The sequence below is a fragment of the Panthera leo genome, chromosome C1, assembly GCF_018350215.1.
Source record: "Panthera leo isolate Ple1 chromosome C1, P.leo_Ple1_pat1.1, whole genome shotgun sequence".
Lineage (NCBI taxonomy): Eukaryota > Metazoa > Chordata > Mammalia > Carnivora > Felidae > Panthera > Panthera leo.
In genome coordinates this window covers 164,068,748-164,140,836 of record NC_056686.1, presented here as the reverse complement: position 1 = coordinate 164,140,836, position 72,089 = coordinate 164,068,748, and the positions used below count along the sequence as shown (strand labels likewise).

The following is a 72,089-nucleotide window of genomic DNA, read 5'->3' as shown; positions in this document are numbered from 1 at the left end:
AAACCTTTCTCCTAATAAATGCCAGGTTATTTTGGTAATCAGGGATGGTTATTGTGATAATGGCCAATTGCACATGAGTCATTAGCTGTCAGGGTTCAGGGCTTTATGTGATCAGTCAGAAATTTGAAGAAAATAAATTTGAATTTCACTTTGGCCCCTAGGGCCAGAGGACTGCTTGCTGCTCAGTAGATATTTTCCATTTGAATGAATGAGTATAATAGTTGATTGGACCACTTAAAACTTGACCTGGCTGTGAGATGGGAATAGCAATGCTTTAAAATCACTTAATGACTCACCATAATTTTCTCAAATTAATGTCTGTGTTTTTATTCCTATTTCTGCCTCCTAAATCTAGGGTTTTATCATTTTATAATTGATATTCTGCAGTATTTTAATAGCTGGTTTTCCTTTCTCCCACCATTTTTTCTTCCCTTCCCTGAGATCCGCCCCCCCCCCCCGCCCCTGCTCCAGTAGTTCATGTGCAGATAGAACAAGCTCCTGAAAAAAAATGTTTCTGCATGTTTGCTTGTTCATTAGTTTATCCATTCACTTGTTTGGTTCATTCTGAAATTATTTTTGAGAGCATCTCCGTATAAGGTAGTCATCCAGATATAATGGAGGTGGACACACAATAAAGGAGAGAGACACAATATTGTAGCACACAGTCTTCTGCCTACCCCCAGACTCTGCAAGCAACTTTTATGTTAAAAACCAAGCTTTCCATTTTTACCCCTCTGGAAAGTGGGGAGGTGAGGTTGGAATAGTCTACTCAGCCCCGATGAAACTGATCCCCAATACTCCCTGCATTTCCCTTCCTATCTTCAATTCCTTCCCCTTATAGTACAACATTTATTTGTCTTTTCATTCTGTAATTCAGTTCTGTATTCTGTAATTCATTCTGTAATTCAGTATTCAGTGGCTCCCCAGGCAAATCCTATTTGCTTGCTGTTCCCCATTTGTACCTTTCTGCTCTTATGGAAGCTGTTGGCTTCTCCCCTCCTTGAGCAACATTTCTTCCTCTCTTCTGCCAGCTCATTCTTTAATGTCCAGCTCAGTTTCTGTTTTCTTCAGTGAGCTGTCATGCCCCAGCTTGTACTTACTTGTTCTTTCCTGAATTGTAGGATTTTGCCTGTTCATTGTATTTTCTGTCATGTAATTATTTCCCATTTAAGTCTCTCCACCCCTCCTTATGGGTGAGGAGTTCTTTGTATCAGTGACTCTGTTTTTGGTCTTTGTGGATGCTCCATATCCCCTGGTCCCGAGCTCCATTTCATTTAATAATCACTGACCAATACGAGAGGGGTTGCCAGGGCATTTATTTCTTCCTCAGGTAAAGGTATAGTTGTGAAAGCAGTGAATTTGAGGCTCTAATTAATTAATGTGTTGTTGTTTTTTTTTTTTACAGCACATAGTAGAATACAAAGAATGGGAAGACAGCTATAATTTTTTTCATATTCTCAAGAGATTAAAATGACGATTTATCTTGCACATTTTGTTACAGGGAATGGTTCTTTTGACTCATGCTCCCCAAATTATTTCCTTATTGTTGTTATTGTTAATTTTATCGGTTTAAAACAGAAAATTTTTAATTGTTGTTGGCTTTTGTAAATTCATTATTTTATGACCCATTGAGAAGATGATTTTGGTGCATAATTTAAAGGGAGCTGAGCATGCATTATGAAATCAGAAGGAACTTGAGTATTTAAAAGCCAGCTGTTTTCTCCTGGCTGGGGGTCTAGATGAACATGTCAAAGGAGAGCCTGTAAGGCTTTCATCAATAAATGGCATGTGCATGTGTGGAGGTCATCCCTTAGGCTATGGCATTATTGTCATTCTGTCCTTCATGAACTTTGGGTTCCTTTGCAGCATCTCCAGAAAAGGAGAGAGAACCTTTTCTAGAATGCTTCCCCTGTCAACGAGAGTGAACGATTTTCAGTTGTTTTATCCCATGTGTGGTCATTATTGAAACATTTCTAGCCGAGGTCTGGCTGGATCTCTCCTCACAGTTTGAAGCTGTGATACTTGCATCCATATTCTGCAACAGCTTGTAAAATCGTTCTCTGACCAAATTAGAGTTTTCTATTGGGATTATGTTATTTCAGGTAATAAATATAGAACATGTAAAGTATCACCTGCTAATTGGAACAGAAAGGATTTTGAAAAGATAGATTTTTCCTTTCAGAAATATTGATAGATACATTAACTTTAGTCATTAAATTTTTTTTTCTAGTAGTGATAAGGATTATGTTGTATAATAAGTAGTGTAAAATATATATTTTTAAAGTTCTTGTTTGGTTCCCAGGTGACTTTTTATTGTTGACAATGTGAACAATCCATCTTAAATCTTATAAACTCCATTAAAAATACTAACACTGCATGCCATCAAAGCCAAACATAAAGGAGAAGACTGATAGTTTGACTACATGAAAAGCAAAACCACAATACAAAAACACATCCCATAAACGAAGATAAATAAAAGCTGAAAAAATATGTTCAAAACATAGAACAAGAGCATTACATCCCTAATATATAAAGAGCTCTTACAAATTAGTAAGAGTGAGAACATAACAATACGAAAATAAAAATGTCAAAAAAGTGTGAAAGAATATTAAAGCTCATGAATATCAAAAAATTACAAATTAAAACAGCAATAGATATTTTCTCTTAGAAACGAATAAACATTGAAAATAATGCTGATAGGAAAATAAAGAAACAACATTCTTATAAACATCTGATAGTGATAAAAATTGGTCTAACAAAGTTTGTTGGCAATTTAGCAAAATGTCAGGCTTAAAGATATGTGTATCCCTTGTACTTAAAGATAGGTATACCCCTTGGTTCAGGAATTCTACTTCTGGAAATTTATTTGCAGGGAATACATGGACAAACACAGATGTGTGCATGAGGGTATTCATCACAGCATTGTTTATAACAGAAACTGAAATCAATCTAAATGACTGCTAAAAGTGGCTGGTTCAATAACTAATAACATGACACCACAGATTACCTACAGGCTTTAAAAGTCACGATGTAGGAGCAGCTGGGTGGCTCAGTCCATTAAGTGTCTGACTCTCGGTTTTCCGCTCAGGTCATGATCTCACGGTTTCGTGAGTTCAAGCCTGGTGCAGAGCCTGCTTGGGTTTTGGGTTTCTCTCTCTCTCTCTCTCTCTCTCTCCCCGCCCCTCCCCTGCTCATGCTGTCTCTGTTTCTCTCAAATAAATAAATAAACTAAAAAAAAAGTCATGATGTAGGGGTGCTTGGATGGTTCAGTCAGTTAAACGTCCGACTCCAGCTCAGGTCATGATCTCACTGTTCGTATGTTCAAGCCCCATGTCTGGCTCTGTGCTGACAACTCAGAGCCTGGATCCTGCTTTGGGTTCTGTGTCTCCCTTTCTCTCTGCACCTCCCCGCTTGCTTTCTCTCTCTCTCTCTCAAAAATAAATAAACATTTAAAAAAATTTTTAAAAGTGATGATGTAAATCTGTGTTAACATGAAAAAGTATATCCTGTGTGGAGTTAAATGGAAAAAAAGGGGGGCCTAGGAAACTATAAGTATTTATGCTCCCACTTTTCCAAAAAATAATAAAACTTTATATTTGTACATATAGAATATGTGCAAATAGAGAGAAGTTTTAAAGGATATAAACAAAAAGTAATAACAGCCATTAATCTTTGATTATTACTGAGTTACTAATTAAAAAAGGAAAAAAATAATGGATTTGTTGTTATTTTGGGTAAAACACACCAAAAATGCTTCTGTCCATAATCACAGATAGTAATATGAAATCTTTTTCTTTAATTTTTTTAATGTTTATTTTTTATTTTTGAGAGAGAGAGAGAGACAGAGACAGAGCGCAAGTGAGGTAGGGAGGGAGAGAGAGGGAGACACAGAATCTAAAGCAGGCTCCAGGCTCTGAGTGGTCAGCACAAAGCCTGATGCGGGGCTCGAACCCATGAGCCGTGAGAACATGACCTGAGCCAACGTCGGCCTCTTAACCAACTGTGCCACCCAGGTGCCCCACAAAATCGTTTTTTGAAGATGGCATACCCACATCCTCTTCTTAAGGTCACTCCAAGCACATGGTCAAAGCCAGGCTACCAGAGGATATAGACATCTTTGCACTACAAAAGGACGGTTAATCAGTGAGACAAGCATGGATTTAAGTTTAGGACTTCCTGAAAAATATTACTTTGGGTTTTAAAACAATACCAGTGTCTGAGAATGAGAATACAGCAAGCCTCTAAAAGCAAGGCAAGGCATGGGGAGTGTGTGTGAACCAGTTAGGAGAGATTTTTTTCTCCTGAAAGCATGTTCCATGCACTCCTGAAGGCACTGAATGCATTCAGCATTGTTTTACAGATATTTCCCATCAACTGGCAAGCTGCTTCAGACTGGGAAATAGAACTCATTCATCACTCATTCCATCGTATAATGCGTTGAGCATGTACTATGCACTGGGCACTGAGGTAGTCCCCAGGGATACAAAGTTCAAGGCAGACAAACCCTGCCCTCCAGGAGCCCATGGAGAAGGCGGCAAGCAGATTAAACAGGAAATTTCAGTGCAATTTAATAAGTGCTTCGTGAAGGCTGAAGGTTGAGCTTACTCTGTTCTAACTTGTTTAGCAGGGGTTAGGAAAAACTTTCCAGGAGAGTGGATCCAAAGAGAGACCTGAGAGGTGAGCAGCAGTTAGCAGGGGATGCAGGAGGAGACTTGTGGAAGAAAGTTTTCCAGGCGCACAGACCACTCAGTGCAGAAGCCTCGAAGTGAGGGCATGCTGGGCAGGATGCAGCTTCGAGTGTGGAAGGAAGCACAGTGAGAGAGTCCAGTGGGTGAATTGGGGTTGAAGTTTTGAATCCTGGCTGCACTTGGCATCCATGAGAGATGAAATAAATAAATAACAGGCAAGAAAATACAAAACAAAGCCATACCCAGGCCCACTCCCAGTCTGATTCAATTGGCCTGTGTGTGGTGGGGGGGCTGGCTTTGAACCTGCCACCCACCCCCACCCCATTGCCACCTGCGTGTCTGATTCCCCTCGAATGCCAGCTCTCCCTTTATCTAACAAGCTCCCAGGAGGTTACAGCAACTTAGCTAGGATGGCAAACGTGGGGAAAGTGTGAAAGGCCTGGCGAAGCAGGTTGAGAAGTTTGACTTAGCCTTCAGGGCCTTTGACTTCAGGGAGTGTCTTGTTGAATAAATGTACATGGCACAGCCACCATTAATAATAACATTTAAAGAGATGTCAGCATGTTTGCCAAAGTTCTGCAGTTTTTATGGGAACCACCCGGTTTGGTGGTTTTGTATGAAGGGGTGGAGTCTAAGAAAACACAAAAATAGATATGCTATAGAATGGGTTATAAATCCACACTTCGGTACATTCAGAAGATACATTTCTGAATAGGCGAATGCAAATTGAAAAATTGTAAAGCAAATCAGGTTGCTATTGAAGGAATTAGTGAAGTAAAACCTCCTGAAATGTTAACAATAACTCCTAATTTATTTGTTCTGCATTATTTGGATTTTCAATGCAGTATTGAGTTTTTAAAAGATGGTACACATATGGAACATTTGCATAGTAATGTAAACAAGAAAGTAGGTTTTACTTCATCAGAGGAGAACAAGTCGGGGCATTTGGGAACATACGTGGATTCATTTTCTGACTTAAGTTTGAAGTTTGAGGATATGATTTTGAGAAACTAACCTTTCAGGTACTTAATTTCCTCATCGATAAATGGGAATAACACGGCAGGCAACCTTACAAGTTTGTAGTAAGGTAAGCGTAAAGCCAACAAGCCATCTAGCAGAATGCCCGGGGCACAGTAGGTGTAACAAATGGTAACTATTATTAAACTGCTTTCAGAAAGAGTTTTAGGGGTTTTAAAAATGCTTCTTGGAATTTGAATTCCCCCAGCCTTTCCTAGATTCTGTTTCCAAAGCAGATTTTAGGATGAAAATGGTTGGTTGTTGTTGGATGTTTCTTATTTGCTTATTAACGTCCTGGTATCTCGCCACAGCCAGGAAGACTAATTCAGTGCTACTCATACAAGACAAAAAGTGTTTGGGAGGCAAGCTCCGAAATTCAGTAAGCCTTTTACATAATTCCAAGCAGTTAATTGGGAATGCTTTTTATAGCTCATGCCTGTGAACTCCCTGGGAAATGACAGAATTCCTATGCTGGGGATCACATGGAGCTTGGGAGCACTTCTGAAACTTTTCTGTGGTTAGGGTGGATGGCAAACAGTACCTGCTTTTGAAACTTTTCCAAGCCAAAATGATTTTTGCTGTGCTGTATGTCATGGAACCCAGGGGATTGAGCAGAGCATTTCTCATGTACCAGGACTGACCCCAAGCTGCCAGGGGAGAACAGTTCTGGCTGGTCTTGGTGCACAACGTCTGCAACCCACCCCCATATGGTGAGGTGGTCGGAGGTGCCTCCAGGTTTCCTAATAGAAGCCTGGCTGTGCCATTTCCACCCTTAATCTCTCCAATCGAGAATAACCTCTGGGGACCTCTTAAAGAGGAAAATTTTAAACTTTCTGCAATTCAGTTTAAGACCTGCCAACAGTTTTCCATGGCACTTTAGAGTAAAATCTTCAGTCCTCGTGTAGGGTGAGCAGACATCCTGGTCGGCCTGGGACAGTCCCAAGTCTGTACCTGTGGTTCCCGTGTTCTGTATAATTGAAGCATCTTCTTTCACTCTCGAGTGTATTCTGGCTTAGACACATACTATGTAATCACCCATACTAGCAGGCACTATGTAACCTGGCCCCTGCCAACCTCCTGAATTCATCCCTTCTGCTTTGTTCACTTGGTGCCAGCCATTCTGGCCTTCTTCTCCATTCTTTGAAGATGTCTGGCTTGTTACTGCTTCAAGGCATTGTCCTTGTTCAGCCCCAGATCTTTGCATGGCTTGCTACTTCTTATCATTCCAGCCTCAACTCAAGTGTCACCTCCTCAAAGATACCTTTACTGATCACCCTGGTCTAAAGTGGCCTGCACCCCTAGTCCACACACTATTACTTCATCGAGGTTTACTTGCTTTATAGCAATAACTGAAATTATTCTCTTTGTCCTTCTTCCTCCTCGAGAATATGAGTTCCATGAGGAGGGGACTCTTGTCTGCCATGTTTGCTGTTATACCTCCCACTCCTTGAACAGAGCCTGCCATATAGAAGGTGGTCAGTGAATATTTGCAGATGTGAATGAATGCACAAGTTTTGCTTTTCTCAAAAAGAGAGGGGGAGAGAAATTAAAAATGGGGCAATGTTTAGACTTGCAATTCATTCAGTTTTAAAGAACAGCTGTATTGTGGTTTGATTCACATACCATACGTTTCCTCCATTTAAAATGTTTATGGTTTTTAGTACATTTGTCAACTTGTGCATCCATCACCACAATTGACTTTAGAGCATTTCATTGCCAAAAAAATGCACCCTGCACCCCTTAGCCATCACCCTGAGTCACCCATACCCCAGGCAACCACCAATCTATTTTCTATCTTTATAGATTTGCCTATTCTGGACATATGCATGGAATCGTGTAATACATGGTCCTTTGTGAATGGTTTCTTTTACTTAGCACAATGTTTTCAAGGTTCATCCATGTTGTCTCATGCCATTCACTTCCTCAGATTTCCAAATTCTATCCCTGGATCAAGTTAGACCACCAAGAGGCTATGCACTAGGATGGTTGGTAGCACATCTTGGATGTTTTTAACCACGGCCACACATCAGAATTACCCTCACCCCCTCCAGGGCACTTTTAGAAAACCCAGCTTTTCTGACTCTTCTCTGGAGTCTATGCAGTGCAGCCTGAATTGAGAACCATTGGTTGAGCTAATTACCTCCATTGGGTTGTTAGTTAATGTTATGCATTTGACTTTTATTTACTATTGCAAGTAAAGGTCATATGAAATTTGCTGCTGAAAATATTGTCCCCTAAGGGGACAAGCTCTTGGGGAATCAGTCTTGTCATTTTACAAATATAGGTGCTGCCTGCAGAAGGATGAAGAACACAGAGCTAGGAGTTCTGACATGCTTTGATTTTACCTCAAGCTTTTCCCTTTGTGATATTAGGCAAATTGTTCAACTTCTTAGCACCTCAGTTTCCTTATCTGTAAAAAGATCCATCTCCTAGGAAGCATTAAAAGAAATAGTGTTTGAAAAGTATGCCAAAAACTACAAATTGCATACAAGTGTGATCTGTCCATATTGTTGTGAAAAAGTAGAATTATGAAATCTTAGATTTATAAAATAGGATGGAACAGAAGAAGGCATAGGCCGAAACTTGAGAGGATTGATTCTGGTAGACCACAGGCTAAGCAATACCCTCACTATGTTGATTTCTTTTTCCTCTTCTGGAAAATGGTACGATTGGACCAGGTGATAACTGAAGAACCTTCAAATGAAAAAATTATACCAATTAGTAATACTCTGACCCACTAATACCTCTAATACCTTTAATACCTCTAGATAGTCCTCTAATACCTCAAAGGACTTCCAGTGGCTTGGGCTGACTCTACCTTGACATTAGTTTGAACATACTCACAACTATTTCAGTTTAGTTGAAGATCCAATTTTTGTGAAATCGACTTCCCAACAAAACACTTTATTATTATGAAAATTTTCTACACATACAGAAAAGTGGAGAGGGCAGTAAAATGAATAACATTTCTATCTAAAACTTTGACATATTTCTTCTTTTTCTGAACTATTTTAAAGAAAGTGATGGATATTTCACTCTAAATATTCCAGAATGCATACATGGAAATAATAATGACATTTTCCTACATAACCACAATAGCATTATCATACTTAATGAATTCTTGAATATCATTGAACATCCAGGCCATATTCCAATTTTCACTATCTTCTTAAAGTGTCTCCTAAGTAACTTTGTTCAAACCAGAATGTATTGCACTGCATGCATTTACAGCGTCCCTTAATCAAGACCTTCCCTCTGCCCCAAGCTTGTTTAATTCTCTTTGAAATTAACATGATGAAGAGCCTGACTAGCTATTCTTTTTTTTTTTTTATTTTTTAATGTTTATTTATTCTTGAGAGAGAGAGAGAGAGAGCGCGCACCAGCAGGAGAGGGGCAGAGAGAGAGGGAGACACAGAATCTGATGCAGGCTCCAGGCTCTGAGCTGTCAGCACAGAGCCTGATGGGGGGCTTGAACTCAGGAACTGCGAGATCATGACCTGAGCCAGTCAGCCACTCACTGACTGAGACACCCAGGTGCCCCCTGACTAGCTTCTATGTAGGACATTTTACTTTCCATATTTGTTTGTTCCTTGTGGTGTCATTTAACTTTTTCCTCTATCCTCTGTATTTCCTATGTACTGGGAGTTAGATCTCAAGGTTGATTAGATTCAGGTTAAATAATTTTGGCAAGAATGCTTTGTGACAGTGTTTTATTTGCATCCCATCAGGATGCAGTGTCCCACCTGAGCTGCAGAGGACCCCAGATACTCACTACAATTCTCATTCATTGATATTGGTTATGACAACATTGGAGAAATAACAAAATAGAAAAAAAAAGAAACAAAACAGTTTATTTGACTGGTTACTAATAATACAAATTGTATTAGTTTCTATCAACTGTTTACTATCCTTTCCTAATTAGGGAACAGCACTGTTATGATTCTGTATTTTATTAAATCATGTGCCAGCTTTATTTTGTGATAAGTTCTGTTTACTTAGACTGGAAGACCCTACATATGCATGCTTGATTTTATAGACTGTTGTGGTCTCCTCAATCAGTGTAATTATCTGCCTGCTGACCCCAGATGTAAAGGCACACTGTAAAACATTTTCATTCATAAGAATACACACACACATGCACGCATGCGCACATCACACACGTGCGTACGCCGGCAACCTCCTGTGTCCTTGTGCTGTAAATACCAGTTGTAACAATAAAGACCAACAGAACTTTAGAGATGATGTATTAAACAAAAACAAAATTTAATTATTTATGCCATCAAAATTTCTCTCTTACACCATTTTTTCTTTGCCACAAATACAGAGGAATAATGTCAGGATCTGTTTATTTAGGATTTCCTAAGAAATTAGTCTATTTGAAAGGGAAAATGAAGGCAGGTGGGAAATCGTTGCATCTTTTGGTCCCATTCTTACTATTCGGTATGGTTCCAGGAAGCCTTTCATCTATTTTCTAATTGTTTCTTGCACCTGGGAGTGTTTTTCCCCTCTCCCGACATCTACTGTTTCTTATAAAACCTGTAAGAAAAATCCAGACATTCCCCCTGAGCCACCATCTTGATTTCCTTCTGCAGTGACATTACTATTAGGCATTTCTCTGCTGCTTGATTCTGGTGTTGCTTTTTTATTTTCCTGAGTTCTTTTCCTTGATCATCAGAAAGTGGTAGTATTATATATTTTTACATCAAGCAATCTTGGTGCTTATGCAATTTATGCATATTTTTGCAGGTTCCTCGCCTCCCTCTTTTATTACTCCCTTCTTCCTCCACTCCTGCTTCCCTTCCCTCCTTCCTTCTTTCTTCTTCCTGCTGCTTCATATTCTCCATCACGTCTTCCTTCTTGTACCTTTAATTTGCTTGCTATTGAAATGGCAGAATACATTTTATTATTTGCTCTGTATTTTTAAATCTAATTGCTTTGATGTGGAGAAGATACGAATATTGGGGGGTAGGGCAGCTTTTCCTTCTGTTTCCAGACCTCCCGGAGGGATTTGTATATTATGAGGAAAATGGATACTGACCCATCAATTCTGTGAGCTGCCAGGAAGCATTTGAGGAGTTCGAGTAGCTGCTGCTTTACCTCATCTGTCCTTTTGGTCCCCTAAGCAGATTTTATGACTTTTCAAATTTTGGTACTCTGGTAGACTTTTCTAGTTTTTGTTACATCATCTTTGAAAAATGCTTACAAGATGAATACATTTGCAGTCAGCCCTGCATACAGAACTCGTCATTTGTGAAATTGTGTTAGTAAATGATCCTGGGTAATTAGCACAGAAGGCAGTCAAAAAAAATATAAGAAATACTCAATTTAAGTTACTAAATAATTAAGCATGGGATTTTGTCACGTCACTAAGTCCAAGTGTTTTTTTTTTTATAAAAGTGAGCCAACTTCAAAGTATAGAAGCTTCTAGAATTTTCTAGTACATTCTTTAGAACAGTAGAATTAATTTTTCACTGTTCCTTATTCCCTCTCCCTCTATCTCACCTGGGATGGGCGGATGGTTAACATGACTCTGTAAATTTATTGCCAATAAAAACTAACAAGAATATCTGCATTGAAATAGTTGTCTTGTGATATCACTTCTTAAATATAATAAATGAAACAGATATGATGCATGGCTTATGCATACTCTTTGCATAGAGGTGAGCAAGAGATTTACCATTTGGTATAAGATATTTACATCCGTTCATCAAAATATGACTCCCTTTGTAGTCTTCTAAAGCCATGCCTATAATATACATTATTATGGTAATTTAAAAATGGAACATAGAGTAGAAAAAGAACATGATAAATGCATATCATCTTACTCTTTATAGCTCTAGTAAATTTCGTACCTTAGGCTAGACTGAATACATTTTGAGTTTCTCATGCAACAGTCATTTTGGAAATGCGTCAGTCAACAGGCTTCCTTTACTCATTATTATTTAGCCTAAAGATCTGAGGAATCTGTTTTTATTCTGTTATCAATTTATTTCCAAGAAATGTCCCTGCCTTTACCTACTTGAATGAACGTTTCCTTTCCTCCCATTTATAACGGGTGTAAAGCTAGACCCCTCTCCACTCTCATTTCATCCACTATTTCCAAAGGGTCACACATTTCTTTTTTTCCCAGGATGCATTCATCTACAAATTAGAATAACAGATATCTCAGAAACAGCAGCTGAGCCTCTGAAAAAGTATTTTTCTCCCCTCTCCAAGCAAGGATAGAGAATATCTTTCAGGTTCCTTTTATTTTCTAAGCATGAAATCCTTTAGTCCAAATTCTGGAAAAAAAATAACTGGGAAGGCATTTGTTGAATTACACAAAGGGCGTGCGGTTTCGACCTCGGCAGGAAGGCAGGCTGCAGCCTGGCTGTCCAAGCGCTATCCTTCCCTGTAAAGGTGAAATGATTTAGAGGCCTAGAGAAACTTAATTTTTCTTGATCACCATGTGCAACCCGGAATTTTAATGGCAGGCATAATTAATTCTTCTGATGTTAATCATCAGGGCTGGGCTCCACAATTATCAGTCTGGTGCAGCTGGGGCATGGTGCAGACATGAAAAATTAGGAAAATGAATCAGTAATAGGGTGGCAGATTTAATCTGCATCATGAAAACAAAGTTAAAAAGAGGAAGATCGAGAGAATTTCAGCTGAAGCTTTTGTGCCAATGCACAGTGACAGAACTGAAAAATGTTGCCGATGTCCAAAGTGATTGGTAATTACCAAGCCATTGAATTTTTTATTGTCAATTTATCATTGCGCCAGAGGTTAAATTTAACATCTTCTTCTAAAGCCATCACTCTAAGAAGGCTCACTGCGCGTCACGTGGCTCAGAGTCAGTGAAAGGTTAATCAGGTATTTCTTTAGTTTGCATTTGTCTCCAAACTCCTTCCTCTTGGGCTGTGCAGGGCCACTTCCGAATACCTGCCGTGGGAGATTTTCCACTATTCCTTACCTATGACTTTCCGACAAATATCCGATTGTATTACCCACACACTTCTCTCTCTCTATTGGTATTTACTGAGCACACTGGTGCAAGAAGAGAATTATTTCTCAAGTAAGAAAAATCCCATCATTTCAAGCCCTGGGGATACTTCATTAAGGTGCAGCTGAGACAGGGACACTCTCGTTCTCAGTCTCTGTCTCTCTCTCCCTTTCTCTGTCTCTCTGTTTTAAAAACTGTGTGGCCAGAGATGTTGGAAGAAGTGACATGAACTCTTCCTCAAACAAAATTAAAATTCCACAAGCAACCTTATCAGATTCGGATTCTCTCTATCTCCTTTGTTTTGCACAGGATGTCCCTTTAAAAATAGTTGGAAAAAAACTTTGTTTAAAAGGAAGGGGAAATTTGCCCATGCAAATACTGAATACTTCAAATAACTGCTTCTTTAAAAGAGTTTTCTGGAATATTTGAACAGATTCAGAGCAAATATTGTAATTCCTCTGAAAAAGCCTCTAATTACTGATTTTTAAAGAGTGACTTTACTGAATTCAGTTACTGCCCTGATCGTTAATATCACCTGTTTCATCTTTTTGTTCTCTGCTTGCTTGGGCCTTTTCTTCCATATATATTTTGAAATATAGAGCAGTCTCTTATTAAAGGAATGGTATATATTTTCTATAAATTAAAAATGGAAATAACCTTTAGGGAGAATTGAAAAAAAATCAATGTATACATTAATTACTGCAATTCATTACTCAAATAAAAATGGTCTCAACCTTGCATTGGATACAATTTTAGGGACTGAGGATGTTTGCAAAAGACAAAGCCTGCGCTCCTGATCATGTTAATCTGCAGATCAAAGACTCTGAATCCACGCCTGGTGGAAACTCCTCAGGGGATAGGCGAGCTGGGCTCCATCCCGGCAGCGGGCAGTGAGTTATTACTGTTGAATACAAAAGCTGGTCATGTGACTGTCACCTACCAGCAGTGGGACAAGTCCTTCTCCTGCCTGGGCTTCCTGAGACCTTGCTTTTCTGAGCCCTTGCTTTTCTATAATTAAATCTGAACCATAAAAGCCATACCTGTCAAATGACCTCCAGCTGCCCTCATAAACAACACTGGGAATTTTGCTGGTAGCAACTCTTTGCTTTGGGAAAGAATATAGGAAAATACCCTTTTTAGCTTCCTAGAGATTTCTCTCCCCTACTCTACCTCCCCCTTCCCCCCCCCCCCCCCCAATTCTCCCCACACTGAGCTTCCTCTCTCCTCTTGGAATTTAAGTAGGGGACTGGAAAATGCACAGCAAATAAAAAAATATAGTATAATTTATTGAAAAGATTCTGCTGTCTTCTCCTGAATTAGTAACCTGTCCTTTTAGGAAGAAGAGAGAGAAAGTGGAATGAAGGAATGTAATTTTTCTAACAGCATTTGGCTGCCTTTCTTTGATCATGTTTTATGGCTAGAGGATAAATTACCATGTGAAGGTTTCTGTTTAAAACCTGAATATGTTTAGTATGATTTGAATCCTGCCATATTTTGCATAGCTGCCTTTTGCCTGAGCAAGTTTAATGCAAAGATCAGCAGCTCAGAGCATAACACATATTAGCCAGTTCTTTTCTGCTATTGGAATCCCCTTCTATTTTAATTGGATTCTTTCCAAAACTGCAACTAATTAAGAATCAATTCAAGACCATTAGCAAGTAGGACAAGCTAGCCAGTGTTGCATATTTCAAAAGAGTTAGTTTTAATGAGAGGCATTGCTGGATGAGGGAAAAAGAAACATTAAAGATAGTGTAGGGACCTTCTTCAGCTAAACTGAACGACTAATGGTACATGGAAAGATGCTGAACTTGTAGTCCTCTGTAATTGATCTACTTACTGTGCTTAAAGAAACTTTAAAAACATGAATGCAGGTATTTAGAGGTACATTAGGGGTTCAATAACGATTTATAAATGTTACAAATTGTTGGCTTCTGTAGTGGAGTGCTCCTTTTATTGGAGAAACATATGCTGTCTGCTTTTAGACCCCTTAACCTCAGCATCGCCAAGCCATTTTCTCTTCCCTGGGCTTTGTACTTGGTGCACATCTGCTTATCCAGACTGCAGTGCCTGCAGATGGTGCTTTTTAATTTGTTAAAGGGTTAGCAGTGCCATATTTTTGACAGCTGTTCTTGGGTTCCTTTACCACAAAGAAAAACTTTGTTAGAACCTGGTGTTTAGGAAAAGAAATTTGATACTCACATCCTCATTAGTCACTTCTACTCTTTCTTGGGTCTTAGTATCCCATCCTTCTTTGTTATTATGAGTTGCGTGCAGGGTGATGTTTCTCTCCAGAGGATGAAGGTGGGAAGTTAGTATACAGTTAACCTGCTTTGAACATTATAGTATGAATATATGTGTGGTTTCAATGGGGCAGCCGAATATTTAATCATTAGAAAGGATAGGCAATAAATCAAATGTCTGAACTTGGATGCATTATCTGATATGCTTGATTTCAGACTTAACCTTCCTCATGGACTTCTGTCGTGAGAAATTACCTGGAGTAAGTTTCTTCATTTGAAGCAATCATAACCCAATCGCAGAGCTTTTATGATTGTAAGATAATAGCAATAAAAAAGAGATTGTTGGCTTCTAGCAGTGGACAAGGACAATAAAAATATATTACTCTATAGAAAAATAATTTTACTAAGTTTAGGTTTGATTACATGTTTGAGATGGTATAGAGTAGACACTGGAAAGGTAATTGCAATAATATTGAAGACTTATGAGTTTAAAGGATACTTGAGAATGTGTAGGGCTAAGGAGAGTCATGCATGCTTATTGGGTAGGTTTTCTCTAGTTACAATTGGTATCGAAACAAAAGAGCAGCCAGCTACTTTGAATCCAAGTACTGTTATTTACAATTGGCCTTGCAATATGGGTAAACATTGTCTCCCCTCTACACTACAATCCAGTCACCTGGCCATCACCTTTGATTCCTCCCTCACATTCCCTTTTTGCATATAACCAATCACCAAGACCGGTGGATTTTCCCTCCTTCATTTCTCAGTTCTGACACATTTCCTCGACCCCCTTTGCCTCTTAGTTTGGACTTCCATCATTTCTTGACTAGGAAGGGGACTAGATCTCTCACCTCTGTATCTCCTACTATCTACTGGGGATACAGCTGGAAATTAGGCTCTGGGGATACAGCTGGAAATGAAACTCACAAAATCTGTGTGTTTATGGATTCAGGCTCATGTGAATGAACATGCACATGAGCAGTCTCTCTCAAAAGCTCGCTTGCCTGGGTGCTATGTGAAATGTTTGTGTCTTGTTCTAATGCACAGCTGACCATTTGAGGTATACACAAAAGAAATTTGAAAGGATGAGACATGTTCCAACCTCTAAATTAAACATCTAAATATTTTAAAGAGGTTGAAGAATGAAGTCACCTTGAGTCAAAGATGTGTGGTACATTATTGTAGTAATGGTTTCCAATTTGTTCATGGCTTCCTTGTACCCATGTCCCTGGGCAGTCCCTTCTTATACTGACTCTGAGATTGATCATGTGACTTGCCTTGGCCAGTGGTATCCAAGCAAATATGAGACAGAGATGTGAAAAGTGCTTGCACATTGAGGCTTGTCCTCTATTGTTGCACAAGGGCCACCGCTACTGTCACCATGTGAAGATGCTTGGCTAGCCTGATTAATGATGAGAGATATACGACTCAGGAGCCCTCATCACTCTAGACAACTGTAGATCGTCTTTTGGACGGGTGAGCGAGGCAATTCTAGACCATCTAGCTTCTAGCTGACCAGCCAACTGATCAGAGATGCATGAGCAAGCCCAGCCAAGAGCAGCCAATCTAATCCTGATCCAGATCAGCAGCAACACCCAGCAACTAAAGACTTGTGAGCAATAATAGGACTTTTGTGTGGAGCCAATCAAATTTTAGGTAATGTATTATTCAGTAAAAGCCAACTGATGCCAAGGTAGCAATGATCTCCTCCACTCTGGCTAGCCAGAGCAGTGTTTGGGAGACTATATATTTCATGGGAATTTTCAATTAAAAAAACCCTAGACCTGAGTGAGAAAAATTGTTAAAAAGCAATTGATTTACAACGTAAGGATGTTTGACATTTTTTGGTCCTTAGGTGTAGCTCATTGACTTGCAGAGGAAAGTAGGAAAGAGGATGATGATAAGCAGTAGTTTGTGTGATGGTGGGAGTGAGGATTGGGTATGTTGGGATTGGGACTCAGGAACCCAAACTGGGCAGAGAGCTAAGGAGCATGGTGCCTGGGTGGGGAGGACCTCAATTACAGCCACCTCTCAAGCCTAAACCTCTAAAGCTTTGGTGTTTTAAAGACTCTTTTCCAAAGGTCATGGGTGCCTCTTGGTTTGCAGGATCCTCTCTTGCAAAAAATAGTTAACTTATTCTGACTGATATTCTGAGGTTAAGAAATAATACAGAAACACCTGTTGTTTTTAGTCTCCATCTTTTGGAGTCTTGACACTGCAGTTTATTCTCTTCGTTTGTTGAACAAATATTTACTTATTTCCTATAGGTGCCAAGTAATGTGATTTGTGCTAGAGATACAAACTGTTTCCTTCTCAAGGTGCTTTTAGTCCAGAAGTGTTGACAGACAAGTGAACAGAGCATGTATTTACAAAAGAAGGTGAACAATATGATGAAAGCAAGAACAGCCTGCTTGGAGGCACAGGGGAGGTGAACCTCGCTCAGCCTACTGATAAGAGTGGAGGGAGGGCTGATTTGCCAAGAATAGAACCTCAGAGGCTTCTCATGTTGTAGCAAGTTGGCTTAGCTGTGTCTCACCATTGGTATGTGAAGGGTTTATGGTAGATGCAGATATTACCTTGTTAAAAAAAAAAAAAAGATGCACATTTAAGGAAAATGCCTAGAGAAAGTCCTTTGTTATAGATGTTTGTCATTTTGGAGGAGTTGTCCAGCTTTGGAACCCTCTTTCTAGGTGTGCATTAATTTATGACACTTGGCACAGCCTCTCCCATTTAGAGAGGCTGAAAAGTATTAATATGTTGTCAGTAGGGGGCAGGCACCCAGGGCTGGCCATCAGATGAATCCACGGAGGAACTATGGCTTTAAAGACCCAGTGGCCTGGAGAATTCCCTGCCTAGCTGTGGGTGTCTTTTGCGCCTTGGGTCAGCAGTGGGAGAGATCGTGTTTGGAGGCTGACCTCCGACTGTGTTTCTGCTATCTGGCCTCCCTTTGTTCCTGTCTGTTTTCCAAATCTGGATCTCTTGGCCCCGAGGCAATTCTAGGAGCTTCCCAGTATCCTCCAATGATTTTTTTTTTTCTTAAACAAGGCAGTTATTTGCAACTAAGGATGCTGACTGATATACACTTTTATTATAGTTTTAAGTGAGATTGAGGTGGAGATAAAGTGGGCTGGCTAATAGTACTGGTTGAAGTTCAGTTGCTGAGAACAAAATTTACTCCAGGAACTTTTAGCAGGAAAGGATTTAATACAAGGAATTCATTGACTCATAATCATTAGGAGGGTTGAAGAAATAGATCTAGATTGAGTTTTATAAAACAACTCCCCCAGTTCTTTACTTATTTTTCATCGTTAAAGTCCATCTCTTCTACTAGAATGTAAGCCTCATGAAGGTAGCAATCTTTGTTTTATTTGCTTATGTATTCCAAGCACCAAAACACTACCTAGTACGCTGTAGGTAATCAATAATACTTCAGTAGTAGTAGTAATGATAATTATTATTATAGGTACATAGGGAGAATTTTTGAAAAAGAGAAACCAGAAAAAAAGTCTTTTAGCCCATCCCCAAAGAAGCTATCAGTTATGGATAACTTTTCTGAGTTGGGAGATGTTTGGTCATATTTCAGAGAACTTATAGGAATACAGCCACATTGGATATTACTGTCCACTAAAGGCAGATATTTATTTTCCCCAAAGGATGAATCAATGCATCTATATTTAATGTGTATAATTTAGGCTACCTCCCAGAGAATGACATGAGTAACATATACTTCTGGTTTATATTGCTTGAAAATTTTGATTATGGGTTTTATAAAGTAAACTTTGGAATTATGGACTTTGAGATAAGACTGGGTTGATTTAAAATTTTGGAATAATTTGGACCAGGTAAGCCTTAGTCATAATATCAAAGTTTATCAATGATGATGAATTTCTTATAGATGGTGGGGAAGAATGTGACAGGTTTTACAGGTGGAGAAAGCAGAGGACAAAGGGCATGACAATCTGGGCTTCACCCATAATCCCCACTGAGGCCAACTGACAAGACTTGACCTCTAAATTACTACTTCAATTTTGATTTTCAGGGGGATAGAGCATAAACTTATTCTTGGTATATGCTATTATCTATTGTAATTCTGATTATCAAAGCTTTTGCAATATTGCACACAATTTTTGTTTTGTTAGTGTCATAGTAAAGTGATTAAATCTGTGGGAGCAGGAGAGCCCAGGACTTCTTCATGTTGTATGTACTTTATAAACATCACTGTCATTTTGGAAAGGTTGATAAAATGAGATCAGGGATTTAGGGACACTATAAAGCATTAGCACTGAGCCAGTTATGTTCTTTGCTTCCTTCCTTCCTTCTTTCTCTCCCTTCCTCTCCTCTCTCCCTCTCTCTTTTTTAGTTTTAGTTCTATCCTTTTTCTGTATTAAAAAAAATATAGTCATGTATGAGAGTAGACCAAGAAACCTCAAACCCAATTAAATTCATGCATGAAAAATTCCAATGAAAGAACATTAAAACATTTACTCTAATTTGATAGGAGCCAGGGGAGCTGGAACAAGTCTGACACTTCTGTTGTTGTTTAAAGTTTATTTATTTATTTTGATGCACAGAGCCCAATGTAGGACTCAGACTCATGAGCTGTGAGATCATGACCTGAGCCAAAATGAAGAGTTGAACACTTAACTAACTGAGCCACCTAGGTGCCCTGTTATTATTGTTTTTTAATGGGAGTATTTTGCCATACAATAGTATATTAGCTCTGGGGTACAACCTAGTGATTTGACATTAATATATATTACTAAATGATTGCCAGATAAGTCTACTTACCATCTGTTAGCATTCAAAGTTATTACAATATTTAGTTAAAAGTTTATTTTTTATTTTGAGAGAGAGCAAGAGAGAGGAGAAAGAGAAAATCCCGAGTAGGCTCCATGAGCTGTCAGCACAGAGCCCGGCCCGGGGCTTGATCCCACAAACCGCGAGATCATGACCTGAAATCAAAGCCCAAACAACTGAGCCCCCCAGGTGCCCCACAAAGTTATTACCATATTATTGACTATATTCCCTATGCTGTACTTTACATCCCTGTGACTTTATTTTATAACTGGAAGATTATACCTCTTAATCCCCTTCACCTATTTTGCCCACATCCCTACCCCTAACTCACCACTTTGTTCTCTGTCTCTATGAGTCTGTTTTGTTGTTTTGTTTGTTCATTTATTTGTTGTCATTGTTTTTTAGATTCCACATATAAGTGAAATTATATGGTATTTTTTTCCTCTGACTTATTTAACTTAGCATAATACCTTCTAGGTCTATCTGTGTTGCTGCAAAAGGCAAAACTTCATTCTTTATTTATTGCTGAGTAGGATTCCGTTATATATCTATCTATATATCTATAACTATATCTGTACCTATATCTATATCACCTATATCTGTATCTACATCTATATCTAATCTATCCATCTATCTCACATCATTATCCATTAGTCTACCGGTGGACACTTTGCTTGCATATCTTGGCTATTGTAAATAATGCTGTAGTGAACATAGGGGTGCATATACCTTTCGAAATTAATGCCTTTGTTATCTTCAGGTAAATACTCAGAAGTGGAATTACTGAATCATATGGTATTTGTTTTTTAAATTTTTTAAGAACCTCCATACTGTTTTCCACAGTGGTTGCACCAATGTATGTTCCAACCAATAGTGCATGAGGGTTCCCTTTCCTCCTCATCCTGGCCAACACTTGCTATTTCTTGCCTTTTTGATTTTAGTCATTGTGACAGATGTGAGGTGATTCCTCATTGTCATTTTGACTCTTATTTCCCTGATGATGAGTGATGTTGAGCATCTATTCATGTATCTGTTAGCCATGTGTGAATATAGAGCAAAGCAAAATGCCTCCCAGCTCTCCTTGTTTTTACAGAAGAACACTGCTGAAACAAACACTGGAGCTTGAGTACTTATAGAAATTAACCATATAATTAATTGCGTCCAAGTTGGCAAGTTGTCTATTTACAATGCAGCTTTAGTTTAACAGTGGACTATTTTTACCTGTCAGTAATGTGGGCTTGAAAGATGAATTATCTTATGTAGGCGAAACATTTCACTAGGACTAGCTAGCTGATGGGGAGCTGCTGGCCAACTGAGCCCTATCAGCTCATTGGGCTTCTGATCAAGTAGGGGGACCTCCTCCTCCCAGGAACTGAATCACTTGATGCTTACAGAACAAAAAAGTGTATACACACTTGCAAAAACCTTGATAATTAGTATTACAATAGATACCAGAGTGTACAGAGGGAACCCTGGGTTTCAATTCAGATTCATCATATCTAACAAAGTTGTTCTCAAGTTTGTAGATGGTTTGTCATCTCACTCTCTTGATATTTCACTGTTTGTTAAGGTAGAGAGGTTGATCACTGCATGTTTTACAGCCTGTTGACAATTCTTGTAAAAACGTTTTCCCCCAAGGGGAATTTTAAAATGTATTGGTAAACGTGGTATTTGGGTGTTATTGATGATCTATCAAATCCTAACCTCAGGATCATCTTCAACAAGTCTCCCTTCATTATTTGAGGGAGAAATTTCTATTTGACCATGTATCTTCCTTAATTTCCTTTTCACTTATATCTTATTAAGTACTCAGAAACACTACTTTTATTTATTTATTTATTTACACATTGATGTATTTCAAATACACAAGAGAACTGAGCTTGAGATACTATGTGTATCAATACTTAATTAAATCAAAGAAAACTTTCAGTGCATCTGGAACGATTATTTTCAGAGGAACATTTGTCTGCACTCATGAGAATCCACTCTGCACAGCAAAGAATGTTTTTTCTTAAGGTTTTATTCTTTCTTCTCCTTTTTTATTTTTTAAAGGTGTGTGTGTGTGTGTGTGTGTGTGTGTGTGTGTGTCTGTATTTTTGAGAGAGAGAGAGAGAGAGAGAATAGGGAAGAGGCAGAGAGAGAGGAAGAGACAGAATCCCAAGCAGGCTCCATACTGTCAGTGCAGAGCCTGACTTGGGGCTCAATCCCACGAACTGTGAGATCATGACCTGACCTGAGCTGAAATCAAGAGCTGGATGCTTAACTGACTGAGCCACCCAGGCACCCCTCTTCTTTTTTAAATAATAGAAAGAACCAGCAACTCATGCTTTGGAAGTTGGCTTTTTTCACATACCATTTTCACAAACTAGACTATGCAAGAAATGGGACTATTTCTATAAAATAAACCTAATTTCCATCCATTCCTTCTCTGCCTTTCCACCTCACGACTTCATTCCATTTGGTGGAGAAAATGTGTTCTCCATCAATTTTGGGTGAACTCTGACAAATCAGGATGATTCTCAGTTAATGTAAGTTTTCTCTTTCCTTTGTCTTTTAAACAGTAGTCTCCCTTTATCCATGAGGGATATGTTCCAAGACCCCTAGTGGATAACTGAAAGTACAAATAAGACTAAACCTATATAGACTATGTTTTTTCCTATACGTACATACTTATGATAAAGTTCATAAATTGGCACAATAAGAGAGTAACAACAATGACTAATAATAAAGTAGAACAATTGTAATAATATACTGTAATAAAAGCTATGTGAATGTTGTCTCTCCAAATATCTCAGTGTACTGTACTCACCCTTGTTCTTGTGATGATGTGAGATGATAAAATGCCTGTGTGATGAGATGAAGTGAAGGCAAATGATTTAGGCACTGAGATGTAGTGTTAGGCTGCTATGGACCTTCTGACAATATGTCAGAGGGAGAACGATCCATGTCTGGATCTTGGTTGCCTGTGGGTAACTGAAAGTGTGGAAAATGAAACTGCAGGTAAGGAGGGACTGCCATCTCTGAATACCAGATCCTTACATAGAGTCAAGGCAGGAGGACACCAGGTCATCTACTACTGGGAAGTCCTGTCTTCATGCAGTCAGCTGCTGCACTATCGTTGGTCCTCTGTGGTCCCCAGATGCATCCACTACTGTGTCCTTCCTGTCCAGCTAGACAGCCCTCGCTGGTTGGCTGTCTCTTGTCTGCATTTTATTACCTGGTGAGGCTGCCTTAAGTCTTCTCTCCTGGACACTCCAAGCAGGTGCTTCTACCCAGTGGCTCCAGCCTCACACTGGGGTGTGGAGAACTCTAGACCTTCCTGCTCTCCTGGGCCCATACGGTAGGAAGTGTTGGTCTTCTCTGCCTTTGTCTTCCCAGATTAATTGGGGACACTCTGTTGCTTCATCTCCCAGCCCTGGAATCAGCCTAGGGATGATGTGGCAGGGATTTGGACCCCTTCTTAGGGACACCAACTGGAGTCTGATTATCTGGCTTGATCCCCATTCTCTCTCCTTTTCTAGCTCTTTTCTTTCTTCAGGGTTTGAAAAAACTGGCCTTCTTATTGATTGTGTATTCTTCAAATCTTTTCTGCTTTAAATCTGGGCCACGACTTTAACACTTCTGCTTCTTTTATTCTCTGATTCCCCAAGGCAATGCTTACCATCTGGTCTAGTTGCAAGAAGAAAAAGTTGAAAGGCAAAAGTTTTCTGAAAGCCTGTCTATTGGTACATGAAAATGTTATCCTGGTCTACCAGGTTTTCTTAAGGCCCAGTAAACCCACTCACTACTTTTATATCCCTAATTAACATTTCAACATCTTCTTTATGTTTGTCTATTGTTTCTTTGCTTTATATGGTCTAAATATCTGAAGGTCTGAAATTCTGCCTGTAGCTCTGTTTCATGATACTTGTCCCGCTAAGTGTAAGGATTGATGATTACTGATTTCCTCTCTAAATCACCTGATAACCTGACTTAATCCCACCACTCTCCTGCCATCCCTCACCCCAAGCCTAAGAATCAGTTCTGGGGAGCAGGATTGCATAGTAGAAAGAGATAGTCAAATATGTACTTTCCTCAGCTAGTGTAAAACACTAGCCAGCATGGTTCTAATGACAGACCTCATTCTTCCTTGGTTATGGTTACAGGAGAGAAAATCTGAACATGATTTACTCACGAACGAGATGAGGTTGGATTGTAATTCTCAGAAAGGGGGTGGGGTGTGTAGAGGTTAGGTCAGGTGACAGAGAGAAGGGCGTGGGGGAGCTGTATTTGTGCTGAGTTTTAGAATGTTCAGTAAGTTCTGGGTGCCTGGGTGGCTCAGTCGGTTAAACTTCTGACTTCGGCTCAGGTCATGATCTTGCAGTCCATGAGTTTGAGCCCCGCATCAGGCTCTGTGCTGACAGCTCAGAGCCTGGAGCCTGCTTCAGATTCTGTGTCTCCCTCTCTCTACCCCTCTCCTGCTCATGCTCTGTCTCTCAAAAATGAATAAACATTAAAAAAATTAAAAAGAATGTTCAGTAAGTTTTATGCAGGATTTTCACTTGACTCTGAATTTTTTTTTGGTCGTCATTGTGGACCCTAGCATTTGCCTCAACATAAGGATACAGTGACATGTAGCACCATGGAGGGCAATGCTCTCTGTCTGGACCCTGTTTATTCACCTGGCAATTTATTGATTTGCACCTAGGTGGATATTGGGGTGTAGGGCATGAAGATAACAAAACAAAACCAATAAACTAGGGCACAAGTAGGGGTCAAGTGAACCATAAGGCTTAGATTTTCTTTGGGCAGACTCTGAATTAAATGATAAGGTTATGGTAGGATTAGAATTCAGTGGTTTGAACTTTATCTACAGAAGTCCATAGAATGGTTCAGATTTTGGCTTCTCCAGAGAGCAATCCTAACAGAGTGGCTAATAGACAGTCAAATGAATGTAACTGGACAAGGATCTGTGTCTTAAGAAGTGCTTTGTGTCGGGGTTCTCCTCCTAAGCCCCCATCACTCACATTTGAATTTCAGCATGTGACAGACGTTGGAGCCCTTGTTTAATTTTGTTTTTGGGCTGGTATTGCCCTCTCAGTCAAACTCGAGACCACTGACAGGTGACACTATGTGCTTCTCCTCCTGGGCCAGAAACAGGAGTCACACGTCAGTCTGGAAAGGAAAATCAAGACATCAGGGTAGTCACAGAAGGTGACTCTGCCCAGCTCCCCTCCAGTTTTGGGCCTCCCAAGGTGTGCCTGACATGTTCTGCAAACCCAGTCATCAGGAGACCCTCTGTGTTTCTCCTTCCTGGTTGGGCGTTCTCCAGGAACACCCCTGGTTGTAGATGATGCCCAGACCCAACATCTGTGCAGCCGGTGCTGCTGTCAGTGCTGAAGGCCCGTCCACTCTGCCCACTCCTGTGCCGCACACCCCGCCCTGGCCCCGGGGTCCCGCTGACATCCTTGAGGACTCAGGCTCAGGCTACTCCCTTCTCCTCCCTGATCCTGAACATTGTGCTTGCACTAGCGTGTCTCACTGTCAGGATGCATCTTTTCCCAGGAGCTACTATACCCTCCACCAAATCTCTGAATGTTCCCTACTGTAACCAGATCCTTAAAATTAATGCCGAACCTTTGAATATCTAAACACTTGCAGTCGTGAAACCCTGTTGCCACATTTATTTTATTCAGTGGGTTCCCAGAAGCGCTTTTCTGATCTATGGTCTCCACGGGCGTATCCCCTGAAGGGATCTCTCTTCAACTCCCAGGGATTTGCTGGTCTCCCAGCATTGCCTTGTTGCTTCAAGTTCACCAAGCTGCTGCCTAAACTCTGATGATGATGGTTTAGTTCTTATCTGTCTGTTTTCATCTTCCTTAAGGTGTCAGTGGAGTTAATTCACTGGCTGCCCTATAGGTATGGTGTGGCTGGAGAGCTAGGTTTTAGTATTAGACTGCCTGGGTTCAAATCTTGTCTCTACCAGTTATTAGCTTCGGGGGCAACTCACTCAACACCCCCAAGCCTCAATTTTCTCACTTGTAAAATGGGTTAACAGGAAAATGATAACCTCATAGGTTATTGTAAATATTCACTGAGATAATATATGCAAAGCACATTGCACAGTGCCGGGTATATTGTAAACATCCATGAATGTTAATTATTATAATTGTAAGCAAATGATTATGATACTGGATATGATTTGGGGCTGCTGTTCAGAAAATTCTGATCCTTGTGTTCTGCTGACTGCTAATATTTTATTATTATTGCATTCTTAAATTATGGGGTGATTTAGGAGGAAAAAACATGGCCTCTCTGCAGAGCAGTGAAAGCTTACAAATCTAGAGTAAAAAAAAGACAGTTTAATTTTTTTGAACCTCTTCAATAACTGTCTCTTGTGTGGGTAATGTAATTACTAGTGGAAAAATGAATAAAAACTCAAACTCAATAAATTACATTTTCATTGAATTTCTTCACTTATTTTCTTAGGGGATAGAATTTTGAATTTTGAGCCCTTTTTTGCCACTTTATTTTTTATATGCTAAGACATGACATAGTATGCATTTTAATGTATTCATTCATGTCCAGTTTCAACAAAACTGGGTGGGAATTAGTACCCCATAATTCATGTGCTAGGATGTCTTATTACAATTATAAAATTTTATTGTAAAATGTTTTTTTAATATTTATATTGTTAATTAAATGATGATGAATCCTCATAAATTCTGGAGAGAGAATTATGGTCCATTAGTCCCTGCTCAGACTTCTTATTAGCCAATCAGAACATTTGATTTCTCCTTTTAACACATTCAGATGTTTGGTGGTAAAGCTGGCTAATGGGGCTGCTCCCTTTCTATACATCTGGAGTCTCTGAAAGAAGAAATTTCTTGAAGCAGTTTACAACTATATTGAGGTTGTTACAAGGTGGTCATTTTTGGGGGTCCTTTTTAGAGCACTTTAAAAAATAGAAAAACCTCATTTGAGCTTTAGTTTCTAGGGAAGTTTTATGCTAGGTAAGGAAATACAGTAAAACCATGGTTTGTGAGCATAATTCATTCCAGAAACATGCTTGTAATCCAAAGCACTTGTATATCAAAGCAAACTTCTCCACAAGAAATAATGGAAACTCAGATGATTCGTTCCATAACCCAAATATATTCATATAAGAATGATTACAATACAGTAATACAACACAAAATGATGAAGAAAATACAAAGTATAAAGAAAAATGAACACGTTAACCTGCACTTACCTTTGAAAACCTTCGCAGCTGGTGTGAGAGAGACTAGCGGAATCGCTGCTGTCTATTGGCTCAATGGAATCTTTTTCTGCATGGGGGCCATTGCACATGCTCACATGGATGTTGACTACAGTACAGTATTAATAAACTCTTGTCACATACTGTATTTAATGTAACTGGCAATAAGGCAGCAGAGGAAATGGTCTATATCTGCAGGCAGCCTGACCTAGAAGGAAGCAGAACATTCCTAAGCTTACTCTTGTATGGAAAAGCAAAGGGCTGTCCATAGGTGCTTTGAAGTGACAAAAATACACTAGTGCCAGTTGTGGGCACCTTCCAACGTTCTGAAAAATCACTGATTTCTGCCAAACCCTGAGGCCTGAGACGGAGTATCTGAGCATGGGAAATGATCACCCACAATCCTGCAGTGAGAAGGGGAGGAAAGAGAAGAACCATTGGCTCAGTTGTGATTGTGTGATATTCAGCATCACGTACTCCTCGCATTGCAAGACATCACTCATTTATCAAGTTAGAATTTACTTATTAGAAATGCTTGTTCATCTTGTGGAACACTCGCAGAGCAAGTTACTTGCAATCCAAGGTTTTACCATACGTGGTAATTATAAAAACAGCAGTCATATTCTGATACAAAGATTTCTGGCCTGCTGCACACATGCACACACACCTGTAAGTTGCTAGAGCTGTTGTGGTTGGACATCAAACGAGGATGCAAGGACCACCCAAGCAGCAACTGCAAGGTGGGGAGCCAAGGAACCCCAAGAGGATGATCTAGATTTGTGTTGTCCAATAATGTAGCCAGTAGCCACATGGTGGCTATTCAGCACTGGAAGTGTGGGTATTGTGACTGGGGAAATAAATTAAAAAATTGTTTATTTTTAATTAAGATTTAAATTTTAAATAGGGAATAAAAAAATCAGTTTCTCAGTCACATTAGTTACTTTTTTTGAGAGAGAGAGGGAGAGAGAGAGGGCGCACATGTGTGCGTGAGTGGGGGGCTGGCAGGCGGAGAGACAGAGAATCTCAAGCAGGCTGCATGCTCAGTGTGGAGTCTGACACGGGGCTTGATCCCATGAACCTGGGATCATGACCTGAACCAAATTCGAGTGTTGGACATTCAACGAACTGAACCACCCGGGTGCCCTACATTAGTTACATTTCAATTGCTTCATAGTTACATGTGGCTGGTGCCTATCAGAATGAACAGTGCAGACAAAAGCATATCCATTATCACAGAAAGCTCTCCTGGGCAGCACCAATCTCCGGGGTCTAGGGGGTGTTAAGAGGATGAAAGAGTCTTATTTCTTTTTATTCCAACTTATCCTAAGTCCAGGCATCCTCCACGCTAGACAAAGGGGGGGGTTCAGAAGGAGGGAGAGAGGACTGACAATGGAAGACTTAGGAACAGGCTTCATGGGTAGTCAAAGCCGCAGGAGAGGAAGCGGAGGCACCTTCCACTGTAGGAGAACCGCAGTGTCTTCCAGGAGCCTGGATGTGCTGACTGTCAGAAGCCTGGATCCACTGAAAGACTTCAACGGTGGTGGTATTAGGTGGTAAAGAAGAGAAATGTCCAAAGTAACAGCCAGATGTGACTTTTCCAACTTTGTCTTCCATATTACTCTTTTGTCTGGGAAGAACATCCTGGCATCCAAACATCATCCCATTTACGTTTCTTCTCAAATTTTACTGCTTGTGAATCACCTGGGAATCTCATTAAAATGCAGATTCCTTCCATAATTTGGTTATTGTTGAAAGTGCTGCTATAAACATTGGGATCAGCACTCCTGTATCCCTTGGGTAAATTCCTAGCAGTGCTATTGCTGGGTCATAGGGTAGATCTATTTTTAATTTTTTGAGGAACCTCCACACTGTTTTCCAGAGTGGCTGCACCAGTTTGCATTCCCACTAACAGTGCAAGAGGGTTCCCATTTCTCCACATCGTCTCCAGCATCTATAGTCTCCTGATTTGTTCATTTTAGCCACTCTGACTGGCGTGAGGTGATATCTGAGTGTGGTTTTGATTTGTATTTCCCTGATGAGGAGTGACATTGAGCATCTTTTCATGTGCCTGTTGGCCATCTGGATGTCTTCTTTAGAGAAGTGTCTAGAGAAGTGTCTATTCATGTTTTCTGCCCATTTCTTCACTGGATTATTTGTTTTTCAGGTGTGGAGTTTGGTGAGCTCTTTATAGATTTTGGATACTAGCCCTTTGTCTGATACGTCATTTGCAAATATCCCATTCTGTCTTTTCCCATTCTGTCAGTTGCCTTTTAGTTTTGTTGATTGTTTCCTTTGTAGTGCAGAAGCTTTTTATCTTGATGAAGTCCCAATAGTTCATTTTTGCTTTTAATTCCCTGGCCTTTGGAGATGTGTCAAGGAAGAAATTGCTGTGGCTGAGGTCAGAGAGGTTTTTTCCTGCTTTCTCCTCTAGGGTTTTGATGGTTTCCTGTCTCACATTCAGGTCCTTTATCCATTTTGAGTTTATTTTGGTGAATAGTGTTAAGAAAGTGGTCTAGTTTCATCCTTCTGCATGTTGCTGTCCAGTTCTCCCAGCACCATTTGTTAAAGAGACTGTCTTTTTTCCATTGGATATTCTTTCCTGCTTTGTCAAAGATTAGTTGGCCATACTTTTGTGGGCCCAATTCTGGAGTCTCTATTCTATTCCATTGATCTATGTGTCTGTTTTTGTGCTAATACCATGCCATCTTGATGTCCATCAACTGATGAATGGATAAATAAATTGTGGTTTATATACACAATGGAATACTATGTGGTAATGAGAAAGAATGAAATATGGCCTTTTGTAGCAACGTGGATGGAACTGGAGAGTGTTATGCTAAGCGAAATAAGTCATACAGAGAAAGACAGATACCATATGTTTTCACTCTTATGTGGATCCTGAAAAACTTAACAGAAGACCAAGGGGGAGGGGAAGGAGAAAAAAAAAAAAGTTAGAGAGGGAGGGAGCTAAACCATAAGAGACTCTTAAAAACTGAGAACAAACTGAGGGTTGATGGGGGGTGGGAGGGAGGGGAGTGTGGGTGATGGGTATTGAGGAGGGCACCTTTTGGGATGAGCACTGGGTGTTGTATGGAAACCAATTTGACAATAAATTTCATATTAAAAAAATGCAGACTCCTATTTAGTAGGTCTGTGGCACAGTCTCCATTTCTGCATTCATGACAAGCAACTAGATAATGAGAATGGTCAAGGGCCGCATTTTGGGTTGTAAGGATCCAGAATGTCCAGAAGACAATTGCACGTCAGACCTTCTGTATAAACACTGTCCTAATTACTGGTTTAAAAATAGAAGGTTGTACTACTCTAGAAATTAATATGCCTTTAGTATTAAACTCAGACTAGGAAATTTTGTCTGGGAGTAGGGGGTAGAGGAAGTCTGTTGCTTTTGGAGAAATTAGACTCATTACGTAGAATCCCAAGACTGGTATAAATACGTTCCAATGTTATCATACAGAAGTATGGGATATTTAAAAACTGAGGAGCGCAGACCTACAGAAAAAAATTCAAATTTCTTACATAAATAAAAAGCAAGTTACATGTTTTGTTTTAGTATTGTTGTGACTATTTTTGTAACACTAAACCTTTGAACAGAAAGCAGTTTCTCTCTGATACTATGATTTAGAGCTAGTTGAAGAAGGAATTGATTGTAGGTAGAGGCCAGCTATTGATCAGAAAGGGGAATGGGAAACTGGAACATTTCTCAAGTAGAGAAAAATTCAGAATCAGAAGCCAGAAGGCAGGGAAATTGCTACTTGGAAAAATACAATCAGGAGATTTCGCAATATCTAGATATGCTATGGGACTTTTCTGCTTCTGATAAAGAGAGAGAGGCCGGGAATAGCTAAGGAGAAGGGGATCCAGAAGGAATGAAGTATCTGTTCTTTGGTCATGTCCTGCAGGACAAGCATGGTTGACAGAGTCCTGCCTGACAGGACTGTTGGTTTGCCCTGAGTCGAAAGTATCATTGTGAATATACACCAGGAAGATTTAGACCCAAAACTGAAAGACCTATTATTTCTGCACATGTCCAGAGGAGAACCAAGACCAGGTTGAGTAGAAACCTCGTGTTCCAGGTATCCACACAGGTATCATGCTTTGCTTAGTGGCTTTTTAAATAAAGAGTTCAATGTTTTTAGAAAAATCAAAACCAGGAGGAAAAGCATGCTCTTTAAACTCTCCATTTGTTCAGCTCAAATGAGCTGAGATGCTCATTTGTTTTGTGGTTTAACAGTAAGTCCAGAAACCCTTGTCCACCAGGTGGCAGTTACCTGAAATTGCAGGATATGTCAGGTAAGAAATAAAGTGTCTGATGAGTGCTAGTCAGAGAAACATAAACTAACAAAACAGAAGCAGAGGTCTTTATATCTGAAAGGTAACAGCAAACAACTCAAAGAAGATAATATTGTAAACTAATTCACTATTTGTGTAAACTAGTTATGTAAACTAATTAACTATTAGGTTAATAGTTTGGTTCAACAGAGAGAGGGTTCCACTGGCCATCAGGAGACCTATTGCCAAGCATAAAAGAAAGTCAATTCAAGACTTAAAAAAATTGATATAAGGTATAATGGATGAAACATTTGGCCTTCCATCTTTGCAGACTAACCCCATCTACCTGTCCATATGTGGGACCTACTTGCCCAGGTGCTACCATCTGGGTCCATGTGGCACCAAAGTAGGGAGACCCTCTCAAGGTGACATAAGGGAGCTTCTATAGCAACTACTGGGTTTACCTTACACGGAAACCCTTTTCTTCTTCAAGGAGTTCCCACATTCTCTGTCCTCTTGCACTAGTGTGACTTCTTTTTTCCCTTCATCTCACTGATATGTTTTCCTATATGGTAAAATTTACTTGTTGTATCTCTTCTCTATAGCCTGCTTTTCTCCCACTAGTATATAAGCTCCTTGGGGGCAGGATTCTTTGCCTGTTTTGCTCACTGATGGATATTGAAAATGTAGAGCAGGGCTGGGCACAGAACTAGTCCCTGGTAATCACCTGCCCAAGGACTGAGTGGATGGGCTTTGAGAAGGGGCCTGGGTGTCTCTGTCATCCCCTGTGGACCCCGCCTTTATGCTTTCCTGTTATACCAATTCTTTCAATTTCTTAAGGGTGACCAATCATTACCACCTTTGCAGACCTGTTGCCTCTTTTCTTTCCCTTCCTCCTTTCTCTGTAACTTCTTTGGCACTTTCAGATCTCAACTTGAATGCTACTTCCTCCAAAAGCGTTCTCTGACCTCACAGAACAAAACAGAGTCTTCTGCCCCCTGTTCCTGCAACATGGTTGCCCCAAATCATACATTTATCAACTTTCTTGTACCTATCTGGCTCACAAGACTAAACTTTGAGCAGGAACTAAGGCTACCTTTATTATCATTGTGTGCTTTTAAGCACTGTGCCTAGGACATAACAGGCACTCAATGCATATGTGTTGAATGAATGAAGGGATCCTTACTCATGATGGGGTCTGTTTCATCAAAAGTCTTAGAAGCACTTTGGAAGGAAAGAGAGGATATTTGCATCTCCGGATCCCTATCGCCAGACACAGTCCCTGCACATAGTAGCTGCTTGATTAATATCTGTTGAATGAAAATAACACTTTAGTTTTAATATGTCAAATGGTGTACAACTTTACTTGTAGGAAAAATAGTGGTTGCTTGTGACTTATTGAGTGTCAGCATTCTTACGGAAATTCTTAGCAAAATAGAAAAGAATTTCAAAATAGGGTCAAGCTACTTCCAGTACACAGATTGGAAATATTTCCACTAGTCTAGGCTATGAACAGAAAAGTGCCAGACGTTCTCCAGGCCCCTGGGCAAGTGTTCGCACACCTCAAGGGCAACCCTACCCTTCTTCAAAGCACAGCCATTGAGTTAGAATAATGTAGCAGTTAACAGATGAAAACCATACTTTATTAAAAAAAAAAAAAAAAAGGACATGAAAGGTAAAGCAGGCTGGCCAGTTCTTTATAATTGCTTACTATTTCCCTATTGCATTTTAAAACGTTAAGTTTCAAGGGGGCAGCTTTTTAATTTGGTTTCATTTTCTGAGGCAGCACTGCAAATAAACATCACTCAGAGGACCCAGATCCCTGCCAACTCTTGCTGATGCTAAAGAGCCATGTGCAAGTGTCTGAGTTCAAATTTGACTTCAGACCATTGTAAAAAGGAAATCAGGCAGAGCTGAGCTGCACCATGAGTAAAAGCTACTCTGTTTTCCCAGTGGGGGACCACTGCATACACAGCAAGTGGGAAGAAATGAGAATACCTGCCATGGAGACTTGAGAGGGAAATTGATTGCACACATTTAAATAGATGGGGCTAAGATTTTTTTCTGACAGTAAAACCCCTGAATTCTACGATGAGGAATTTAAGAACAGTGCTTTGAGGTGGACACAGAAGAAGCGTGAACTCTCTTTTATCCCCCCGAATCAATGCATCTTGGGTGCAAGCCAGGTAGCTTCCTAAGTCCCTAAAATAGCTGTAGATGTGGGGCAGAGAATGTGCTTAGTCCCTGCTGTGTGACTTGGGGGACCTCGCTTGCTATTTGCTGCAGAGACGGCCTCTTCCAGGGGGAACTCATCTGGAAGGCTGTGGAATCTTGGCTCTGGCCCCACTCATTTATTGGCTGGAGGGAGAAGGTGATGGAAAACATGTCTTGGGAAAACACAGATGGGTAGGTGAACCGGCAACCTTGTGCTTAACCCCTGATGGCCTAAGGGAGTGGCTCTCAGGTGTGGTCCTAGAACCAGCGGCATCAGCACTGCCTAGGAACCCATGAGAAATGCACAATCTCAGTCCGATGCTGACTGCAGACCAGTTGAAACAGAAACTCTGGAGATGAGTTCCAGAAACCTGTGTGTTAAGAAGCCCTCCAGGTAGTTCTGGGCACACAAACCTTTGAGAACTCCTTGCCTGAGATACTCAGAGAACGCGAGGAGGATTGTTTATCAACAAGATTAAAATGATAATGACTCAGAATCAATCTATCACTGATGCTAATAAAGGTGGGGCAAGACCAGACAGTCACAAATATTTTGAGAAAGTGTGGCATTGTTAACATCATCATTGGTATCAGTTAATATTAGGAAAGGTCAATTTATTAGTTGTTACCATAAAATTGTTGCATAACAGACAAGCATGACATCTCAGGGGCTTAGAAACAGTAGACCTTTTTTCTCCTGCATGTACAGGTTTTAGTTGATCTTGGCTAGGCTCCCTCCTGTATCTCAGGGATGGTCAATCTAGTTTGGGTTTATTTGGAGTGGGTTAGCTTTGCTTCACATGTTCCTTATCCTTCTCCTGAAACCCCACGGATGATCCAGGCACATGCCTGTCGTGGCAATGGCAGAAGTAGGAAATGACCTGCAGAAAGGCTGGGGCTGAGGCACAGTATGGGCACATCTGTCCATTCTACCTCTTTCTATTGGCCAAGCAAGTCATGTGTCTGAGACCAGATTCAAGGAATAAAGAAACAGATTTGCCCCTAGTGAGGAACTGCAAAGTCACAGGGCAAAGGACACGGATACAAGTAGGGGGTGAAGGTTTGAGGCCATTCATGCAATCGGCCACAATCAACAGTATATAAGCTTCTCTTTGAATTTATTAGCAGCACTTGCACAATAAATCCCGAATGTGAATTTGACTTAGAAAAAAGTGTATCTTGAAGTGCCTGGGTGGCTCAGTCGGTAAGTGTCCAACTCTTAATTTTGGCTCAGGTCATGATTTTGAGGTTTGTGAGTTTAAGCCCTGCATCGGTCTCTGCGATGACAGTGTGGAGCCTGCTTGGGATTCTCTCTCCCTCCCTCTTTTTCTGCCCCTTCCCTGCTCTCTCTTTCTCAAAATAAATAAATTAACTTTTTTTTTTTTATTTTTTTAACGTTTATTTTTGAGACAGAGAGAGACAGAGCATGAACGGGGGAGGGTCAGAGAGAGAAGGAGACACAGAATCTGAAACAGGCTCCAGGCTCTGAGCTGTCAGCACAGAGCCCGACGCGGGGCTCGAACCCACGGACCGTGAGATCATGACCTGAGCTGAAGTCGGCCGCTTAACCGACTGAGCCACCCAGGCACCCCATAAATTAACTTTTAAAAAAAGGAAAAAAAAGAAAAAAGTGTATCTTTTTTCTGGCCAATTTTTGTCCCCCCAAGGAATACTGGTTTTGCTGATTTCAGTTGGATCAACTACATGATTCTCAAAGAGACTTGTTCATGTCTTTATTGAAACATGTGAATGTGAAAATAAGAGGAAGAATAAAAGGAAAAGTAATCGTTTTTTTTTTTTTTTTTTAATTCCATACTAGGAGGGCGCCTGGGTCGCTCAGACACTTAAGCATCCAACTTTGGCTCAGGTCATAGTCTCATGGTTTTTGCATTCAAGCTGGACATGGGGCATGGAGCTCTCTGCTGTCAGCATGGAGCCTGCTTCAAATCCTCTGTCCCCCTCTCTCTCTTCCCCTCCCTGCTTGTGCGCACTCTCTCTCTCTCTCTCTCAAAAATAAATAAACATTAAAAAACCCCTTCATGATAGGGGTACCTGGGTGGCTCTGTTGGTTAAGTATCCAGTGACTCTTGATCTCAGCACAGGTCCTAATCTCATGGTTCCTGAGATTGAGCCCCTTGTTGGGCTTTGCACTGGTAGGGTAGAGCCTGCTTGGTATTCTCTCTCTCTCTCTCTCTCTCTCTCTCTCTCTGCCCCTCCCCCACTTATTTACACTCTCTTTCTCTCTCAAAACAAATAGACATTAAAAAAATAAAACTCCATGGGGCACCTGGGTGGCTCAGTTGGTTAAGCATCTGACTCTCCATTTTGGATTAAGTCATGATCTTGCAGTTTGTCAGTTTGAGCCCCACCATCGGGCTGTGCGCTGATGTGTGAAGCCTGCTTGGGATTCTCTCTCTCTCTCTCTCTCTCTCTCTCTCACTCTCTCTCCCTGCCCCTCCCCTACTCACACTGTCTCTGTCTCTCTCAAAATAAATAAATAAACTTAAAAAAAAAAAACTCCAGGCGCACCTGGGTGGCTCAGTTGGTTAAGTGTCTGACTTTGGCTCAGGTCATGATCTCACCGTTCATGGGTTCAGCCCCCACATCAGGCTCTGCACTGACAGCTCAGAGCCTGTAGCCTGCTTCACATTCTGTGTCTCTCTCTCTGCCTCTCCCCCACTTGTGCGTGTGCGTGTGTGTGTGTGTGTGCACACGTGTGTGCACTGTCTCTCTCAAAAGTAAATAAATGAACATTAAAAAAAATAAAAAAATAAAACTCCATAATATATGTTGATAATATTTAAGCTACTTTCTTTCTTAAGAATATATCAAATCTAGCCTTTAAAGACAAAACTGGAGATAAGATCTTATCTACCTTGGACTTCTATTCTTAAGCAAATTTCTGGCATTTCTGTATCTGCAAGAGGTCATCTCATACACACGTCTGTTTCAAGTAGAATTTCCAAACTAGATCCCAGCACAGTTTTTTGGGTTGGTTTAATGATTGTGTTACTACTGCTGGTTAGCTGTTGACACAGAAGCATAGGGGGTGAGTGTGGCTTTCCCAGTTTCCAGGTGTGACGATGCATGGAGCAGAGATCCGAATCAAGGAGAAATCAGTATGTGGAAACATGCTGCAAGCACGCAGAGTTTCTCCTGTTGGTATCTTTGAAGTGTGACCCAGTAGAAGAAATAGCAGGCAGCTATGATTTAATGGTATTTAACTTCTGACGATGAACGTTTCCCCATAGTGGTGGCCAAACATACAATGACTCTCTTTTTGTTTTTTCACATGGAATGGGAATGCAATGACTTTTTCCTCATTGCCCTGGATCTTGGAGTTGTTTATGATATGAAAGAAACCTCAGATCATTTTGAAAACTCTCTTATTTTCCCGGTGAAGAGACAAGGCCTACAGCAATGATATAAGTTACTAGAAGTCCCCTGTTGGTTAGGAAAGGCGATCCGGAGAAGCTAGGTTTTCTCATTATACCTCACTTTTCACTTGGGAAGGCGGTATTCATGGTCTGATGAATCAAGTACAAAATAGGGAACAGAGTATTATGGTCTGTGGACATTAATGGAATTCAATTTTCCTATTTGTGAATTGGAGATGAATATGTCAGGTGCTTGGAATGTTTGCATCAGGAACATGTTCTTTTGTTTCAAAAATTAGTATTTATCATTAAGTGATGTGAACAAAACGCCACTGGTCAACCATTTTAAATAAATTCATGTGGTCAACAGTGACTCATCTAGTACTGAGATGAGATACACTAGGGATAGAGTGAGAGATGAAGTTCAGTGTCTTTTTCAACAACTGCAGTTATTTGCTTGATTAGATTTTATTTTATTTTTTAAAAAAAGGGACCTTCAGGGTACATGAGCAGGCATTGATGGGGGGGGGGGGGTCAGGACAGCTCCAACACCCACCACTGAATACTCTCGAGGCATCCCTCCAGGGCCCCTTGTAATAGGTGCTGCCAGAAGCCTATGCCTAAGATTTGCTTGGAATTCATTTCTTCCCTTTTTTATGATCTGAAGCAGAGGATAAAAAGATAAAGGATTGCACAGCCTGGCACGTGAATGCTTCCCCACTGCGCGCTGCTTTTGTGGGAAGGAAGTAGCAGTCGCCAACTGCTGTTTTATTAATAATGAGGCATTCACATAAATTCCATGCAAAATTGATTTTTGACTGTTATATAAGAATCAAATACCGGGCTTTAAAAAGTAATTGAGAAATCTATTTGTAATTTACTTTGCCTATAAGAACCCGCTGTCCTGCCATAAACAATTTTACAGTATTTCCCCCCCTGTTAAACAGCTATTTTTACACATCTGTTTGGCCTCTCTTGGATGACAGGCAGTCAGGAGGTGTAGTGAATACAGGTTTGAAATAACATGTGGCCACAATTTCTTCCAGTTTCATCTTCAAGGGGATCTCTTGCAAGTTGTGATATCATTTTCATCACAGTGCAGGTGAAATATGTTAATGGATAATTATCTGACACTGGGTGTTGACTGATGAGTCCTAATAGCTTTTGTGGCAATAGGAAAGCATGATGAAACAGCTCAGCGCTGCTAAAAAAAAAAAACCAAAACCAAAAAAACCGCCCCAAACCCCCCAAAAACCCCAAACCTCCAATCAAAACAACTAACAAACCAAGCAGTCTCTTTCTCACTTGTCTTTAAATGCCCTAAGCAGCTACAGCCCAATGAAAAGAGTGTCCTGTAACAAAGCTGTTCTCTACGAACATATTTAATATTTAGTTTTAGGTATATTAAAGTCAGCCAAAGGTATTTAAGGTACATTTCTTTTATTTCTCATTTTTCTTGAGATGGAGATTAGAGGGACAAAAAAATTTGAAGCAGACAGTATCAAGAAGTCAATCTTTTACATATTTTGTTTAACTTCTGTGTGTGTTTCCTTGGTATTATCCTGCAGAAGGGAACAAACACACTTTTGTTCTTAGGCTGGAATTTTTTTCTTTCTTTTTAAAAGATACTGAAACCCTAGTAATTAAAAAAAATTCATTTCACCGCAGTTTTACTGAGGTCTACTTTACATTAGATAAAATTCTAAATGTGCAGTTTAATAAATTTTGCTAATTGTATACAGTTGTAAACCACTTTCATAATCAAGATAGAACATTTCCATCACCTTAAAAATTTCCCTTGTGCCTCCTTGCAGTCAGTCCACTCACTCAACTCCTGGCCAGAAGGCAATTGCTGATTTACTGTCACTATAGTTGTGCCTTTTTTTTTTTTTTAAAGAATTTCATATAAATAGAATCATGGTATGTAGTCCTTTGTGTTTAACTTTTTTTTCACTTAACATAATGTTTTTGAGATACATCCATGTTGCTAAGTATATTAATATTTTGTTTCTTTTAGTGCTGAGTAGTATCCCATGGTCTGGATGTACCACTATTTGTTAATCCATTCACTAACACTTGGGTTTTCTTTCTCCCCCCCAAGTTTTAACTATTATGAATAACGCTGCAATAAACATTCATGTAAAAGTTTTTCTGTGGACATAAATTTTTATTTCCTTTGAGTAAATATTTAGGAGTGAGTTTGCTGGGTCATATGGCATGTATGTGTTTAACCTTGTATGACATGGTACCATTTTAGACTTTCACACAGGCAACAAATGAGAGTTCTGGCTGCCCTACCTCCTCACCAGTACTTGTTACTGCCAAGTGTGTAGTAAATAGCTCGTGTAGTTTTTTTTTAAAGTTTACTTATTTATTTTCAAGAGAGACAGAGATGGTGAGAGTGGGGGAGGGGCAGAGAGAGAGAGAGAGAGGGAGAGAAAGAGAATCCCAAGCCGGCTCAGCACTGCCAGCACAGAGCCTGATGTGAGGCTTGAACCCATGAAGCTGTGAAATCATGACCTTTTGAGCCGTGGCTCAAAACTGAGCCACCCAGGTACTCCAAGCTCATGTGGTTTTAAGTGACATTTTCCTCATAATTTTTAATGTTGAGCATCTTTTCATGGGTTTATTGGCTTTTGTGTATCTTTGTAAAACGTTTGTTCAAATCTTTTCCCCATTTTTATTGGGTTATTTCCTTACTGAGTCATAAGAATCCTTTACAAATTCTGGATATAAGGCTTTTGTCAGATATGTGTTTTGCATATATATTATCACAACCTTTTGATCATTTTTTCCTCCAGTTTCATTGACATATAATTGACATATAGCATTGTATAAATTTAAGGTGGACAGCAGAGTGGCTTGACATATATATTGTGAAATGGTGCCTTTTTATCTTTTCAACTTTTAAGAGCAAAAGCTTTTTTAATTTTGAAAGTCAATTTAATAAATATTTCCTTTTATGATGTATGCTTTTGTGCTTTTCCTAACTGGATGTCACAAACATCTTCTCCTATGCATTTTTCCAGAAATTAAGTAGTGTTTGTTCTTATGTTTAAACCTTTGATCTATTTTGAGTTAATTTTCGAGTGTACTGTAAGGTAAGAGTAGAGGTTAAATTTTTTCCCTTGTGGATATCCAGTTGTTTTAGCAACATTATGATGATTTTCTCATTTAATTACCTTGGCATCATTGTCAAAAATCAATTACTCATAAAAGTTTGATTCTATTTCTGGACTCTCCTCTGTTCCACTAATCTGTAAATCTATCCTTACGCCAGTACCACACTGTCTTGAATATGGCAGCTTTCTTGTAAGTCTTAGAAGCAGGTAAATCCATCAGCCTTATTATACTTTTCTGAATTGTTTTGGCTGGTGTAGATCCTTTGCATGTCCTACAAACTTCAGCATTAGCTTGTCAATTTCTTTAAAGAAGACTGCTGGGATTTTAATTAAGATTGCACTGAATTTATAGATCAATTTGGGAAAAATTCATCCTAAAATATTAAATATACTTTAAACTGTTACTAAAATTGTAACAGACACAACAGGCACACTAAAATGTGGTATGCAACAGTTGTTAACACACTGGAGAAAATTAACACGTCCATTTGTGCAACCAGGCTAACAAGTTCTTCTGCAGACAGAATAAAGTCTTCTCTGTCATATCTGTTTAGTGGCAGTGTGACTTGAGATCATTTTTAAAAGACTGTTAAAACCATTATTAAAAGACAGCTGCACCTACTGAATCATGATTTTCTCAACTCTCTGCAATCTAAATAAAACAGAGCATGAAGAGGCAGAAGCTAGAATGCCTTTTGCAACTGTGTCTATCAAGGCAGCTTCGTTATTTCATTAATTGACTTTATAATAAATATACTTAGAAATTTGAATGTCAAATATATACTGATAAAAGCTTCTTTGAAATGTTTTATATATTTCAACTGCAGGCAAGCTTTTGGTTGAAAATCGAAAATAGAGTTTGGACCATACTCAGATACCACCTCACGCCAGTCAGAGTGGCCAAAATGAAGAAATCAGGAGACTATAGATGCTGGAGAGGATGTGGAGAAACAGGAACCCTCTTGCACTGTTGGTGGGAATGCAAATTGGTGCAGCCGCTCTGGAAAGCAGTGTGGAGGTTCCTCAGAAAATTAAAAATAGACCTACCCTATGACCCAGCAATAGCACTGCTAGGAATTTATCCAAGGGATACAGGAGTACTGATGCATAGGGGCACCTGTACCCCAATGTTTATAGCGGCACTCTCAACAATAGCCAAATTATGGAAAGAGCCTAAATGTCCATCAACTGATGAATGGATAAAGAAATTGTGGTTTATATACACAATGGAATACTACGTGGCAATGAGAAAAAATGAAATATGGCCTTTTGTAGCAACATGGATGGAACTGGAGAGTGTGATGCTAAGTGAAATAAGCCATACAGAGAAAGACAGATACCATATGGTTTCACTCTTATGTGGATCCTGAGAAACATAACAGAAACCCATGGGGGAGGGGAAGGAAAAAAAAAAAAAAGAGGTTAGAGTGGGAGAGAGCCAAAGCATAAGAGACTGTTAAAAACTGAGAACAAACTGAGGGTTGATGGGGGGTGGGAGGGAGGGCAGGGTGGGTGATGGGTATTGAGGAGGGCACCTTTTGGGATGAGCACTGGGTGTTGTATGGAAACCAATTTGACAGTAAATTTCATATATTAAAAAAAAATAAATAAATAAATAAATAAATAAACGAAAATAGAGTTTGGATAGACATACTGCATTTTAGTAGAAGGAAAATCAATTTGGAACAACAGACACCTGAGTTTAAAAAATGACAGCTCTGTCCCTAAGTAGTTTGGACAAGTTATCCATGTTTCAGATCCCAGTCTGCCCATCTATAAAATGGGGATAATAATGCCTGTCTGGCAGGTGTGATGCTGCAGCATAGTGTATGCAAAACGCCTGGCATGTCTATAGCCGATATATATGAAAAAATGGTATTGGTAGAAGTGGAGGCAAAATGTAGGTCTTGGGGTCTGGTGAAAAGTTTGGGTGTTGGTGGGTGTTGAAATGGATTGAGATGGCGAGCAAGGCAGTTTGTTTATTCTATGTATGGCTTACCTGTGATGGTGTGCCTTCCCTGCTCAAGGGTCCTTAATAGCAACTTAAGATCCCCTCGTAGATGCTCAGAGTGGAGACTGTCATGTCACCAAGCAGTGTTTCAGTGGGAAGGTCTGGGCTGGATGGTTAATGCCCAGTTTAAGTGGCCATCCACAGGCAGTTGGCAAACATTTATTTCTCAAAAACTTTCAATATGTGGTGCCGAGTGTTCTTCATGTAGCTTGGGGGTGGGGTACTGGCTTTGAGTGCATTTGGATAACTTTTTTTTCAAGTTTATTTATTTTGAGAGAGAGAGAGACAGAGAGAGAGAGGGTGGGGGAAACAGGTGAGGGGCAGAGAGAGAGAGAGAGGGAGAGAGAAAATCCCAAGCAGGCTCCACTCTGTCAGCACAGAGCCTAATGTGGGGCTTGAACCCAAGAACCGTGAGATCATGACCTGCGCCAAAATCAAGAGTCAGACAGTTAACTGACTGTGCTGCTAGCCTTCTCTCTCTCTCTCTCTCTCTCTCTCTGTCTCTCTCAAAATAAATAAATAAATTTAATTGACTGTCAGCACAGAGCCTGATGCAGGGCTCAAACTCACAAACCGTGAGATCACGACCTGAACTGAAATCAAGAGTCAGACACTTAACCAACTGAGCCACCCAGGCACCCCTTAAATAACTTTAAGTTGTTTCTCTGACTGTCCCTTTACTCCTGTTGTCAACCTTTCCTTTATTCCCACTCGGCACAGGCATGCCAGTGAACAGTCACCCTTGTGACCACCGTAAGCTCCTACCAGTCATTACTACTTGCCCTCTGCTGTTCATTTTTCACAGTCCCAGTGCCATTGACAGTGGTGTGGCTCAGTGAGACAATGCAATGAACACAGAGTGGGAGATAGGAGCCAGAGGGTCCATCGCTTGACCATATGAACTTGAACCAGTTCCCAAATCTCAGTTTCTGCCTTGATAAAATGCCTGACATGGTAACTCATGGGGAATTGTATGAGAAATTGCACAGAGAATTGCTTTGTAAACTGTAGAGTGCTAATATAAACCTCTGGGTTGTTGTAATATGGTGTCAATGTTCCCTTCTTCTATTTCCTCCTGCCACCAGAGCCACAGGAAGTTTAGTACCATCTAAATTCCCTGATTAGAGTGGGGTAGGGCAGTGTGCTGTTGATGGCTAACCACACAAACCAAAAGCTAGAATCATAGACTCCTGGAGCTGGATAGGACCACAGAGGTCATCTATTTAAACATCTATCTGCGGAGGGGTGCCTGGGTGGCTCAGTCAGTTAACTGGCCGACTCCTGATTTCAGCTCAGGTTCATGGGTTTGAATCCCATATCAGGCTCTGTGCTGACAGCACAGAGCCTGCTTGAGATTCTCTCTCTCCCTCTCTCTTTGGTCCTCCCCACCCTTTGTCTCTCAAAATAAATAAATGAACTTTAAAAAAGAAAATATTTATCTGTGGAGAAAACAAGCATAGATCCCAGAGCCCCAAGGAAGAGAAAATGAAGTTTTCCATTGACACCTTAGCTGGGTACCAGGGATGCTTGTGTTTTGTAGTTTACAGTTGAGGCAGTCTAGACCTAAAAGACTTACAAATGAGTTGAAGGACAAAAGGTTCTGGAAAGAATTGGAATATTCTTGGTTTCTAGTAAATAAAAAGAAAACAAACAAGAAAGATTCCAAGGAGAGGTGAAAAAATATATTTCTGATTTTTAAGGGGGCCTGTCTGATGATATTTTATTATTTAAGGAAAGCAAGGAATTAGGGTTTTCATAACAGTGATGTCAATAAGAAGTCAAACAGTCATGGATGGACTAGATGAGCTGAATCTTACTGATTGATTTTTTGTTTACCGGTTATTTTATTCAGTCATTTTATTAGTTTATTGAATTTTGCTGATTCATTTACTGGTTGGTTTAGTTGGTTAAACTGTCAAATTACCATGTCCAGAAATCTAATATAAAAATTATGAGTGGATACACAAAATGTGATATATCCATATAATGGAATATTATTCAGCAATGAAAAGGAATAAAGTATTGATACATGAATGAATCTACATGAATGAATGAACCTTGAAAACACTATGTAAAGTGAAAGAAGCCAGAAACAAAAGGCCACATATTGTTTGGTTCTAAACTAGTCTCTAGTCAAATCCATAGAGACACAAAAGGGCTTAGGGAAGAAAGGAATGGGGAACAACTGCTAATGGATATTGGATTTTTAGGGGGGCAAGAAAATGTTCTGAAATTAGATAGTGGTGATGATTGTGAATATACTACAAATCTTGTGAATATACTACAAATCACTAAATTGGACACTTTAAAAGGGTGAAGTTTATGGTATGTGAATTATATCTCAACAACAAAGAAATCTAGTATAGTGGGTTTTTTTAAAGTTTTATTTATTTATTTTGAGAAAGAGAGGGAGAGAGTGCATGGAAGGGAGGGAGGGGCAGAGAGAGAGAGAGAGAGAGAGAGAGAGAGAGAGAATCCCAAGCAGGCTCTGCACTGTCAGCTTGGAGCCTAACGAGGGGCTCAAGCTCACAAACTAGGAGATCATGACCTGAGCCGAAATCAAGAGTTGGATGTTTAACCAACTGAGCCATCCAGGCGCCCCTCTAGTATAAAGAACCCTATCACAACAAAATTTTTTAGATGTTAGGAATAGAATTTTCTTTTCTGCCATCTATGCCACAGATGGTGAATAGTGATGGTATACTTGAAAGGAACACTGATCTTGGCACATGGTGTGAGGTTGGGCAAGTCACTGCATTTCTCTTAGCCTTAGCTGCCTAATCTACAAAATGAAGATAGTTACTCGTGTCCTACCTATGCCATCTATGAGTGAATGTGGCATAGCAATAATAGCATGAATTTAATGAGCTTTCATTATCTACCAGGCACTACTGCTGGCATTTTACATTAATTTATTTTTCTTATGAAATATTCTTATTTTGATTTTACACGTAAAGAAAATGAAATAATATGTTGTAAAACTGATATATAGATGAAAGACATGCATATGTTATTTTATTTCACAAAATCATTTAAAAATGTTTTGTTTTCAGCTTATTACAGTGATGTGTCATTGGAGAAATCAGAAAATACAAAAAGCTATAAGGAAGCAAATTAAAACCAACTCATAAACCCAGAGAAAACAGTTATATTTTTGTATCTTCCATTCTAGTTTTGAAAAAAGTATATGTATGTCAGGGTGCTTGGGTGGCTCCGTCGGTTGAGCATCTGACTCTTGATTTCAGCTCAGGTCATGATCCTAGGGTCGTGGGATCTAGCCCTGGGTCAGCCTCTGTGCTGGAGCCTACCTGAGATTCTCTCTCTCTTTCCCTCTGCCCCTCCCCTGCTCATGCACGCTCTCACTCAAATAAAAAGTATATTTATGTATATCCATAAGTATGTATACATAAATGCATACATTGGTTTCACACTATAAATACAATATTATATTTTGCTTTTAGAGATGATTTTAATGTCTGGGTATGGATGTACCCTGTTAAACTGTGCACTCGGCCAGTAGTTGGCTGGTTAATTGAAAAATTTGGCTTAAAGCAGGTGACACACTGTCGTCATCCATGGCACAGAAGTTCCCCCACTGGTCCCAGCTAAATGACCCCCTGATTTTGTTCAGATGTGCAGAATCAATTTGTTCAGACTGAGAGGATGAAATTGAGATGCTGAGACACCAACACTGAGATACTGATGATTGCTCAGAGCCAGTCATGATGATTCCATTCTTTCAATGAATGGTTTGTGGGGGTAGCATACAACCTGACTGCCAGTGAGACAGAAGGGAAGTCTGTTAAGAGGTTTTGGAAAAGAATTTCCTCCTGTTAAGGAGAGAGATGCTTGAGATGAAATAACCCTCCGTCCTCCATCTCCAACCCCAGCCCTCCTTCTTGCTGTCTGTTCCTGGAGCTGTGGCTGCCATCTTGGGAGCATGGGGGAAAGCCAAGGCTATCTCAGACATGCCAACCCAGAGCCTTGACGTGTCCTAGCCACCAAATTAACCAACCCTGTAGCTTCAGACTCCTAAGTGAAATAATGAGTGCTTAAGTATTGCAGCCCAAAGTGAAATAGCTAGTGGAGAATAGTAAAAGAAATGATGTGGAATTACTTTTAAAACACATACATTTCTTAAACATTTAAAAAAGTACATAAAGCATATATCTATGGATTCATTCATCACTAAAAAAATGTGGGCCAGGGTCTTTAATTATAATGGGTCATCTGTGCTATCTTTAGTGCATAAACAATATCAGTAACACACTTCTAATTTCTGTGGTTTTCTGTTTGTTCCTTTTGAAGTGGATCACAGACTTAGAGACAATTACAAGAAGTCTGAGCATAGACCTTTTGCCAGGCATTTGTCAATGTGTGGTCTGTGGGCTCCTAGAGGTGTCCAAGCCCCTAGAAGGATGTCTGCAATGCCAAAGTTATATTCATAATAGTATTAAGGTATTATTGCCTCTCCCACTATCATTTGCTCATGAGTATATAATAGGGTTTCCAGGGGCTCCATGACTTGTGATACTACAGTAGATTGAACATTGAATTGATGTGAGAACTCAGCTGCCTTTCATTAATCTAAGTGTTAGAGGTTTACAACAATGTTAAATAGTGTCATTACGCTAAAATTTTTTTTATTTTAGAAAATATATTTACTTGTCATAAAAATATGTTATTTATGTTAACATGTGATGGGTTTCTTATTGTTATGTTTAAGAATGAATTTAAAGTCAATAGTTTACAAATTTCTCAGTTTTAGTTTCTAATATGGTAAATGTCAGGAGATATTTCCCACATCAACAGAAGCTCTTTAAGGACCTTAATCATTTTTAAGAAGGGACCAAATTCTTGAGAATCATGGCTCTAGACTTGACTGATTTTTCCCAATGCTTGCTGTTGCCTAGTAATAGTATCTTCTTTGTTTCCCTTCCTTTCTTCCCTGCTTTTTTTCCTTCCTTCCTGCCTTCCTTCCTTCCTTCCTTCCCTCCTTCTTTCCTCCGTCCCTCCCTCCCTTCCTTCTGCTCTTTTTTTTTTCTTTTTCAGCAATCTGCTTTTATCTAAAATTTGCAAAACATTCAACTTAATTTTTATAGAAACAACTACGTCTTTCTTGTAGCATTCATAATGACAGTGGTAGATACTGAGTTTGTAAATGGGCCTAGGCACAAACATATCCCACTCTTGGTAAGTACCCACCTAATTTGGGGGGAAAGGTACATGTGTGTCTGAATGAGGAATGTGCAGTGTGTTTCACAGAGGAAATAAATACCACCGACTAATCAGGCATTGGTTTAGCGGAAGTCCATTAAGAAAGATTCTACTGTATGTAACCGTTCTCATATTACTGAGCACATTTTTGCTTTTTTTCCACTTTGAAAAACAAAGTTAAAGTGAATATCCTTACACATAAATGTTTGCATAAATGATTATCAGGATAAATTCCTAGAATAAGAATTAATATGTCAAAAAGTTGTGGGCGTATTGAAGGGCTTTAGTATATATACTCAAATTGTTTTCTAAAAAAATTGTACAAATTTGTGTTCCTACCATTTCTCCACATATTTACTAATTCAAAATATTACTGTTAATAAAGAAGCATGTTAATTTTATGCCCAAATTCTTGCTTTGATTTTCTAAGAATGATTTATCTAATGTTGTGAATTAGACACTTTAAAAATACTTAGTGACATTTTGTATTTCTTTCTTTTTTGTGTGTGTGAACTTCCATTTGATATCCTTGACCACTTATCTAGAGAGATATACTAGTCAGGATTCTTGCTTGCAAATGACAGGAAGTGACTTTAGTTAACTTAAATAGAAAAAGAATTCGTTGCTTAGGGTATTGGGTAGGCCACAGAACTGAAGGGAAGGCTGAGAACCAGACCTGGAGAGAAGCCAAGAGAGACAAGGTAGAGCTGACATCCTGCAACAGGAACAGTTAAGCTACCACAGCACAATCAACAAAACTAAAAGGCAACCTACGAAATGGGAGAAGATATCTGCAAATGACATATCTGATAAAGGGTTAGTATCTAAGCTATATAAAGAACTTATAAAACTCGACATCCCAAAGATGAAAGTCCAATTAAAGAATGGGCAAAAGACATGAGCAGACATTTTTCCAAAGAAGACATCCAGATGGCCAACAGACACATGAAAACATGCTCAACATCGCTGATCATCAGGGAAATGTGTGCATGTGTGTGGGGCAAGGGAAGGATCTCATCCCTGCCCACCTCTTTTTCCCCGCAGTTATCCTGCTGCATTGACTGTGTAATTCTTTCCCCACTGACTGTATTGGCACCTTTATCACATATTAATTCCTTTATATGCCACGTGTCTTTCTAGGCTATGAATCCCATTCCATTGATCTACCCACTGATTTTTGCAAGTTTTTTTATAGTTTAATTGCCAAAACTTTATAGGATGTTTTAATCACCCAGATAGCCCTTAATTATGCATGTTTTTTTCTTTTTAATTTATTTAAGTTCAGGTTACCTAACATATAGTGTAGTAATGGTTTCAGTTGTAGAATTCAGTGATTCATCACTTACATATGACACCCAGTGCTCATCCCAACAAGTGCCCTTCTTAATGTCCATTACCCATTTAGCCCATCCCCCACCCATCTCCCCTCCAGCAACCCTCACTTTGTTCTCTATATTTAAGAGTCTCTTATGGTTTGTCTCTCTCTCTCTCTGTTTTTATCTTATTTTTCCTTCTCTTCAACCTATGTTCATCTGTTGGGTTTCTTAAATTCCACATATGAGTGAAATCATATGATATTTGTCTTTCTCTGACTGACTTATTTCAGTTAGCATAATACACTCTAGTTCCATTCACATTGTTGCAAATGGAAAAATTTCATTATTTTTGATTGCTGAGTAGTATTCCATTGTGTGTGTGTGTGTGTGTGTGTGTGTGTGTGTGTGTGTATACACCACATCTTTTTCTTTTTCTTTTTTTTAAATGTGTATTTATTTCTGAGAGAGCACAAGTGGGGCAGGGGCAGAGAGAGAGAGAGACAGAGGATCTGATGCAGTCTCTGTACTGACAGGCTGACAGCAGCAAGCCCGATGTGAGCCTCGAACTCACAAACTGAGAGATCATGACCCAAGCCGAAGTCAGTTGCTCAGCCGACTGAGCCACCCACGTGCCCCTATACCACATCTTCTTTATCCATTCATCAGTTGATGGACATTTGGGCTCTTTCCATAATTTGGCTATTGTTCATAGCGCTGCTATAAATATTGGGGTACATGTGTATGTCTTTGTCTTTCCCAAAAATGTGATGGTCAGTCCTGGTTTTCATTTGTTAACTTTAGAAAACATTTTGCAAATTTCAAAAATTATCCCCATGAAGACTGAGTTAAACCCTGAACTCGATTTTAGAATTTTATTTACATCTTTATAAAGTTGGGTTTTCCTATTTAGGAACATTTATTCTAGTCTTCCTTTGGGTCTTGATAAAGTTTTGACATTTGTTCATTTTGGTTTTATACCTGAGTTTTAAAGATTATTCTTATTTGAAACTTTAAAAAAAATCACTGATAAATCATTCTAACCTTTATGACTTGTGTACCTTTCTATTTTTTCAAGTTTTTTGTTTATTCAGATCATCTATTTCTTCTCAACACAATTAGTAATTTATATTTCATAATGAAATAATCTCATCAATGTTTATAAATTTATTAACATAAAGAATAATTTAAAAACTATAATGTATCTGTTATATCCTCTTGATTCTTAGTGAAAAAATTTTTTTGTTTTTTCTTTTTATCTTTATTTTCCATTTTAGGTTTGTCAGATGTTTGTCTAGTTTTTCAGAACAATAATCATTTAGATTCTTTGTTCTTTTCTAATAACCCTGTAATGGCAGTGATTACAGGCAAAGACTTTGGAGTCAGACAAAGCTGGGTTAAATCCCAATTTTGTCATTTACTAGCTGTGTTATCTTGGAAAAATTATTTAGTGCTTTGAAATCTCAATTTCTTTATTTATAAAATATAACTACTACTAATGCCCATCCCTCAAAAGTAATGTGATGTTTCAACAAGATAACTACATAAAGAATTTGGTTCAGTACCTGATGGCAAATGCTTAAACTTGATTATCATTGTATTTATAATTTTATTTTTAGTGTATTTTATTAATGATCAAACTTATCAGTTTATCAAATATCAATTTATTTTCATACTTGATTTAATAATTCATTAAAGGTTATGAATTCATTCTTGGCTGGAATTTTGGCCACCTCCCACAATTTTTATTAATATTCTTAGTTATGTTATTTAAAACCTAGTATATAATTGAGGATTTGATATCCTTTATAAGTTAGTTTAGGAGAGTGTTTTTTAAAAGTTTCAAGTTATTGGTTTTGTTTATTTATTAGTTTGTTTGTTTAAAAATCTGATAATCGTTTTTGGTTTGTATTGTGGTTGGAAATATGTTGGCCTTTAGAATTTCTGCTTTGGGGAATTGTTTTTATGGTCTGATATATGGACATTGCTTATTAAATCTTGCTATGCTATTTGGTGTATAAAAATGTTTATGACTATTTTCTGTTAGTTGTGGATTATATCTTTTATCAATATAAAATTACATCTTTGGCCTGTTTATTGCTTTTAGCTTGACTCCTGGTGTGTAAGTTTTTCTTTTGTTTGTATTTATCAAAGTGTATTCACCCATTCTTAAACTTCTTATCTGTCTGAGCCGCTTATTTTTTGATGGGTCTCTTTTAAGCAACATAGACTTGAATTTTATTTCTGAAGATAAGAAATAAGTGTTGGAAACGATGTGCAGAAAAGGGAACCATTATACACTGTTGGTGGGAATGTATACTGGTACAGCTACTATGGAAAACAGTGTGGAAGTTTATCAAAAAATTAAAAATAGAACTACCATACGATCCAGCATTTCTGCTTCTGGGTATTTATCCAAAGAAAACAAAAACGCTAATTCAAAAGACATATGCACCCTTATGTTCATTGCAGCATTATTTACAATGGCCAAAATATGGAAGCAATCTAAATGTCTATGGATAGATAAATGGATAAAAAAAGATGTGGTATGTATATGCAACTAAGCATTAGCCAGAAAAAGTGAAATCTTGCCAGTTGTGGCAACACAGATGGACCTAGAGGGCATTATGAAAGTGAAATAAGTCAGACAGAGAAAGACAAATAACATATGACTTCACTTACACGTGGAATCTTAAAAACAAACAAATAAAACAAAACAGACTTACGGGTACAGAGAACAAGCTGATGGTTGCCAGAAGCGAGGTGTGGGGGGAATAGATGAAATAGGTAAAGGAGATTAAGAGGTACAGTTTTCCAGGTATACAATAAATAAAACATGGGGATGTAGTGTATAGCATAGGGAGTATTTTAATAACTTTGTATGGTGACACATGGTAACTAGACTTACTCCGATGATAATTTCATAATGTATATAAATATCAAATTGCCATGTTATACATCTAAAACTAATACAATACTATACGTCAGTTATTCTTCAATAAAACAGATGAAACCAATTTGAAATTACTGGTCCTTTAATGGGCTAGTTAACCCATTTACATATTTTCTTATAATTTACTTGTTTTATCCTCTTTTTGAGATTTTGCTATTTCCTTACATTTTATTTGCTGTATGCAATATTTTTTATTTACTTTTAAAATTACTTTTTCTATGAAGGAAATCTTGGAAGTTAATCTATTTAAAATTTTTCTATTGGTTGCCTTTAAATTATTTAAAAAAGCATTCTTTATATTCCCCAAATTTTCAATATAAAAAATTAAACTATATTTAAAAAATCCTGGTGGCTCAGTGGGTTAAGCATCCAACTTTGGCTAAGGTCATGATCTCACAATTTGTGGTTCAAGCCCTGCATCGGGCTCCATGCTGACAAGTCAGAGCCTGTAGCCTGCTTCTGATTCTGTGTCTCCCTCACTCTCTGCTCCCCACCCCCCCCCCCCATGCTCTGTCTCTCTGTCTGTCTCAAAAATAAAAAATAAACATTAAAAAAGTATCCTTACATTTGAAAAAGTTAGCATAGTTTTATTTTTTTCCTTCATTTCCGCATCTTTGCTAATATAAGCTTAGATTTAAGACACTTATTATCGTTATTGCTTATGTAGGTTTTTATCAATATTTTTAATATTTGCTTTATTGTTTTTTTAATGGTTTTATTTATTTTTGAGAGAGAGAGAGAGAGAGAGAGAGAGAGAACACTAACAGGGGAGGGGCAGAGAGAGAGGGAGACACAGAATCCGAAGCAGGCTCCAGGCTCTGAGCTGTCAGCACAGAGCCTGACGCAATACTCAAACTCACGAGCCATGAGATCATGACCTGAGCTGAAGTCAGACGCTTAACTGACTGAGCCACCCAGGTGCCCTATGTTTGCTTTATTATTAACAAATTTTTCAATAAATACTTAATGTAATTAAAATATATAACTCCTTTCACTGCTCATTGCTAATCCTTCAAAAGCACAATAGTTCCATTCTTATGTTATTTATTGCAAATTATTTCTCAGTCCTTCTTGTGTGTGCTTTTTTTCTTATTGAGGCAAAATTAGTATATAGCATAATACAAGTTTTGGGTGTACAACATATAATTTGACATCTGTATATGTTACAAAGTGATCATCACCCAAAGTCTAGTTACTATCCATTGACATACAATTGACCCCAGGAGTGTGTCTTTAAATAGTTTTTTTCAAGAAGAGTTTGGGGGGAGTATATTTTCTAAGCATTTTCTTATCTTCAATCAGGTTTTCTGTGATTTTTGCACAGCAAAGACAATTTGTCTTGGTATAACTTTCTGGGTGGGAATGTTATTTATCTCTGACCTTAAAAAGTCATCATGGATGCTTCCAGATATGTCTTAATATGTTCATTTTGCCTGGAATGTAGTGGATTCTTGATCTGCATATGCCTAACATTTTTTAAGGTTAAAAACCATTAAATTTTTGTGTTTGATTATAACTTCTGTTCTATGTCTTCTAGTTTTTCCTAAAAAATATATATACAGTTCTTAGGTTTTCTGTGTCTATTTTCCTTTCATTACTTCATGATTTCTTTCATTATTTTCATCTTTGTTCTTTTCTTCTATGTCCCAGAGGATTTTCTCAGATGGGTCCCCTACTTTACTGATGTAATTATCCGCAGTGTCGTTTCTGTACCACATGGCTTCAAATGCAGATTTTAATTCTGTCATTGCATTTTGATTTTACTTCAATCTTTTTCTATCTCACACATTTCCCTTTTCATCTCACCTTGCCGTCTCTTTCTCATGACCGATTCTCTTGTTACGGATGTCTGTTCCTGTTCCCTAAAGGCCATTACTTCTTGAATTCTATTGAAGATTGAAAAAATGTTTCTCTGCAAATTTCTTTCAATTCCTGTGGCAAATCATTTTCAGAGGCTGTGCTCCCTCTGAGTCTTTAGGATAATATCCTCTATCTCTATTTCTATGTCATTTATCAAAATGCATGCTAGTTATTCTTCTTGCCACTTCTCTTAACACAGGATATCTATCTGGACTGGTGTTTCCTTCTGTCCACTTGGATATGGGTTCAATTCCCTTTTTAGAGCAACACCTGGAGGGCCAGCTGATGTCCAGAGCTGCCAGCTCCATTGCTGGTGTTTGACTTGCTTTCATTCCTTAAGTGTCGACGTTAGGGCTTGTTCTACTCCCATTGCCTTACTTTCTGGCACGAGATCTATAATACTCAGCATACAGGGTTGTCGAGACTTTTTATTCTCTCTTCTCTCATATTGTGCTTTCTTCATGGGAACACCTTCCTGGTTGGAATGCGGCATCCAAAGCCTTCTTCCTCATTCCATCTTGTTGACCAGTTCTTTTCCAGGTAGGTGCCCTGATTGCTTTTAAGAAAAAAGCTGCTACTGAGGGGTTGGATATGACAGGAAAATAACATTCCAGCTTAAAAAGGAGCACTTATATAGTAGAAGAATGGCTGCCTGATTTAATGAGCCAGGTGGCAGACAGTAGGGAAGGTATAATGGGCCTTTCTAACTTCAGACAGGTGGGCTTTCTCTAGGTCTGGTGGCATGCACAGGTGGGCCACTAATTGCCTCTAAAAATCCAAGTTCATTGACCTTACAGTTAGTGGTAAGAAGTCAACTGTCAATCTTAATTTTTGGTGGCAATGTAAATGTTTGCGTGTGTGTGTGTGGGGGGGTGTATTTTAGTAAAAGAGGCTATATCAGGACTATTAGCCAGATGCCATTTTAAACTGGAAGTCCTTGAGGTCTTTTTATTTTAAAAATTAATTACCACGTTGCTTTTATCTACCAACTCATGTGGCATATGTGAGACATAAGTAAGTGAAGAGCTAGAAGATGCCCAGTGGAATGAAGTGAGAAGACAGATTTGGGAATTGTGCTCTGTCTCTCACCTCTTCACCTCCCACTTCCCCATTGTCCCCTAGTGCCCCATGACCTTTGTCCTCCTTCCTGTTTCTTTTCCCCAAGCTTGGGTTTCAACCTCATAGCCATTCTCTCAGGTCCCACTTAATATAGGCATCATGTTCATTTCTTTGCTGCTTCCCAAACTCTACTCTTCAAGATCTCCATAGGCCATGATGATTGGGTCTGATGATGACAGGCCATTGCAGAAACAGTATATGCTGGGATGGATTTTGCTTTTCCTTCCACCCTTTACACAGAGGACCAGTGTGTCAGCTCATGCCTCAGTTAGGAGGCAGTTACAGGTAACAGATGGAGGGAAGGCTGTATTGCTCTCTAACCCTTGCAGAATGCAAGACTGGCCCCACTTTGATGCATAGGTTCTGCATGTTTCGTGCGCAGAAGATTTAGAACTGGCATCCTGCCTGTCCCCCAGGCGTGGTCACTGCTGCTACGATTTCCAGCCTGGAGGCATGGCCTAAGCTCCCGCTTTGTGGGGGGCTGAAAGAGAAAGCCAAGGACTGGTTTCTATGTATTGCATATCAGGTCAGGATGGGTAACCAACCATCATCAATGTCAAATGTTTTTTGTCCTATTGGTCCAAGTGATGAATTGCTGTAATCGTGCAAGTCAAGCAAATATATAAAAAGACCTTTAAAACAACAAAAATTCAAATCTTGGAAGTGAAGGCATAGGGCACCATTAAAATTCCCTTCATGATCCTGATGTTGAGGGCCTAGGTTATTTTCATATTTCAAATATGTTAAGGGTTTAATGTACTGGGGCCTGCAGATAAATCCCATATTTAATCTCTCTTCTTTTACATTTCCATATTTTTTATAGCTGTTTCTAGCACGAATATCATCCTCTATAAAAGTGGAGTAATTTCAAGAAATATCATAAAGGTTGTATACTTCCACCATACGTTACCTTTTTATTGGGTTGTTTTGTTATACAAAGTAAAAATGCACTTGTGCATTTGCTGTTTGCACCAGAGCAATGATGTGAGCATATCAGAATATCAGATAATTTTTCCTAATAATTTTTTGCCTTTCATTTTCTTTAAAGAACGGATAAGAACACTAAATTCCAAGTCTTTTAACCATGGGTTTTTGCTTGATTGATACTTCTTCTTTTCTTTTTTTTTTAAGTGTACTCTTCATGGAAACATGTGTAAACCATGCCCGTATGACAGAAAACACACAAATCTTCATAGATACTAAGATAAGTTGTGTGAATAATACCACAGTTAGATTGTGTTGTTGAATTGGTGTGCCCCCATGCCTTGCACACAGACAAGTTAAATAATTATCTGGTGAAGGAATGTTTGGTGCGTAGCTGATATAACTTAGATGGCCTCTGGCATCTCATACTTGATAAAATGAGACTGGAAAAGCAAGAATGACCATACTTATGGTTTGCAGGTAGAAGAGTATATTTAGACCATTAGAAGTCAGGGAGTGAAATTGCGCAGCTTGGTCTGTGATGTGTTGGCTTTTTATGGAAGCGATGGCCTTGCCTACGCGTGGGCAGTGAAGCCCATTCTGTGTGTGTACCAAGGCTCCTCCGTGCCTAAGCTGGAGGAGGTTTTTGTTCCCAAGGGGGCCCTTTGGGAATCCCTGGGTGCGTGGTAATTTCTGGCTCTGCTTCTCTCTGACTCATGGATACAGGCAATCATGCTAGCATAACTAATCAACTATTTCAAAACTACATTTTACTTGTTTTAAGAAAAATAGTGGGTTAGCTGGTAGACATTCTACATTTTAGTTTGGTTTCTCTGGTGTTATGGGAATGCTCCTTTAAAGTAAACACTGAGAAGCCTGGAATATGGCAGAAGGAGGCCAAGACGCTGTGACTCCCCTAAACATAATCTAGTTGTTGGAAATGTAGAAGATCCAGAGGACCCCGTTTTCCTCCTACAAGTCCACAAGAGGCATGACTGGTGCCCTTTCTGCCACAAAGGGGAGAAAATAAGTGGTTTGTATGGTAAAATAAGGGCAATGTAATTCCCAAATCAAATAGTATTTACTGAGTACCAAAAAATGATACATTTGCATACTACCTTAAATGTATTATTTATTTGATCTGCACAGCAACAGAAAGTTGGCAGGGAGTGTTGCTTTTCTAATTTGTATGGGTGAAGAATTTGAGGCTCTGAGAATTTAATTGACTTTCTTAAAGTCACTGACTGGTAGAGGTGGAACCAGATTTCAGTTTTGCTCATTTCTAGCACTGTATTCTTTCCTTTGCCCTAATAGAATACCAACAGCACTAACAAAATATTCTATCTAACACTCATTGAATCAGGCATAATTTACTTCTCACAATCTCCTTTTTTCCTCATATAAAGTAAGTACTAACATCCCCATTCTACAGATGGAAAAGCTAAGCTACAAAATCTACTATGGCAATTCACCAGGGTGTTGTGGGGACACTCCAGGGTAAGATACAAAATTTGTTCTTGAGGAATTTATAATCAAACCAGGGCAATAAACTGTGCATATGTAAAAGACAATAATAACAATATATTTTAATAATACTTTAGTACCAGGAAAGTAGCGTCACAGAGCAGTATTTGTTTATAAAATGGCATTCATTGGGAGATAAATACTGCAGTTGGCCCTTGAACAATGAGGGGTTTAGGGGTGCCAGTCCCCATAAGGTCAAAAATTGCATGTAACTACTGACTCCCCAAAACTTGAGTACTAATAGCCTACTGTTGACTGGAAGCCTTACAGGTAACATAAACAATCGATTAACACATATTTTGTATGATATATATATCATATATATATATCAGATATATATATATCATATATATATGATATATATATATATGATATATATATATGATATATATATATGATATATATATATATGATATATATATATCATATAGTGTACTCTTAATACTAAAGTGAGCTAGGGAAAAGAAAATGTTATTAAGAAAATCATAAGGAAGAAAAAAGACGTTTACATTACTATCCTATATTTATTGAAAAAATCCATGCATACGTTGACCCATGCAGTTCAAACCCGTGTTGTTCCAGAGTCAATTGTACAAGAGTTTGGAGAAGAGTGAGATGGTTTCTTGGGGCTGAGGCAGTCATGAAGACTGGAGAAAGCAGGCAGAATGTGAGTTGCTTCTGGAGGGGCTGGTGAAGGGGACCAGGAAGCCCTTCCAGGTGGTGGGACACAGTAAGCAAGTCACAGAGCTGCAAACATGCCCCATTGGGACATTGTGAGTCTTATTCCTACTAAAAGTTGTCTGCGAGTGAGGATATGAAGTTGGAGGTTTCCCCTGGTAGGCATCTGATGAAGCCCTTTTCCCTTAACCTATGCAAACACAAAAATGAGCATTGTTTTCAAGCTTTGGACTAAAGCTCTGTAGGCAAACAGTAATCTCCAGCCTCCCATCTTTCTCAACAGAACAAGCCTAAAACCTTTCTTTATATTTGGAAGGGGCTGGAAATCTAATCCATACCCCACTCATTTTATATGTGGGGGTAGGAGAGCCTGAGACAACAGAGAAAGCCAATAACAGGTACAAGGTTACCTAGTCAGGGAATATTCAGAGGAGAACCCTGGTATTTGATTCAGTTCAGAGTTCTTCATTTGTTGCTAGAATATTTAAACTTCAAAGAATAGAGTATTGTGATTATTCATTTTTGTAAACATGGGCTCAGCTCGGAGACCCCTGGCCTGGCTGGTGGTCATGGTGACAGCATTGGGGCACATGTGTGATCACCAATCATGCCCGCATAATGTTCTACCCTTAGTGAAACTTCCATCCATGTTAGCTGCAGTCTTCATGTAAGTGAATTTATGGAATATGGACATCTGACTTCACCTGCTCTCCTGGATCCTATCCCCCTATTCTTTGTCCTGTATTCATTGGCCACTTTGAGCCATGGTTTCTCTATGCCATATTCCACAGAAGAAACGTGAAGGTACTGATTTCAGTCATGTACCTCTTCCACCAGGTTCTAGCCAGTTACAAAAACTTGGTTGTCTTAAGGGTATCACGTAAAGGAACAAAGCAGGAGTGCCATTTTGTTAATGTCAGATATAAATATTTTTATGAACCTTATATGTCTGGATTCATTAGCCATTTAATGAATTTGATGCACAGATGTTCAGGAAATTAGGAGCACTGACTTCACTGGGAAATTATACCAAGCTTGGTGCCATCCAAGATATCAAAAACATGCTGTTCCTACAATCTGCCAAGAAACCAGGTATAGTAATGGTCTCTGTGTTATATATAAGCTCACTGTTAACACTCAATAAATGTTAATTGTATAATAATAAAAAATATTGAGCATGACTCTCCCCAGTGGAGATCAGGTTTGGACATAAAGGGATGCCCTCTGTGTTCAGAATATATATTTCCTTTGGACTTACAGTATATTCACCTGATGGGAAGTAAGAGAGTTGAGAAGAGCTAATTGATGCCAGAGGCTGAGGTTATTAATTTTGAGTCGTAAGAACCAAATTTGGCTTACAAAACTTATCATCAAAACAACCACATCAAATGTCTCAATTTGCTCTGCCAATTCCTTTGTGCCTCAGGGGAAGAGTGGGTGGGGTAAGTGGTTGAAGAGAAAGGGCAGAAGCAGGGCCAGACTGGGCATTGAAGATAAGACTGTGTCCGGAAGTCCACACCTCGGCGGGACGCTGGCACCATTTCCCAGGGGATTTGTCCTGTTGGTAACTCTATCACCTTCTGTGCTTTGGAGACAATACCACAGAGGGGAAGAAGGGGTCCAAAAATCTACGATTCTTGGAAATGTTCTTCCTGGTTAAATTTTTTTAAAAATGGCTCTCTTTTTCTCTGAAAGCAAACAAACAAAAACCCCAACGTGTGGTGTTTGCCTATTTCTATGGTGTAAATACTCCCACCATGGCCAACTTCAAGCCATGATCATGAGAACAACTAGCTCACAAAGTTGCTAAAAATGTAGCAATAGCTCTTGCAAGCTGATACAAATGGCTCCAGCAAAACCCTTGTCCTCAGTATACAATAATCGTGGTGATTGATGTGGGGAAGTGATTAAAGAAGCTCTGGGGTAAGTAATCCCCAAGGTCAAATTCTAGCTCTGCTATTTCCTAGCTCTGTGATGTCTGGCCAGCTATTTAACCTCTCTGATCCTTGGTCTCCTCCGTGGCAAAATGGAAATAATATCTCTTATGAGGTTGAGAGCTGTATAAAGAAGATAGTAAATGTAAAGTGCCCAGTAAATGTCACAGCCCCCTCATCTATGCAGAAATGTTATGATTATCAGAGACTGTGGAATAGTATTGATAGCAATTGGCCCTGGCATGTGATTTGTGGGAAAATACTATCTTAATATCCACCAGATATTTGGTGTTGTAAGCTTGCATACCTAGGTGAGGAAGTGTTTCACAAATAGCCGTGGGAAAGAAGAACACGTGCTTGATTTTTAAGAAATACTAAGAACAATCCATACACGTCACATTGTTTTAAAGATACTGCCTGCAGTGTGGATAATGCTTGTGGAGCCTTCTTCCTTGGTGGTGTGTTAGCAGCTTTTTATCTTTCAAAACAAACAGTCTTTGGAAACAAGGTGGGCATAAAGAATAGCGGCAGGTGCCAAACTGTCCAAGTGTCTTGCTTCTCACAGGCTTGGCAGGCCAGTTTTCTTTCTCAGCTAGGAAAAACACTGAGTACCACGTAGGGGGCATCTTGCACATCCCTCCCACCATGGTGCACATCTTCTACCCGTCAGGCGGAGAGCAGCTGAAAAAAGGGAAATGCAGAGAAGACAGGCCTCTTTCCCAAGGGAACCAAGCAAATATGGCTCTATTTCTTTGTAACTCTCTTTCTCAGCTTCCTCGTTTTCTGATTCAGTTCATCCTGTTGAAATTATTTAAATGACAATTGATGAGGAATGCGAATGTAATGTAATGTAATACTTTGTAAAATGGAAAATCGAGGTAAGGGAAAGAAATTTTGGGCATTGCCATTTGAGCACACTTGAATCTCGCAATACACCATTAAACATCCCAAACGATCCTGTGGCTTTCCCCTTCCCACCATTATCCGGAAAAGCTTGTGTGCTGTCACCAAATTCTAGCATAAACTGCTCAGAGCTCTGTATTTTCCCATTGCTGTTTACTATTATATCACTAATTCTAATTTGATTCGGATTCAGCGAGCTCTTTCCCTTCATAACACGAAAGCCTTTTGGCAGCCATTATCTCCATGAGTGGAATCATGAACAATCACACACACAAAGAAACTGCAAATTAGAGCTTATATTCCTTATATCTTCACATGGCTGACTGAAGTAAGACAACTCCACAAACAATGCATTTTAAAGAACATTTGCAGGGTGAATATATTACAAATATGGCTGGGAAGTGGGCTGCAGTATATCTTCAAAAGTGACTGATTTAAACCCAAACTTAATGTATTTTGGAGGCCAGCAATAATTTGACTTGCTGAGTGGATGGAATTTATGGGTATAATGCAGTGCAAATAAAAACATCCTCTTTCAGTCATAAAGGTGTATGCTGTGTCCATGCTGGGAAATATAGCTTTCCTTACCCCTGACTTCTAGAGGGAACTCAGGGGAATAGCTAAGTCAGACCCAATGCCTTTTCTTTGTGGCCTTATGGAAATATCAAGTTTTATTTTTGTATTTAAGAGGGTTTTGCCATCCCTGGAACTGGGCTTTGTGTCTGAGAACCAAATAAATAAGAGAAACTTAGAAAGCACCACTGAGCAGTGGGTTGTTTTCTTCATGTGGTGACCCAGACCAGAATAAAGGAAAAGCAGAAGGTAGAACTAGGGTTTGGACATAAGATGTTCACATCCAACCCAAGGGGAAGACTGAGGTTTGTGAGAAACCCACTGTCAAGGGATTTCCTATTTCTGACTTGTATGCTTCTGATGCGTAACCTTCAGGAAGAAGCCTCTCATGGTACATGTGTGGCCAAATGTCCATGATGTGCTGAATTTGGGGTTGGAATGCAGGAAGTGATAAATTTCTGTGGAGGAATTGTCATGAAGCGAAACAAAGCCTGAAGCCTCCCTCCTCCACATCCTCAGCGTTTGAGAGCATTCACTGCTCTGCCCCTCAGCTCTCAGCCTGGTCTCTCCCCCACCACACCCCATTGTTCTCCTCCCTCCCCTCTGTCCTCAGCACTTCAGCCTTTGCCCACTCAGTCCACCCATTCCAGCTCTCTCTGGAACACATCCAAGAGAAGTTTGATCGTGGGCACAAGAGTAGGTTATCTTTCCTGCCCTAGCCTCTCCCCATTCATGATGGACCTGTAAGCTCCAGGAGGAGGCTTGGCCCTCAGATCTTGTAGGCGGATGATGTGATGGAATCCAATATTGTCAGAGTCTAGGGAGGTTCACAGAACATCAAAAATTCATGGTTCACGTTTGTAATGAAGGCATGAAAAATGTACAATGGCACACCCTTAAGGAGCTTGCATTTCTTGAGCTATTTTCAGCATTAATTACAGCTTTTGGAGAAGTCATATTCCTGGCCCCAATCTCATAATTTCATCAGTTTCTTGAGAAAAGCCATGAAGATCTCTCAAGTCAATATTTGTTTTAGAAGTCTGGAACAAATACATATTGGGCCATATGTGTATTCCCTCCTCTTACTTCAAAGCTTCAGATTAGTCATGTCAGTCTACCTTTTGGGGACTGGTAGAGGGTGGGAAGAGTGCTGGGAACAGATGTAAGGTAATTATGAAATCACGACATATTGAATAGCCACAGAATATTAGATGTCTTGTTGAAAAATTCAGAGTCCAAACTTCTGCTGCAATGTCTTTGCTTAAAGAGCTTTTCTGTGTATATTATTCCTTTAGTTAATTAGTAAATCAGCTGGAATTTATAGCACCTCCTTATTGTTCAAATTCATCGTGGATTTCTAGGGCACATCCCAGCCATAGTTTTCCCAGAGGAAAGCTGCAGTTTTAAAAATGTATAGGAGAAAACAAAACAAAACAAAACAAAACAAAAATGTATAGGAGACACTGGAGAGATGGGGAAATGGAGCTGATTCAAATAATTCTAGTTTCACCAGTGGTTATAGTTGTGATTTTTTCCCAACTGTCAGGCTAGGGGAGTGCATAAACTAGGATGTGTACTGCTAGCTCCTTGGGTCTATGGCCTGTATGGTTGAACCCTAAACTGGTCCTGGGATACCGAAGATCAAACATGGGAATGGAAATCCATATTACAGCAAGCTCACAGAGATTTGACTCAGTGACATTGATTTTATTTTTTTAATTTTATTTATTTTGAGAGAGAGAGAGAGAGAGCAGGAGAGGGGCAGAGAGAAAGGAGAAAGAACCCCAAGAAGGCTCTGCACTGTCAGCACAGAGCTCGATGTGGAGCTTGATCTCATGAACCATGAGTTCATGACCTGAACCTAAATCAAGAGTCGGACAGGCTTAACCGACTGAACCACCCAGGCACCCCTGATGCAGTAACATTTAGTTGAAACTTCTTGCCCCAGGCCACTAATATTTCTTTCCCTATCCTCTTCCATATTTCTTTCCCCTGCTTCCCCAAGCCTTGGATGATCCAGACCTAGGTTTGAAGGTTTGAAGTTTCTTGGCCTTCAAAGATCCTCTAAGCCTTGGCTAGGATGACATTAGATTTTGGGGGACCCTTAAGATAGCCTAGACTGTGGTAATATATGGGCCAGGGGTTCTGGAAGACCTCAGAAGGGACACAATAACTACCCATCTCATGGTGGGGCTTTCCTTCCTTCTGGCTTGACGCTAAAGTTGACATTTTTAAAATGACTTCTCTCAAGACTCAGGGAGGAAAATTGAAACTTTTCTTGATGAATTTTTGCCAGCTAAAACTTAGTTCCTGAAGTTGACAGCATCCCCCTGCACTTTCCTCTGGTGCCGGCAATCTGTTGGGATGCTATGTTTTGGGAGTGCTTGTCCAGGGGCTGAGTTATAGGGTAACTGGTGGAGAGCTGTGGGGAAAACAAGAACCATTCTAATCAGAAGACCTTGGTTTCCATCCTATTCTGATGTTCTGCTAACTAATGTAACCACTTGATTTTCTCACCTGCAAAATGAGAAAGAAGGTAATACCTCCTCTCCTAACTAATCATTTGGGGTTGGCTCCTACAGGTAACTTTTGGCTCTCTAGTAACTGGATCCATCTGAGTGGGTTCCTTATTCCACATCTCCCTGTGAGTGAATAAGATTATAGACAGGATTTATATAGTTCTGTCCAGTTTATTGTTTCCTGTCTCTGTAAAATAGTAAGAGCTCTCATTTATCGAGCACCTGCTGTGTGCCAGGTGCCCTCATATGTCATTTGTTGCTAATTATCACAAGGATTCTTCAGGTTGGGGATCATTAACCTGAGTTTACAAGCTCAGAAGGCCAAGTACGCTGCCTGCTCTCACACGGGACTGGTGAAGAGGCTGGAGCCCACCAGAAACTTAGGCCTTTTGAGACCTGTGGTTTTCCTGTGACAGTACATGGATTCCACTTACTTTTGTAAGTTGTTCCTCTCGGTATTAGTCTGTTTAAAGCAGTTCTGGTCAAAATATATTCTAAGAGATCAGAAAACCCAAAACCACCAGGTTATTCTGAGATTTAGGCAGACCATGAAAAAAAATTGCTAAAAATGGTAACTCATGAGGCAAAAACCTACAGTAGATACACAAAATATAAAGAACAGGGAATCAAAGCATTCCTCTATGGAAAACCATTAATTTACAAAGGAAAGTAGCAAGAGAAAAAGTAAGGAACAAAGGAACTACAAAGAGCGTGAAAACAATTAAGAAATTGGCACCAGGACTAGTAAGTCCTTACCTGTCAGTAATTATTTTAAATGTAAATAAATAAAGTGTCCGGTAAAAAAAAGCATAGAATGGGCACTGGGTGGCTCAGTTGGTTAAGCATCTGACTTCAGCTCAGGTCATGACCTCACAGTTCATGGGGCAAGCCCTGCATCGTGGGTTTAGATTCTGTGTTTCCCTCTCTCTCTGCCCCTCCCCTGCTTGTGCTCTCTGTCTCTTAAAAATAAACAACAATTTAAAAAAAAAGGCATAGAATGGCTGAATGTAAAAAAAAAAAAGCCAGACCCAACCATATGTTACCTATAAGAGATTCACATCAGCTTTAAAGACACACATAGGCTCAAAGTGAAGGGATAGAAAAAGATATTCCATGAAAACGGAAACCAAAAGAGAACAGGAGTAGTTACACTTTATCAGACAAAATAGTCTTTAAGTAAGAAAACTGTAACAAGAGACAAAGAAGGTCATTATATAATCTGATCTTTCTTCTTATTTTTTAATACAGATGACCTAGTTTGGATAAGCTAGGAATGGCCCAGGCCCAAAAAGTTTGAGATCCATAGACTAAAACCAGGATTAACATTTTCATGAAAGTTCTTCCATGTTATCTCACTTACAGAATAAAAATTACAAACACACACACACACACACACACACACACAAATGGATTTATGAGTAAGCCAACTCATCTATCTCATCTATTTATGTAGGTGTAAATCTTGGCCCCTGAGTAATCTTCAAGGTAAACTAGGAAGGTACATTATTCCAAGTTAGGTATTGTATAGCTAATTTACTAAGTTTTATTTTTTTATGCCTCCTCAGTACCTATATATTGATACAAAGTAGTACGTCAGGGAAAGCCTTGTTTTGTTCTCTGGCAGAATTGTGTTTAAATGGCACTTTGGTGTGTGGTCATGGAATTTGTTTGTTTAGCCTTACAAAACACAGTGGTATATTTACAGCCATTGTGTTGAGGAAGATGTTCCTTACCACTTTATCCAGGTCTGGTTTCTAAGGACCTGGGGAGAATTATCTCTGGTCTCAATATGAGAAGTCACTAGGCCTCTTTTGCACATCTGCTTTTTGTTTTGCTCTGTTTTGTTTTTGGTTTTTTTTTGTTGTTGTTTTTTTTTAAATCTCCCAGACGTGGAATCATGTGGCTGATTGATTATCTTTTCTTTTTTGGTACCAGTTGGGAAGAAGCTCAGAATCAAACTTATGGTCCACTGTAAATCCTTTCTAGAGCACAGAAGGGGATGAATGTATAAACAAGCAAAAATTGTGGTAAAAGTATTGTTAAAGAGACAAGGGAGAGAACATTGAGTGTGGGATCAGAGACCACTTTTTCCTGAACTCCCTATTCCACGTGGCAAATGACCCTTCCCACCTACTACTGAGAGCTAGCCTTATTCAACTCTGTGCTCCATTGTTCAGACTAGTGACTAGCATTCTGTGGGTCCTCAATAAATACTTGCTATATGAACAAGGGAAGCTCATCTCCTAACACAGACCATGCCTATCATCAAAAAGACTAACTTAAAGTCTTAGCTGATTTTAAAAAAAGTATAATGGGATCCAGACTGATTGAAATACTATTTTAGATGTCACTGGCCTGAAATTTTAAACTGATTTTTATTTTTAAGCTATCTATATGGGGTTTTTCAAATCAATAGCTAAGCTAGGAGAATATCACTTTCCTTATATGAGGAGGAGCTTCTTTGAAGCAGGTGGATGAATTTGTTATTACCTGACAAGAATCATTCTCCAAGCCATAATTTTTCAATTATGGTAATAAAAAGTTAGTGCTACTATCTATGTATTGAAACAGATTTCATTCATAGACACCTACCCTTCTTTGGCATGTAGCCACATTATCCAAGTGCTTTCTGAAGTTTTATAACTTCAGCTGCAAAAATTAATTTTCAATGCCTTTACTGTGGTCAATGTCACTGCAGTAAACTGGCTGACTATCTGCTTCAAATTCTGACTTGGAATGAGGAGGGAAAGAAGTAAATAATTTTATAGAATTGGTTGACTGGAGTTCTTGACAAATCAATCTAAGAGTAGAGATAATTGGCATGTATTTTTTTTCAGGTGAGTGACAAATGTATAAATCACGATTTTTCCAACATAACATTTTTCACATATATATTTGTAGGGAGATCATTTATTTTATGAAAGACCAAAGAGGCCATGTCACCTTATTTCCTCATCTCTAAAAGGAGAGTGTTGGGTGATACCATCATAAAGGTTGTTTCCAGAGAAGATGGAATAAAACATCCACGGACAATGGAAATATTATGCAGAATGAATGGTTTACGGAAGGATTCTGCAGGGCGGTGTCTTTATTTTCACTATTCCTTCAACTGAGGTTGGAGAATCCATTCCATTACAAAGATGGAGGACTTAACCCTAACTATTTTTTATGGAAATTAGACCTATGTTATTTTTTGCCTTTGTATCTTCAGTTGTTTGGAGACAACCATCTTATCAGCTGGGCCAATAAGATCATTAATGGAAAACAGTGTTGTGCACCAGTAGATCTTTACTCCTTGATCAATAGTTATTTACTTCTGAGGGGTCATAGCTTGGTTAATATAGCAGAATAGTTTTATTGATAGATAACATAACAATGAAAAATAAAGTTTAAAATTGAAGATGAATGAATGTAGCACTTTCTTCAGGCATGAATATTATTATTTGAAAACTGTAATAGCTGCTCGAATGTTGGAAGGGCAGACAACAAAAGCATTGACTAATTGTCCTAGGACTATAATCAGACTTCCATTATTGACCTCTGTTAATATTCTACTGTAACTGTCTGCTAAATTGGTTCCTTGGGGCTTGAAATATACAGTGATGTTATGAGTTCCTATCGTAAATTGCCACACAGTAAAGTAGCGAGTCTCTGAAATAGTGTTGGCCCTAGTTTGATCAATACTCAATTCAAAGCAGTGCAATAGGCAACTGTTTCCATAGAAACATTGATGTCACAGAGGTTGAACAGCGGCTGTTACAACAAATCATTTCCTTTGAGCAGTTGTAATTGACTATATGTACAGTTGGCTGTCACTTGAGACCATTTACATCAAGCAAGTAACAGAACCACATTAGTTATTCCAGCAGTAAGAGGGTTAGCTCTTCCTTTTGTGACCTTACAAATACCTAGGAGGATATTGCCATAGCAACCAGCAATGTAACTGGATGAACATTAAGGTAGCTAGCCTTAATGCAGTAGCAGTCTTTGGAAGCTGAAAGGTAGTTTTAATAAAGTTTACCTACTTGTTACATTAACACAAATCCTTTGCACCCCACAGTAATGACTTGGTTCCTCACACAGACATCACCGATAACAGACATTACAATTCCATTTGCACTTCATTTCCTGTTTCTCACCTTTCCTTTTCCCTCAGCATCTAGCTGCTAAGGCAGCACACGTGCACACTTGGCAAAATCTTGTTTACTGAATTCAGAGTTTGACCCTGGAGAAGTGCTGAAGTCTGAAATGTTCAGACTTGAAAAGAGAGATAATGAGAGAAAGGAACCTTTGATAAAAAGTTAATTTTTTACTTTGGCTAAATAATCTCTAGGTTTTAAGGACACAAAAGAAAAAAAGAAACAGATGTGAGCTTAGTTTACCTCTGTTGGATTCCCTTAGGCTAAAATCACAGCCAGAATGGAGTCGCATATTCTAGCATTCTTCACATTGTCCCACTACCTTACCATAGTCTTCCTGGGATGGCTGTACCTAATGGCACATTTTGGAGTATTCCATATAGTTCTGGGGAAATTAAGAAGTTTGTGTGTCCTTTGGTAGGTTGACAGGCAGAAAATGGTATCAATGTGTTATCAAACTCCTAGGCCAAATCAAAGACCACAGGCTATAGGGTGTATTTCTAGAACCATGAGAGTCAAATGTGCCTGTACAGAATATCTAGTTTTCTGAAAATTTTGCCAGCATCTCATGTAAGCCTTACATAACAGGTGATATTATCAAGAGTGAGAAGCTGTAGTGGCATTAAGCACGAGTTCATTGCCATTTGCGATGGCATCAAGGATAGAGGGTGTTTATGGGTGTGTCAGGGTCTCAAAAAGGATTTGCAGCCACAACCTAGGGATCAGGCTTGATGTGCAAGCAGGTTGGAAAGAACATACACTGCTCATCTCAGCCATAACTGCAGGTCTGATTAGCAGCACTGTCATCTTGGTATCTCCAGGAAAGAAAAAATATATATGGTCATCAATGAAGAGAGGAAGCAAAAACCCATAGAGGAGGTGTTTACTTGGAAAGGATTTTCCAATACAGACCCAAAATGATCAGCCTATAGATTTTTGGCCAGTCTGCCCTATTCCTCAGGGTGAATCCTCAAAGGTAATAAAATTGAACTGCAATCAGTATTCTTTGATGCTAGCCTGCCACAGACTGTTATTCACCTTGAACTAGAGAGTGACTATTTATAAGATTGTTTAGAGACACAAATCCAGTAAATTACTCTGTTTGGCCTTAAAAGAATGTTTGACTTGAAGCATAGAAATGGCTATAAATCTTACAGGAATAATTTATAAGACAACATAGTGAGCAGTGATCCTCTGGTTACAATGAGTAAAGAAAGACAGTTTGAAAGGAAAAAGTGTTCCCTGTCCCCCCACCCCCTGCCTGAGGTCAGTGAACTTTTCCAGGCCCTGCATACAGGAAATTTAGTAATGGCACCTGGACGTCCTGAGAGAGAAGGGAAACAGCTGCCCTCTGCACGTATGCCCTTTTCTGGAGCAATTCTTTTCTCATAGTTGGCCATCTTTCCTCTGACAACATGGCTTGGCCAGTGGAAAAGCATAATGAGTCAACTATTACTGGGTACCCAGAGGGATCTGTCAGCCGTGGTTAACAGTCAGTCAACAGCCCAACAACCTTCCACAAAGGCACACTAGTCAGAATAGCTGGTTGGTGCCTGTGTGTGTATGTGTGTGTGTGTGTGTGTGTGTGTGTGTGTCTGTGTGTACGTATGAAAGAGAGAGAGACAGAGAGAACATGAAAGGCACTATGCATTCTAGCTGAATATGTTAATTCCTAATTGTGTACAAAAACATTTGGGTCAGTCTTGATGTATACAAAGTTTCATTCATTAACAGTAACACATCTTAGTTTTACCCGTAGAAGAGTTTATTATTAGTTCATAAAGTCTATGGATGAAAATATAACATCATAAAGTAGAACAAAAAAGAAAGGAAATCAGGAGAAATGAACTATAATTTTGGCTTCTCCATTTACTGGATTGATACCTTCTCTCACTTTCCTCAGATAGAGCCCTAATGGTGTGTGCAGTGAAATAGTCAAGGGGCACAAATTTTTCATTAGAACTGAGTTAGAGACTTTAAACCCTATTAAATGTGTTAGTTTTGAATCTAGGGGACTACAAGAAAGCATCCCAAACTCATTGCTTCTGTTTTTCATTTTATATCCCTATAACTTTAAAATGGTTACATAAAGGAATTAAATATTTCAAGAAGTGTTTTCTCAGACTGCATGGGACTAATTTCTTCATTAGTGATTTAATTTTTGATTTCTGAAACTCACAGAAGTACCAAGACTCTCTATAATATTTCCAAAGTAAACTTGCTATGAGATTACCTATTACCGAAGATTACTCCATTTGATTTGATTAACCCTAAGAAGGTTAACAAGATTAAATGGAATAGAATTTTTGAAAGCATAAATTTTTGTTATATAAATATGAGCATAAGTATTTCTTCAATGGTTGAATCTTTTATTTCTGGGTTATTATCCCAAACATCACTTCTCGTTTTGTATGGCTAGAAAATGTATCAGGGTTGAGTTGAATCTGTATAGATCTTATATTTCTTTGTTGACTAAATCTCTAAAATGTGTGTGTGTGTGTTTTGGGTTTTTTTTTTTTTGTTTTTTTTTTGTTTTTTTTTTGGACAATTTCCTCCCTGTTTTAGAAATGGAGGATAGGTGAATTAAATCATAAATCTGGTTAATTAAAGATTCCAGGTAGCTGGGTTTCTGCTGGTCAAAATGTTGGCGTCATTATTATCACTAGGCAGAGTAAGCACTCCTTTAAGACAGTGTGGAGTGCCTAAGACCATGCCTTTTCAGTGGTAGTGAGAGAAGACTGACATTGATGAATATAGTCTTTTGAGTATTTTCTATATAATATTGTCTTTATTTCTCTTGGTTTGGCAACTTCAATATCCATGACTCTTTGGGACTAGTTTCTGCCAATTAGACTCTGGCTGGTCTCCTATTGCTATTGGGTTCTGCCTCCTCCCTGGCAGATTCTGACTGTCCCTGCCCACCAGTGCTTTCCCGTCATCCTGTGCCTGTCTGGGGAGGAGTACCGCTGGGCCTCATCAGGTGCTGGTCTACTGCCCATTGCCATTCTCTGCTGCTGAATCTCTCTTCTGCTTCTGGCAGGACAGCCCATACTTAAAAGCTTTCTTCCCACCTTGGCTTTCCTGATATTTCTCTTGGGTCTTCCTCTTTCTCTCTGATTCCTCCTCTCCTTCCACCATCCCTTAAATTTTGCATTCTCCAGAAATCAGTCTTTGGTCTTAATTCTTACTCTGCTTTCTTTCTCTGTCTATTCCCATAGCTTCCATTCCCAGGCAATGATTCCCTATCCCGTATCCCATATCCCATTCTGTCAGTCTCCCTGGGTGTTGGATCAAGAGACACTGAATAAAGGCAACAAAGGAGGGACTCCAAGGTGGAGGGGCACTGTGAAGAATTTTATCAGGACCTTTGGAGATGATGCTTAGGGAAGGACTGATGTTCGAATAAGAGAGAGCATTTCAGGGGAGTAGCAGAGACTATAGAGCATGGCTGGGCCTGCAGCAGCTTAGAAATCTTCACATTGTTAGCTACTACCATTACAGTACTAGTGGAGTACTAGTAGTAGTAATGCCTATGGAGATGTAAATGCCCTTTAAAGGAGTGACATTTTAAGTTATTTACAGGTAATCCCCAAAGGGATGAACTCACCACTTTCTATGACTAGATAGATGGTCTGGATAGTGTGTGAGAAGCTGATACTCAGCGTAGAAGGTGGTGCTGGGGAAGGAGCCACGGAGGTGAAGGAGCCACCTTCCGGACACGGCTGCTGACGCGATGACGTCATCCTCTCACGTGACCGGCTGTGGCTGCCTCCCGTCCCACACTCCATACCCCGCCTGTTTTCAGCTGCCTCACAAGCTGCAGACGTCAGGGCCTCCTTCCCGTGACATCGCCAGGTCTCCAGTCACAGACCATTGTTTCCTGCAGGAAGACTAGTGGTTCTTTCAACAAACTGATATTATTCTGGATTCTGCTGACAGTGCAGTCCCCCAGACTGGGTTTTCCAGTCCCCTTTATGCCATTTGCAAACATGTCAAGGAAAGACCAGAAAGGGGACGTCAGGTCATATCTCCTCCACTCGTATCTTCTCCAGCCCAGACTGAATCAATCCAAAATTCTCAGCAGAGGAAATATGATTGGCTCAACCTGGGCTAGTGTCCTCCTTTGTTTTGAAGGGAGGTGATATAGTACAAACATGGTTTATCTTGGAGGGTCAGGCAGGCCCCTCCTAGACAAGGATGGTCAGTGGGGTCCAAGAAGGTATTTCAAAAGCCTTTTCTACGTTTGAACAAATTAATGAAATAAATAATAGTATTTCTATGTTCTTAATTTAATGGCACTGATGCCTAGAACATCATCAGTTATGTGTCATTTTATCCAGGAGTGATAATGGATAATGTTTAAAATGTTTCTAAGAGAGCAGACACACAAATTTAATGCTTAAACTATCTGTGTGACTTGGGCAAATCTCCTAAATTCATAGTTAGTCTGATGCT

The 72,089-nt window shown here is 39.3% G+C and overlaps 1 long non-coding RNA gene across 1 annotated transcript; it reads right to left on the bottom strand.

The window, feature by feature from the left end:
• Positions 1-59,888: 59,888 nt before the first annotated feature.
• LOC122226290 lies at positions 59,889-71,351 on the bottom strand. The gene is made up of 2 exons (XR_006205561.1): positions 71,242-71,351; positions 59,889-60,298 (listed from the first exon to the last, which is right to left on the bottom strand). It is a non-coding gene; the product is annotated as an uncharacterized LOC122226290 (long non-coding RNA).
• Between the last annotated feature and the right edge of the window lie 738 nt (positions 71,352-72,089).